We start from the raw sequence: 71,870 nt of genomic DNA on the forward strand, positions 1-71,870 counted from the left end.
CCTACAGCACAGAGCTCCCTAAATGGCAACAAATATGCTGGCTTTACTCAACAAGCTGGCAGACATGTTGGTGTCTATCCCCAGAATCAAGTCAGACAAGTAATGGTTTCTCCACGCTCTGTCCAGAGTAGTAGCCTCGACACACAAGCTGCAGCCAAAAGAGGTTCTCGCCAAGGACTTTCAGCTAGTAGCTACACACAAGCTCCTTCACAGCCAGCCCAGAGTACAGCGAGAATACAGAGCAGCTTGGTGTCAAAATCTAACTGGCAAAGCCCATATTCAAACAGGATTAATGCTCAAACTGTGCCAAAGCAGTCGTTTCCACTTTCTACTGCTATCTCAAGTGGATCTTCTGTGAGTCAGCGCAGTCAGAACCAGAAGGACCTCCGTGAGAAAAGAATTCAGCCAGTCCAGCAGGGTACACCGCGTACCAACAAGTATCTATCCAGCAGCCCTACATCTGTTCGTAGTCCTGGGAAAGGCTTCTCCAGTTTGTCTTCTGCTAAAGTTCCTCATGGTCAGCTGAGCTCATCCTCCACACTGTTCAGCCCAGTTGGTGCTGCACCACCAGGAAGCTCTGTAAGGATGCAGACATATGCTCGTGCCCCTGCAAGAAAGGTGTCTTTAGGCCGTAGAGCTGACAAACCAAAGCCAAGAGGCTTCTCTTCTCAGGTTTGGATGGGAGAACTGCACATGAGCCAGCCATATTCTGGGACTGGTGCAAAAACCCAAGGAAGCCACAGATCCCGCTCTGCTTCCACTGTGCAGAACCCCAGCAGCAGGTTCTCAGTTCAGGGAGCTCACAAACTGCCTGTTCCCTGGAGGAGCAGCACAGTGGGAGCTTCTGCTCCAGGCTTTGCCCCGGTCTCCACCTACGAGATCCCTCAAAGCTTCGGTGGTTCAACTATAAGACGGCTGAGAGAACCTGCTGACCAGAACAAAGTGAAGGTCCAAAAGCCGCAGCAGATGGTGCAATACAAGCCACAGCTCCCAGGTTTTAATCCAGAATCCAAATGGAACAGGGTCAGCCAGCGCCACAGAATAACTCTGTAGTTTCTGTTCAGTGACCAACCCATTTGTATCTGTCATGCTAATCGTTCAAGAAATCCCCTTCCATACATTTATTTTAAATGGATAAGAATAAAATTTAAATTTTATATTCTAAATCCTGCCTCGAGTCTTGACTCTCCTCCTGGTCATGTACTGTGACAAATGTCCTCATTACACTTTGTGCTCTTTTGTATGCTGTACTATGTGCCCTGTGACTGCCTCCATGCAAGCATTGTAAAACATCCTATCCATAGCGTGCTATACAGTCTGAGGGCTAAACTGATCAACATCCCCTCAAAAAAGAATGACTATAGGAAATGCAGTTTTATATGTGCATTTGATTTTTTTTTTTTTTTTTTTTTTCCTACATTGCACACATCATGGACTCCAGTTGGAAATGTTCAGCTGAGGGGATTTAGTTGTCTGCAGTTTCAGAGACTGCAGCCTCATTCTTGTTGCTAATGGACAATTAAATACTACTGAGATGACGAAATACGCTCACACTCACTTGCCCTGTCTCTACAAAACACCACGCCAGTACTGCTCAACTGGGGGTCACCACACAGCTCAGTTAAACTAAAAAGTAGGGAGCCATAGTTTGAGGGGAAAATTTATTATTTTTTTTATTTATTTTTTTTTTAAATCTGCAACGATTGAATTTGTATATATTGGACAAACTGAACAATGTATAAAATTCAGCTGGTTCGGTGGTTGGACCGAGGTCTACAGAGATCCCTTGTTCTAATCTTTAACCACGGCTTAATTATGAAGTTTTCTTAACCTCTTTTTGTGACGAGCACAATCAGATGAGATATTGCAGCCATGTTTAGAAGTGACTGTAAATGAATATTTACATTGTGATATTTTCAGGGTGATTAATATCTAACGGCACTTCAGTCAAGCAGGTGAGCCACTTTTTTTATGGTAAAATGAAGTATCTGTGACTGATGTGATCTGGAGGATTTAAATATGGCCAAAGCCCCTCATTATCATAGTTGTGGATTCCGCAGCTCACGGTGGAGCTTTGGAGTCAGCACTCATCTTCTCATGAGGTTACCTTCAGGTACTCCCAGGTCCTCATAAAATTGATGCTAGATGGTTTATGTAAACAACACATTTTCAGTTTTTAGTCTGTATGTTCTTATTTCTGTTGCATTAAAAAGATTTTTACAGGCATAGTGGAGGCACCACCTGAAATGTGTCATGCACTTATTTTCATGTGTGCTGACTTATCAGAAAATACAATCCACTGCTAAACTCTAGAAAAATTAAAATATCCAATTCTGAAGTGTGCCTTACAAATCCTGCTCAATTGAGCACTTTGATCTCTTATTCATCTCATTAAAGATCTCATTGTAAGATATTTTCCTAACAGAGCACTTCGTTCCCAAACTGCAGGTATATTTGAGGTTCCTAGAGTTTCTAAAAGTAGAATGGGAGGCAGAGCCTTCAGTTATCAGGCCCCTCTCTTGTGGAATAAGCTGCCAGTAAATGTCCGGGAAGCAGACACCCTTTCCACTTTTAAGACCAGGCTTAAAACTTTCCTTTTTGATAAAGCTTATAGTTAGGGATGGCTCAGGTGATCCTGAAACATCCCATAGTTAAGCTGCTATAGGCCCAGACTGCTGGGGGGCCTCATCTGTCACACCTTTCCTCACTTTACTCTCTTTATGTATATGTGATATTATTATGGTCATTAACTCGTGTTTCCCTGTTCCAACAGATATCCTTTGAATGGTGTTACAGTGACCCCCCCCCCCCTTTCTGTCTTCTCAAACCCCAGCTGGTCGAGGCGGATGGCCACCCTTCCTGAGTCTGGTTCTGCCAGAGGTTTCTTCCTGTTAAAAGGGAGTCGTTTCTCTCCACAGTCGCCTCAGGCACACTCAGGCCGGGAGATTGGACTGAAAAACAAAAAGTTTTCAGTGCAATCTGTTGGTTTTCTTAGCTAGGAAATTATTTTTGAATTGGCTCTATATGAACGAATTGGATTATTTTATGAATAATTATGATTGAATTCCAATTGGCTTGAATTGGACTTTATTATCTAAGTGCCTTGAGATGACATTTCTTGTATTTGGCGCTATATAAATAAAAATTAATTGAATTGAATTGAATACATACATACATTGTGGGATGGATAAACACTTTCTAAATGTACCCCAAACTGCTTATCTTTCATGTTTACCCACTACAGACGTATAACAGGCAACGGCAAATGATATAACTATTAGCCAAGACGAGGTCGCTGGAGTAGACCAGGGGCTCAAACCCCAATGCCTTCCTACGCACAAAAAGATCCGGATGTATGAATCTGTGCGTACGCATCAATCCAAGCACATTTCCTTTTGTACATCCCATCAACGTGGAATTGAGCGCACATGTTGGAGTACCTGACTTCTCCTTGTCCACGCCCCTACCTAAATATGCAAATCATATTTAAATGAGCCCTGCACCTGCGATTCCCTGTGATACCACAGGCAACAGAATAAAGCAGCAATTAAAAGAGAAAAAAAAAGAATAAAAATTAAAAACACAGTTAAAAGCAATCAAAGAAGAGGGGAAAAAGAAAGATATAAACTCAACCATAAGCACACCGAAAGAGAAATGGATTTAAAAGTGCTTACAGTCGTGGCTGATTTCAGTTCTGCTGGTAGTTTGTTCCAGTTGTGTGCAGCATAAAAGCAAAAAGCTGATTCACCGTGTTCAATTTGAACTCTGGGCTCCACTATCTGACCTGAGTCAGCAGATCTCAGAGCTCTACTGGGTTTATACTCTGCTAGCATGTCATTCATGTATTCTGGACTTAAACCATTTGTGATTTGTAGACAAGTAGCAGAACTTTAAAATCTATTCTGTATCTGACCGGGAGCCGATGTAAAGACTTGAGAACTGGGGTGATGTGATGTGATCTCTTTGTTCTGGTTAAAACTCGGGCTGCAGCGTTCTGAATGAGCTGCAGCTTTTTGAGACTCTTTTGGGGGAGTCCAGTCAGAAGACCGTTACAGTAGTCAAGTCTGCTGGAGATGAAAGCATGAATCAGCTTCTCCTGATCTGTTTGGGACATGAAACCCTTAATTCTGGATATGTTCTTAAGTTGATAAAAGGCTGATTTGGTGACTGATTTGATATGATTGTTGAAGGTCAGGTCTGAGTCTATCAGCACCGAGGTTCCGGACTTGGTCTTTAGTTTCTAGAGACAGTGACTCAAGATGTTTACTGACAGCAAACCTCTTCTCTTTGTTGCCAAACACAATGACCTCAGTTTTTCTTGATTTAACTGAAGGAAATTTTGGTTCATCCACTTTTTGACTTGCCCTAAGCAGTCGCACAATGACTCTATAGGACTGCAGTCATCTGGAGATAGTGCGAGATATATCTGTGTGTCATCTGCACAGCTGTGGTAGTTGACTTTAGAGTTCTTCAGAATTTGACCCAGAGGCAGCATGTATAGAGTGAACAGAAGGGGTCCAAGAACTGACCCCTGAGGAACTCCACATGTCATAGCCACTCGATCAGATTGATTACTTCCAATAGTCACAAAATAACTCCGCTCCTCCAAGTAGGACTTGAACCATTCTAGGACTGTCCCACTGAGTCCTGCCCAGGTTTCCAACCTGTTCAGCAGTATACTGTGATCCACAGTGTCAAATGCAGCACTGAGACCCAACAATACCAGAACTGACACCTTGCCTGAGTCAGTGTTCAACCTCATGTCATTTAACACTTCAATAAGAGCCGTTTCTGTACTGTGGTGAGGTCGGAAGCCTGACTGAAATTTGTCAAGGAGTCCACTGGAGTTCATGAAGTTACTGAGTTAATTAAAAACCACTTTCTCAACAATCTTGGCTATAAAAGGAAGATTTGAGATGGGTCTGTAGTTGGTTAAAATGGAAGCATCCAATGTTCTCTTTTTTAGGAGTGGCTTGATGGCAGCTAATTTTAAGGGTTTAGGAAACGTGCCTGATTGAAGTGAGTAGTTTATTATTTGCTGCAAATCTGTTTGGACAGAGCTTACAATAGTTTTAAAGAAGTCAGATGGCATTGTGTCAAGACAGGATTTCGATGATTTAAGATGCTGGACTGTTTCTTCTATGGTTTTTTGGTCAACTGAATTGAATTCTGACATCATAGTTGATTGATTCCTAGGTGGTTTTAAGGTTTGCGTCATTTTATTACTTTGCTGATTTATGTTGATATTTAGCCTTATAGATTTGATTTTTCATTGAAAAAACAAGCAAATTCATTGCATTTTTCTGTGGAACAGAGTTCTGAAACTATCTGTTTTGGGGGGGTTGTCAGCTTATAGCAAACAGAGCACGAGTGTTGTTGATGTTCTCATTAATCATTTTAGATAAGTGTTACTGTCTAGCGCGGAGTAACCCGTGGTTAAAATTACAAAGACTTTGTTTGTAGAGGTCATGGTGAATTTGAAGTTTAGTTTTTCTCCATTTACGCTCTGCTTTCCTGCATTCTGTTTTCAAGGCCTTTACCATCATAGTGTTTCTCCATGGTGTTCGCTTTCTGCTCAAGATCATCTTATTTTTAACAGAGAAGACTAAAAGTCTAAGAAGACCAAATGGACAGAGATGATTTATAACTTTCCACACGTTTAGCTCATTGCACCCCACTGTGAATATAAATATAAAAAACAAATTTCTAACACTTTGCATGAACCGTACAAAAATGACAAGTTTGAGTTCAAGTTGTGTTGAATTGTTTAATTATTATTACATGTTTCTCAAGCTGTGGAGAGAAAACAGAATTAAATACAGTTCACAACACGAAATTCTCCTTTATCTGAATTTATAGTAACATCCCTCTCCAGTTTCATAATCTCTAGCTTGATCTTTTTTATTTTCAGTTTCTTCCATATCTAGTTTGGTGCTCTCTTTATTGGACAAACACATTTCTTCAAAGGGTACTTACCACTCTGAAATATTTTCCTGTACTTTACCTTTACCTGCTGCCAGGTACGCTTTTGGCTGTTAAGATTGCTCCTGTTGAGATGTAACCGTGAAAAAATAATATGTGGGTCACACACACAGGATAATATAGTCACAAAGTATGATGATGCGTGTCGATCATTGTGTTATTAATGAAGTAAGCAGGGCCAGTATATGTGTGCTGTACATCTCATACAGAGACAATTCAGCATGCTTTATGTAAACACATTATAACACAAAGAAGAGAGCATAAATACATGAGGACAGTAAAATAAATGTCTAACAATTGAAACTTTCAGAACTTAGGCATTTAGTCTGTCAGCAGTTAGCCTGGCCATGCCGTTTCTTCGCTTTTTTGATCGCAGCTGTATTACCATTTCTGGTTATGACACTTTTAAAATCCTCATACAGCTCCATCAGCATTATTTATTCAGCTGCCGAAAAAACAACAGCGCTTGTCTTGCTTTCCTTTTCACACAGATCTCCATTTTTCCACCATCCACTCGTCAGGGCTTCTTACGTTCCTCGTGCACTCGCACTAAGCTAGGCTATGTAAGCCTCGCTTGGATTAGCCTCACTGAGATGCAGCTGAAATATCTTCGAGGAACGACTTGAGGCTTAATTGGGAGATGGCGCTAGTTCAAGCGACGCTTTCCGGCTATAGCCTGGCTTTCTTTAGCTACTTTCTAGGAACACCCCCAGGGGCCCGTTGCACAAAACTAAGATAAGGGATTAAGCCGGGATATGTTGGCTATCCTGGCTCAACTTATCCGTAATCCAGTTGCACAAAAGTGGGATAGAGGGAAGTGGGATATGTTCAGACCTAAGTTACCAAGGAGATTTATTCTGTGAAGCTAGCCTGCTCCAGACCAGGCTAAGTTCCAGGATCTATTTAATCTCATTCCTTATCTCAGTCAGCGGTCGCCAGAAATGGAAACCAATATTTATTCCACTGCCTAGAACATATTGTTAAAACATTTAACTATACCCACTATCATTATTGAAACATTTGTGATCATTAATTGCAATCTTTTTAGATAACTGATGATTTTAGATTAACTTGCAATCATTAGACAATTTAGTTTCCCACAGACTACACATAAAGTACATCACCATATAAATATAAATACACATTAGAGTGTACCATGATGTTCCTTTATTGAACAAGGATGAATCAAAGCAAGTAAACCATCAGCTCCTTTCAAAACTGAAGTCACACAGTGCTCTAAGCACAGAATCAAAGCATGCAGTTTGAGACAAACTGTTTGTAAAAATGGGCTATACAAATAAAATTGCCTTACTGCGCAAAAACCTAACAAAAATTCCTCTGCCATTGCAGGCCCAACTTAAATAAACATGCAATATTAATTAAAATAATTTAACACATATTGGTCTCTGACCACAGTCGTCATCCGGGAAGATGGCAGGATTGTCCCAGTCTATGAGAGCTGGCACTCTGGGGGCCCTCTCCTTTCTCAGGCAGGCCACATTGTGGAGGACAGCACAGGCCACAATGATATCACATGCCCTGTCTGGGCTGACTCTCAGGTGGTTCAGACACTGACAGTGTGCCTTCAGTAGGCCAAATGTCATTTCTATCCGGGCCCTTGTTCTGGCATGGGCATGGTTGTGTGCCAGTTGTGCCTCCAGAGGGTCTGCAAATGGAGTGAGCAGAAAAGGCTGGCAGGCATACCCTCTGTCACCCAGCAATACACCCAGGAGTTCACCTGTGAATACAAAATGTTACCATCACAACCTCATAAGTAGTGACATTCTTAACACAGCCATGATGTTAAAAGTGGTTGTCAATAGAGGTTCTGTGGCTCACCTTGTGATAGGCGCCAATAGAGTTCCGAACCACTGGGGAGTCGTGGACCGAGCCGGGCCACTTTGCCACAACATTACTGATCAAATAGTCAGCATTGCAGACCATCTGAAATGATAAGATGTTAAACCAATTAATGCACAGTACAGGCAATGTGACGGCAGGCACATTCTTAATAAAAAGTACACTTGTTAAGTATTTGTCAGGGGACTTACCATTCTGCAGGATGTTCTTATATTTTACTTTGACTTGCTGCCATGTCCGTTTTGGCCCAGTCATGTTAAATCTACACACACAAAAACACACACACACACACACACACACACACACACACACGATGAAACAGTGGAGGAGCATGGAATTACATTTAGATAGTTTCACTCACATGCAGTCAATTTCAACTTATTCATAATCAAAGTAGGTTACAAATATGTTTTCAAATATGTTAATTAACATTTTATTTGGCTTGTAACCTAATTGTGATAGTTTCAGTGGAGTGTTGAGTGTGTATTTGTGCACTACTTACGCATTCAGGCGGTCAGCAATGGTTTGCCACGCTTGCTCCCTTTGTTTTTTAACTGTGGCAGTACTTCCTTTTTGTTTTATTTTCTCCTTCACCTCTTCATATGCTTCCATTAATAGTTCTTGCTCCGCTGGGGAGAAATACGCCACCCTTGTTGCCATGGTGAATCAGTGAATCTATGATCGATCGTGGGGTCTATTTAAGCAAGCCGTGTGCAGCACTTATCCGGGATCGGTTTCACCTGGCTTAATGAATCCGTGTCTGCTCATCCTGGCTTGGCCTTTGTGCAACACACTAAGCCTGGGCGCCCATGTTTTGGATTCCTTGAACCGGGCTAAGTAACTCATCCTGGATGTCTGAATCCTACTTTTGTGCAACGGGCCCCTGGTGTTGCTGGATCTTAGTGCAGTTTTTGACACAGTAGATCACCAGATTTTATTAAACAGAGTTAGAAGTCTGGTGCTCTGGCACTGTTCATAAATGGCTTTACACCTCTCACAGATTGACAGTTTTTCATAAGTATGGATACATGCTCCTCGAGAATTCAAATTAAGTGTGGGGATCAATTTTAGGCCCATTGCTTTTTAATCTGTACATGTTGCCTCTGCAGTGTGAGATTCCACATCAGCTGTGATCCCATGTAGAAAGATCTGAGTTAGTCCTTTGGCACATGAAGGCACCACAGCCTGCACAGGAGCTTTATTAAAATCAATAAATTCCTCGTTCTTACATATGTCTTGCAGTGTTTTAATCCTCGAGCTGTGTTATCCTAACAGAGGAGCTCACACTGTGCAGCTCACTGATACTGCAGGGTGAGGAGACATTGTTCTAGTCGATTATTTTTGTAAACAGGAGGGCCAATACCGTTTACAAATATACAATTAAAGGAATAAAAGGATATCCAAGACTTGTGGAAAGTAGAATGATTTAAAAGTGAATAAAGCTGTAAAAGCAGCAGGAGGAAGCAGAGACGTCTGCACTCTTCAGAAGCAGGAAGTAAAAACCATTGCAGGCGCCTACATCTTCATCACCATTTTAAAAGGAGTTCTGGCATAATATTTTACTTTCAGATGACTCCGAGACCAACTAAAAATTCAGAGACAGCTGTACACAGTTTTAGCGTCAGTCACTGCTCCTCCCCATGTGGAGAAAAGGCATTGCAGCTCACTTCCTTGATTAAGGACATTACTACTTTGTGGTTATGGCTGGGGTGGTGTTACTTGGCTGAAAACTGGATAGGACCCTGCTGGCAACTGGCTGTACAGAGCCATCATTCTGAGTAGCTGCATCTATAAGAATAAGCAGCTCCAACTTAAATCCATTTCCAAACATCACAGGATGTTACTCCCTGGTTCCCTTCCTTAGGAAGGCCTTGGACAGCCACCCTTCCAGCGAGAAATAAATTATTCAGAGCCAAGGAATTGGTTTCAGCAGCACACATTGTACAATACCACTGTTTTATTTAAAAAGAGGTTCAGGCTAGCAAGTAAGACAGCTTCATGACAGCCACCTCAGACGGCGGCAGCTTCCGTCGGATTGCCGTCGGGGACCGCCACGGCAGCTTCCGTCGGATTGCCGTCGGGGACCGCCACGGCAGCTTCCGTCGGATTGCCGTCGGGGACCGCCACGGCAGCTTCCGTCGGATTGCCGTCGGGGACCGCCACGGCAGCTTCCGTCGGATTGCCGTCGGGGACCGCCACGGCAGCTTCCGTCGGATTGCCGGCGGGGACCGCCACGGCAGCTTCCGTCGGATTGCCGGCGGGGACCGCCACGGCAGCTTCCGTCGGATTGCCGGCGGGGACCGCCACGGCAGCTTCCGTCGGATTGCCGGCGGGGACCGCCACGGCAGCTTCCGTCGGATTGCCGGCGGGGACCGCCACGGCAGCTTCCGTCGGATTGCCGGCGGGGACCGCCACGGCAGCTTCCGTCGGATTGCCGGCGGGGACCGCCACGGCAGCTTCCGTCGGATTGCCGGCGGGGACCGCCACGGCAGCTTCCGTCGGATTGCCGGCGGGGACCGCCACGGCAGCTTCCGTCGGATTGCCGGCGGGGACCGCCACGGCAGCTTCCGTCGGATTGCCGGCGGGGACCGCCACGGCAGCTTCCGTCGGATTGCCGGCGGGGACCGCCACGGCAGCTTCCGTCGGATTGCCGGCGGGGGGGACCGCCACGGCAGCTTCCGTCGGATTGCCGGCGGGGACCGCCACGGCAGCTTCCGTCGGATTGCCGGCGGGGACCGCCACGGCAGCTTCCGTCGGATTGCCGGCGGGGACCGCCACGGCAGCTTCCGTCGGATTGCCGTCGGGGACCGCCACGGCAGCTTCCGTCGGATTGCCGTCGGGGACCGCCACGGCAGCTTCCGTCGGATTGCCGGCGGGGACCGCCACGGCAGCTTCCGTCGGACTGGCGGCGGGGACCGCCACGGCAGCTTCCGTCGGATTGCCGTCGGGGACCGCCACGGCAGCTTCCGTCGGATTGCCGTCGGGGACCGCCACGGCAGCTTCCGTCGGATTGCCGGCGGGGACCGCCACGGCAGCTTCCGTCGGATTGCCGGCGGGGACCGCCACGGCAGCTTCCGTCGGATTGCCGGCGGGGACCGCCACGGCAGCTTCCGTCGGATTGCCGTCGGGGACCGCCACGGCAGCTTCCGTCGGATTGCCGTCGGGGACCGCCACGGCAGCTTCCGTCGGATTGCCGGCGGGGACCGCCACGGCAGCTTCCGTCGGACTGGCGGCGGGGACCGCCACGGCAGCTTCCGTCGGACTGGCGGCGGGGACCGCCACGGCAGCTTCCGTCGGATCGGCGGCTTCCGTCAGATTGGCGGCGGCAGCCAGAGAAACATTTACTTCTCTTTTAGCCTTCAGATTTACTTGTGAGATTTCAGCTTGCTTATATTTCATGTCGCCAATGGATGCAGCAGCTTTAACTTCTTTGCTTTCCATTAAGACTGCAAAGAAGTTCAAAAGTCGATTAAGAAATATAGACAAGTTAGCCATAAACAGAAAATGCAAACACTTCAGACCTGCCCCAATAGATGGCCCTAAACTCAGTTTAGTTACTTTCCTTGCAGTGTGACAAAGCTTTACCATATCCTGACACATACTATACAACTATGCAGAAGTCAAGTAGACAGCAGCAGATTGAAACAGGTCACTGTTCAGACAGAAGTCTTCTGAAAACCATTTTCCAGTTGATGCTCAAACGCAGTTTATAAAGTTTCACCATCCAAGGAAGGCTCAAAATCATTATGCATACCTTCTTTTGAGTTCTTCCCCAACATGGAATCCATTGGCTGGACAAGTTCAAGGGGTTTCCTTGAAGACAAGTCTATGACACAAAAGGCATTGAGTCACTATGAAAACCTACAGCTTTAAAACATTTCTTACAGCTGTCCTTACCGCTTTGCTTTTTCTGAACCTCACTGGTAGCTCCATGATTCATCCCAACTATTGGCAAACATGATCCTATGGAGAGAGCATATTTTTGCACAAATGCTAATCGTGAGACAGAACAACAGACACAATCCAGTTTTAGGACTTAACACCAAAAATAGCAGACAAAATGCAAAACCTTTGGCCAGCCAAGCCGTCAGCACAGAAATCAGCAGCACTCCAACAGCTCCCATTGTTCCAGTCAGCAAACAACATCCCAACCCACCTGTGAGGTTTAAATCAGCTCCTCGTGGAGGTGACACAGCTGTTGCTCATCAGGTATAATTAGATTTAGAAGATTCAGGGCTCATTCAGATAATAGTGAATTAAAAATACTAAAAGTGGATTTAAATAGTAGTATTGAGGATTTTAATCTTTATATATGTAATGCTATTGTAGAAGTGGCTAGTCAAACTATAAGGATAAAAGGTGGGAAAAAGGAAAGGAAGTTGGTACCATGGTGGACAATAGAATGTACTGCAGCTATTGAAGAAACAAAATAAAGCCTTTAAAGTATTAAAAAGAAATCATAGCCCTAAGAATTTGAATGAATACAAAAAATTGCAAGCAAAGGTAAGAAGAACTGTTAAAAGTGATTAAAAGAATGAAAGGAATTAAAAGAGTGAATGGATATCCAATATTAAATAATGGAGAAACAACAGCAGTGAAAAATAAAGATAAGGCAGAGATGTTGAGAAAAGTGTTTGTTAGAATTCATAGTTCTGAAAATATCAGTGTAGTAGGGCGAGAAAAGACAATTCTGGAAAATAAGGAGTTATTGGAGAAAATGGTCGAATCGAATGATTTATTGAATATGTCATTTACAATATTGGAATTGAATAGGGCAGTTTAAAAATATAAATTATCAGCTCCAGGAAAGATCAGATTTTTCATGTAATGATAAGTAATTTAAGTGAATTTTCTAAAAATATTTGATTGGAATTGTATAATTGAATTTGGGAGGAGGGAGAATTACGAACAAGTTGGAAAGAAGCTGTGGTTATACCAATTAGAAAGCCAGGAAAAGATAAATAAAAACCAAAAATCAAAAATTATAGACCAAGAGCTTTAACATCCAATATATGTAAAATAATGGAGAGAATGATAAATGAAAGATTGTTCTATTATATAGAAAGTAAAGGACTTATATCAAAGTATCAAAGTGGATTTAGGAGAGGGAGGAGTACAATGGATCCAGTAATATGTCTAGAGAATGAAATAAGAAAGGCTCAAGTACATAAAGAGAGTGATGTAGCAGTATTCTTTTATATTGAAGGAGCGTATGATATGATGTGGAGAGAAGGGTTATTAGTTCAAATTAGAAGAATGGGTATAAATGGTTGTATGTTTAAATGGATTAAAAAAAATTTAGAAGGAAGAAAAATACAAGTGAGAATAGGGAAGGAATATTCTGAGAATTTTAACATAGAAAGCACTTCAGTCCATTATTATTTTCTGTGATATGTTTAAGGCCTCTCACCAGAAGAGCACCTAAAAGATTTCTGAGGAGTAACCAGACATAAATCCCGCCACATTTTACCTGGAAAGCAAGCCCTTTATAATTTGAGCTAATTTGCCTTCCACATTTGGGTATATACTGAAGAGATTGTAATAACCCCAACCCTAAATTTGACTTGTCCTAAGTGCAATTGCTTTTGTTTCGCCCAATTTTAAATCAAACAACCTCAAACATCCCTACATGAAACCACATTTAGATAATAATGATTCTATTTTTGTGAAAGGGGGATGAATTCATACCCTCTGTACACATAGCCTAGCTTTACATTAACCTGTTTTATTAATGTTTGCAGATGAGTAAGACACAGAAACCTGATGCTTACTTGAGGGACATCTGTGTAAAATATGCCCAGGGCCAATACCACTTCTCTACTGGCAAACGTCCAGGGGCCAAGAAGTGGAAAAGGGCCCTGGAGAAAATTGATGCTTGTCCCCTGCAGAACCACACAGAGGATCTGTTCGGGGGATGCCTTCTGTGCTCCTGTGGGTTCCACAAGGTAGGTGAAATGATTTACTAAATCCTGATAAGCCACTGCAGCATGTGGATTTATTTATTGAACAATATATATCTGCACTATTCTGGAGAAAACTGTGAGTGTAGGATTCTGAGTTGCATGTAGCATGGCCCTCTTTTTGTAAAAGAGACAGAGCAGGGAGACACAGAGACAGGGAGAGGAGACACAGAGAAAGGGAGAGGAGACACAGAGACAGGGAGAGGAGACACAGAGGCAGGGAGAGGAGACACAGAGACACAGAGACAGGGAGAGGAGACACAGAGCAGGGAGAGGAGACACAGAGCAGGGAGAGGAGACACAGAGACAGGTAGAGGAGACACAGAGGCAGGGAGAGGAGACACAGAGGCAGGGAGAGGAGACACAGAGGCAGGGAGAGGAGACACAGAGACAGGGAGAGGAGACACAGAGGCAGGGAGAGGAGACACAGAGGCAGGGAGAGGAGACACAGAGACAGGGAGAGGAGACACAGAGACAGGGAGAGGAGACACAGAGACACAGAGACAGGGAGAGGAGACACAGAGACAGGGAGAGGAGACACAGAGGCAGGGAGAGGAGACAGAGACAGGGAGAGGAGACACAGAGACACAGAGGCAGGGAGAGGAGACACAGAGACACAGAGACAGGGAGAGGAGACACAGAGACAGGGAGAGGAGACACAGAGACAGGGAGAGGAGACACAGAGACACAGAGGCAGGGAGAGGAGACACAGAGACACAGAGACAGGGAGAGGAGACCCAGAGACAGGGAGAGGAGACACAGAGACAGGGAGAGGAGACACAGAGACACAGAGACAGGGAGAGGAGACACAGAGACAGGGAGAGGAGACATAGAGGCTGGGAGAGGAGACACAGAGACAGGTAGAGGAGACACAGAGACAGGTAGAGGAGACACAGAGACAGGGAGAGGGGACACAGAGGCAGGGAGAGGAGACACAGAGACAGGGAGAGGAGACACAGAGACAGGGAGAGGAGACACAGAGACACAGAGACAGGGAGAGGAGACACAGAGACAGGGAGAGGAGACACAGAGGCAGGGAGAGGAGACAGAGACAGGGAGAGGAGACACAGAGACACAGAGGCAGGGAGAGGAGACACAGAGACACAGAGACAGGGAGAGGAGACACAGAGACAGGGAGAGGAGACATAGAGGCTGGGAGAGGAGACACAGAGACAGGGAGAGGAGACATAGAGGCAGGGAGAGGAGACATGGTGACACGACAAACTAAGCAACACTGATTGACCAGAGTATTACGTCCCCTCCTCCTCTCTTCCTTAGGCTGCCCCCTACTCAGAGGACATGCATTTCTGTTGTGGGATGATTGTGCTACTCATGGAGGAGATGGATGTGTATGCATGTCCTTTCTTCATCTTTGTGTTTATACTGGTTACAGGCGAGCGCATAGGAGTGGAATATTTATTGGCCCAGACCAACAGAGGTGACCTCCTGGCTCCATCGCAGGTCCCTGAAGTCCCCTCGCAGGTGCTGGAGGAGGAGGAGGAGCCAGATGACACAAGCAGCACGCCTGACATTGTGGGCCAGTCAGCAGCGATAGGGGCTGGTGATCCTCTGTGCTGTGATGGGTGACGCTGAACCCGGACCCCTCGTCACAGAGCTCAATAACACTTTCTGTAACACCTTACTCTAAAACATAATATTTAACTGAAGTAAATGTGGTTACATTTTAAAAAGGCTTCTTGTCCATGCCATTTCACCATTTAGCTACACCTATAAGGCTAGGAAGAAAGCGCGGGCATCAGGAGGACCGTGGAGAGCACCGAGGAAGCCGAGTGGCTCTGCTCCTGGACAGCAGGCGGCAGAGAGGTGCTTTCTATCATTTTGGTTCAATACAAATTATTGATTAAGAGACAGCACATGTAATTAAGTGTAAATTACTTTATTGCAATCCCTACTGACATTGTCACTTGGTTCTTCGTGGCTTTACAACCTTGTTCACGGTCCAGATCATATCACACTTCTCTCCCACAGACTGTACATGACTCACGGCCAAGCAGCCCGGGACCCTGAAGTCCACAGGGTCAGTGAGTGTGTCTGCCTCAGACTTTTGATGTGTCGGTCGCGAACGATCCGGCTTTCAGAGCCGGCTCTTTGAAGTGAACGACAGGAACTGGCTCCACAATGGGAGCCGTTTTGGGATCCTATTTGGGAGTCGTTTTTTTTTTCTTTCAGTATCTCGCTGTTTTGCTTGTGCTCTGCAAGTGCCACAGAGCCGACAGTTTTGTCCCCACGTCGGTTTTTTTGTCCTTCATACCTCGCTGTCTCTTTTGGAGATCGGACCAAGTTTTGGCTCAATCGTGCGTCTCGCATCGTGTAGTATACATGGGGTAACAACAAACAATTAAGCCCTCCCGACCACCTCCCAATCATTCGGATGAAAATCAAACTTGTTTGAAATCCTGGTCACCGCTCGTGAGGCTCTCGCACAGTTGAAGCAGTTGCACGCGGCGATTGACCTCATCCTGTCACACTACGCAGAGCCAAGCAGAATGTCCAGCAAAGAGGTGTTCTTTTGCTGGGGACTGGCCGAGTGCTCCTGCTCAATCGTTTCCAGTTGTTGCTTGGCTCTTTTGATATAAATTATCAGAGCCTGAATATGTACTTGTACCTTCAAAGCATCCTCGGGTGACAGGAACTTCATCCTACGAAAGCGGGGGTCAAGGGCAGCAGCAATGATGGCCACATTTTGTCCATTCTCTTTGAAAGCAGACTCAGACTCCCACCTTGCCTTCATCTCTTGGTCTGCAGCAATCTGAAAAGAGTTCACAGCCGCAGACTCGTATGTGGTTTTCTTTGTAGACTTATGGAGACCCTTCAGCAGTGGAGGTAAAACAGATATTGTGACATAGGACTCTCCACTGAGAAAAACAGTGGTCTGTTCGAAAGGCTTGAGGACCTGCTCCAGTTCCTCTAGTAAGATCCACTGATCATTCCTCAAATCCATGTATTGCTTCCCACGCTGTGTAACGTCTGGGTCAGAAAGTGTTGCGACCACCGGCCACCGTTGTTCCAAAAGGCGACTTACCATGTAGCATGAGCTGTTCCATCTTACAGACACATCCTGGAGCAGGGTATGCTCAGCTGTACCCCACTGTTTTTGTTTCTGTTTCAGCTTGCTGCTAGCCGGCTCACTTTTCTTGAAATGCTTCACAAGAGACCATGCAGCCCCGAGTGTCCTGTCGATCATGGGGTTGTTCTTCAAGGCATGATTTACCACCAACTGAAGCGTATGGCCGGCACAACAATGTTATGCCACCCCATGTTTCTCCTCTAGGATGCGAAGAGCTGCAACAACATTTGCTGCGTTATCATGTACAATCGCCAGTACATCATCTCGAAGGGAGAAATCAAATTTATCTGCCACCATCTCAACCCAAGAGGCAATATTTTCAGCAGTGTGGCGCTCCTCAAGCAGCATTGTAGTTAAGCTAAACGAGGTCAGCTCCTAATTTTCATTAATGAAATGACAGGTGACACCTAAATATGCCTCAGTGGCCAGACTGGTCCAAGCATCAGTTGTTAGGGATAGTTTGGAAATGCTTTTTTTTTAGTTCACTTTTCACTTTGTCCATGGTAACCATATACTTCTTCTCCATTAAGTCAGTGAAGTGGCGCCTGGATGGAAGGGTGTATCCTGAGTGGAAAGTGTTTATCATTTCACTGAAGCCTTCACCTTCAACAATCGCAAGGGGCCTCATGTCCTTCACAATCATAGAGACAATCCTGTTTGTGTACACACTAGCCTCCTGGGGTGTGCAAGGTGCCTGGTTATTTTTATGAAAAAAGTCCGCCACACTGCTTTGCTTACTCCTGTAAAGGCAAAAAACATAAAGTACATGAATATTCACAGCAGCAAATCAAAAATATAGCATCGTCCACATCATTGCTGTTATTATGATACATTTTGCTAACAGTAGGCTATACTACAGCCATCTCAGAGGCTCAACTTAAAAAATTATTTATGTAATTTAAATTGTCAACTTGTAATGCGTGTTTACTACTTGGATCTGGTTGCTACTAGATCGTGGAATTTCGACAGTCAACAGGTAGACTAGAACTACATAATGGCAGAGTATAAAATCCACCGTCCAGTGTTAGCAAATAGATAACACAGAAGAAACATGTCGGGACTGGTAGCGCTAACAGCTTTAAACTGGCAAACACGGGACCTGTTCTAGTCGTAATTAAAAGACGTAACTTTTACGCCGGGAATATAACTAGACAACAACTCAACAGTCTAACGTAGCGTTTATTCAGAGAGGATCTTGAAATCAACAGAACTTACGGTGTTTTGCTGCCATCCTGACGAGCTCCAGGGTGCTTTCGTTTTAAGTGTTCGTGCATCGCTGATGTACTGCTGTGGTACGCCAAATTAAATTTGCATAGTCTGCAAACAACCACATTGTTAGGAGCATTAAGGGTGAAAAATTCCCAGACTTTGGAAGACCGTGTGCGTGTTTTTTTAAGCTATATGCTCTTCAGTGCTCCAACTACTGCTTGCCGCCGCCATCGTTATGAATTCTTCTTCTTCCGTTTTAAACTAAGGCGTCTACACCGATTGGCGACTCTGGTGCATATTTACTGCCACCGCTGGACTGGAGTGAGAGTTCATCTAGTAGGTCGTTTGGAACGGGGACTTCAACCAAAAAAAAAAGATTTGCGATGCACAAAACGTGAATTAATCATGTCGACGAATTTATGACGTCGAATAAGTCGACTATTTGACCGAGTTCTAGTGCCAAAGCATGCTGAGCTGTTTGATGAGAGATATTATAATTCTATTGTAACTGGTAATTTTGCTGTATAGCACCTCCTACTTTTCGGTTCAAGTTTGACATAGTCAGCAGTCAGCAGTTCACTCAAGTCTCATCACGCAAAAATACAGAACGCTTGCATCTACCGCCATGAGGGGGCAGTCCAGCTCGAAGCCACACCCACTGCCAAAAAAAGCAAAGCAGAGTCTCTGTGGCGCAATCGGTTAGCGCGTTCGGCTGTTAACCAAAAGGTTGGTGGTTCGAGCCCACCCAGGGACGAGTGTGTGTACCAACAAATCTACCGGTCAGCAACCAGTTGTAGGTTTGGTAGCAAATCGATAGCTGTACTGGGTAACTTGTCCCACTGAACCCACAAGTTATCCTTTAAGGCAAGGCAAGGCAAGGCATCTTTATTTATATAGCGCATTTCATACCACAGGCAACTCAATGTGCTTTACATAAAGACAAGGCATTTAAAAGAACAGCATAAAGCAGCAATTTAAAGAGAAAAAAAAATAGAATAAAAATTAAAAACACAGTTAAAATCAATCAAAGAAGAGGGGATAAAGAATGATATAAACTCAACCATACGCACACCGAAAGAGAAATGTTTTTAACCTGGATTTAAAAGTGCTCACTGTTGGGGCTGATTTCAGTTCTGCTGGTAGTTTGTTCCAGTTGTGTGCAGCATAACAGCTAAAAGCTGCTTCACCGTGTCTAGTTTGAACTCTGGGCTCCACTATCTGACCTGAGTCAGCAGATCTCAGAGCTCTGCTGGGTTTATACTCTGCTAGCATGTCATTCATGTATTCTGGACCTAAACCATTCCGTGATTTGTAGACGAGTAGCAGAACTTTAAAATCTATTCTGTATCTGACCGGGAGCCAATGTAAAGACTTGAGAACTGGGGTGATGTGATGTGATCTCTTTGTTCTGGTTAAAACTCGGGCTGCAGCGTTCTGAATGAGCTGCAGCTGTTTGAGACTCTTTTGGGGGAGTCCAGTCAGAAGACCGTTACAGTAGTCAAGTCTGCTGGAGATAAAAGCATGAATCAGCTTCTCCTGATCTGTTTGGGACATGAAACCCTTAATTCTGGATATGTTCTTAAGTTGATAAAAGGCTGATTTGGTGACTGATTTGATATGATTTAAGTCATTTGGTTGACAAGAGTTAAGGTGCCAAAGAATGCTGAGCTATTTTATGAGAGATATTACAATTGTATTGTAACTGGTGATCTTGCTGTATAGCACCTCCTACTTTTCGGTTCAAGTTTGACATAGATCAGCAGCATTTCACTCAAGTCTCATCACGCAAAAATACAGAACACTTGCATCTACCGCCATGAGGGGGCATTCAAGCTTGAAGCCACGCCCACTGCCAAAAAAAAGCCAGGCAGAGTCTCTGTGGCGCAATTGGTTAGCGCGTTCAGCTGTTAACTGAAAGGTTGGTGGTTCAAGCCCACCCAGGGACGGTCTGACTTATGCGTATTATGGGAGTTAACGCAAACATTCTGCCGCCAAAACGCTCTCCTTACGCATTATACACGCCCCTTGGCAAAATATTTCTCCAAGGGTGACCTGTTAAGTGCAGTGTAATGCATGACTCAACCTGGAGGCTCCTCTGTCTTTAGTCAAAATTGCACAAGCAAAGTGAAAAAACAACCTTTTTGTCATATTGCTATGAAAGTCATACACAAACAAGGAAAAATTCAAAAAGGCTGAGAGACCAAATGAGGGCACTTGAGACTAAATTTGACATTAAATCTCTTTCTTTAACAAGTCAGACCAGGAAGTTATTGACTACTTGTAGTGTGCTACTTTACTTGTTACCTACACAGCAGATATCAACCTTATGACAAACATAAATAAATCGAACACACACTCTAATGAAGGGGTGATAGGTGGTAATGATCGAGGCCAATCCCACAGACAAATACAGCAAGTCTCTCTGGCGCAATTGGCCAGTGCGTTCGGCTGTTAACCAAAAGGTTGGCGGTTCGAGCCCACCCAGGGACGAGACTGTGTACCAACAAATCTACCGGTCAGCAACCAGTTGTAGGTTTGGTAGCAAATCGATAGCTGTACTGGGTAACTTGTCCCACTGAACCCACAAGTTATCCTTTAAGTCATTTGGTTAACAAGAGTTAAGGTGCCAAAGCATGCTGAGCTATTTGATGAGAGATATTACAATTGTATTTTAACTGGTAATCTTGCTGTATAGCACCTCCTACTTTTCGGTTCAAGTTTGACATAGATCAGCAGCATTTCACTCAAGTCTCATCACGCAAAAATACAGAACGATTGCATCTACCGCCATGAGGGGGCAGTCAAGCTCGAAGCCACGGCCACTGGCAAAAAAATGCAGGCAGAGTCTCTGTGGCGCAATCGGTTAGCGCATTTGGCTGTTAACCGAAAGGTTGGTGGTTCAAGCCCACCCAGGGACTTTCTGACTTATGCGTATTACGTGAGTTAAAGCAAACATTCTGCCACCAAAACGCTCTCCTTACGCATTATACACGCTCCTTGGCAAAATATTTCTCCAAGGGTGACCTGTTAAGTGCAGTGTAATGCATGACTCAACCTGGAGGCTCCTCTGTCTTTTGTCAAAATTGCACAAGCAAAGTGAAAAAACAACCTTTTTTTCATATTGCTATGAAAGTCACACACAAACAAGAAAAAATTCAAAAAGGCTGAGAGACCAAATGAGGGCACTTGAGACAAAATTTGACATTAAATCTCTTTCTTTAACAAGTCAGACCAGGAAGTTATTGACTACTTGTTTTGTGCTACTTTACTTGTTACCTACACAGCAGATATCAACCTTATGACAAACATAAAGAAATCGAACACACACTCTAATGAAGGGGTGAGAGGTGGTAATGATCGTGGCCATGCCCGCAGACAACTACAGCAAGTCTCTGTGGCGCAATTGGCCAGCGCGTTCGGCTGTTAACCGAAAGGTTGGTGGTTCGAGCCCACCCAGGGACGAGTGTGTGTACCAACAAATCTACCGGTCAGCAACCAGTTGTAGGTTTGGTAGCAAATCGATAGCTGTACTGGGTAACTTGTCCCACTGAACCCACAAGTTACCCTTTAAGTCATTTGGTTGACAAGAGTTAAGGTGCCAAAGCATGCTGAGCTATTTGATGAGAGATATTACAATTGTATTGTAACTGGTAATCTTGCTGTATAGCACCTCCTACTTTTCGGTTCAAGTTTGACATAGATCAGCAGCATTTCACTCAAGTCTCATCACGCAAAAATACAGAACGCTTGCATCTACCGTCATGAGGGGGCAGTCAAGCTCGAAGCCACGCCCACTGCCAAAAAAAGCCAGGCAGAGTCTCTGTGGCGCAATCGGTTAGCGCATTCGGCTGTTAACCGAAAGGTTGGTGGTTCAAGCCCACCCAGGGACTTTCTGACTTATGCGTATTACGTGAGTTAAAGCAAACATTCTGCCACCAAAACGCTCTCCTTACGCATTATACACGCTCCTTGGCAAAATATTTCTCCAAGGGTGACCTGTTAAGTGCAGTGTAATGCATGACTCAACCTGGAGGCTCCTCTGTATGTTGTCAAAATTGCACAAGCAAAGTGAAAAAACAACCTTTTTTTCATATTGCTATGAAAGTCACACACAAACAAGAAAAAATTCAAAAAGGCTGAGAGACCAAATGAGGGCACTTGAGACAAAATTTGACATTAAATCTCTTTCTTTAATAAGTCGGACCAGGAAGTTATTGACTACTTGTTTTGTGCTACTTTACTTGTTACCTACACAGCAGATATCAACCTTATGACAAACATAAAGAAATCGAACACACACTCTAATGAAGGGGTGAGAGGTGGTAATGATCGTGGCCATGCCCGCAGACAACTACAGCAAGTCTCTGTGGCGCAATTGGCCAGCGCGTTCGGCTGTTAACCGAAAGGTTGGTGGTTCGAGCCCACCCAGGGACGAGTGTGTGTACCAACAAATCTACCGGTCAGCAACCAGTTGTAGGTTTGGTAGCAAATCGATAGCTGTACTGGGTAACTTGTCCCACTGAACCCACAAGTTACCCTTTAAGTCATTTGGTTGACAAGAGTTAAGGTGCCAAAGCATGCTGAGCTATTTGATGAGAGATATTACAATTGTATTGTAACTGGTAATCTTGCTGTATAGCACCTCCTACTTTTCGGTTCAAGTTTGACATAGATCAGCAGCATTTCACTCAAGTCTCATCACGCAAAAATACAGAACGCTTGCATCTACCGTCATGAGGGGGCAGTCAAGCTCGAAGCCACGCCCACTGCCAAAAAAAGCCAGGCAGAGTCTCTGTGGCGCAATCGGTTAGCGCATTCGGCTGTTAACCGAAAGGTTGGTGGTTCAAGCCCACCCAGGGACTTTCTGACTTATGCGTATTACGTGAGTTAAAGCAAACATTCTGCCACCAAAACGCTCTCCTTACGCATTATACACGCTCCTTGGCAAAATATTTCTCCAAGGGTGACCTGTTAAGTGCAGTGTAATGAATGACTCAACCTGGAGGCTCCTCTATCTTTTGTCAAAATTGCACAAGCAAAGTGAAAAAACAACCTTTTTGTCATATTGCTATGAAAGTCATGCACAAACAAGGAAAAATTCAAAAAGGCTGAGAGACCAAATGAGGACACTTGAGAAAAAATTTGACATTAAATCTCTTTCTTTAACAAGTCAGACCAGGAACTTATTGACTACTTGTTTTGTGCTACTTTACTTGTTACCAACACAGCAGATATCAACCTTATGACAAACATAAAGAAATCGAACACACACTCTAATGAAGGGGTGAGAGGTGGTAATGATCGTGGCCACGCCCGCAGACAACTACAGCAAGTCTCTGTGGCGCAATCGGCCAGCGCGTTCGGCTGTTAACAGAAAGGTTGGTTGTTCGAGCCCACCCAGGGACGAGTGTGTTTACCAACAAATCTACAGGTCAGCAACCAGTTGTAGGTTTGGTAGCAAATCGATAGCTGTAATGGGTGACTTGTCCCACTGAACACACAAGTTATCCTTTAAGTCATTTGGTTGACAAGAGTTAAGGTGCCAAAGCATGCTGAGCTGTTTGATGAGAGATATTACAATTGTATTGTAACTGGTAATCTTGCTGTATAGCACCTCCTACTTTTCGGTTCAAGTTTGACATAGATCAGCAGCATTTCACTCAAGTCTCATCACGCAAAAATACAGAACGCTTGCATCTACCGCCATGAGGGGGCAGTCAAGCTCAAAGCCACGCCCACTGCCAAAAAACAGCCAGGCAGAGTCTCTGTGGCGCAATCGGTTAGCGCATTCGGCTGTTAACCGAAAGGTTGGTGGTTCAAGCCCACCCAGGGACTTTCTGACTTATGCGTATTACGTGAGTTAAAGCAAACATTCTGCCACCAAAACGCTCTCCTTACGCATTATACACGCTCCTTGGCAAAATATTTCTCCAAGGGTGACCTGTTAAGTGCAGTGTAATGTATGACTCAACCTGGAGGCTCCTCTGTCTTTTGTCAAAATTGCACAAGCAAAGTGAAAAAACAACCTTTTTGTCATATTGCTATGAAAGTCACACACAAACAAGAAAAAATTCAAAAAGGCTGAGAGACCAAATGAGGACACTTGAGACAAAATTTGACATTAAATCTCTTTCTTTAACAAGTCAGACCAGGAACTTATTGACTACTTGTAGTGTGCTACTTTACTTGTTACCTACACAGCAGATATCAACCTTATGACAAACATAAATAAATCGAACACACACTCTAATGAAGGGGTGATAGGTGGTAATGATCGAGGCCAATCCCACAGACAACTGCAGCAAGTCTCTGTGGCGCAATTGGCCAGCGCGTTCGGCTGTTAACCGAAAGGTTGGTGGTTCGAGCCCACCCAGGGACGAGTGTGTGTACCAACAAATCTACCGGTAAGCAACCAGTTGTAGGTTTGGTAGCAAATCGATAGCTGTACTGGGTAACTTGTCCCACTGAACCCACAAGTTATCCTTTAAGTCATTTAGTTGACAATAGTTAAGGTGCCAAAGCATGCTGAGCTATTTGATGAGAGATATTACAATTGTATTGTAACTGGTAATAATGCTGTATAGCACCTCCTACTTTTCGGTTCAAGTTTGACATAGATCAGCAGCATTTCACTCAAGTCTCATCACACAAAAATACAGAACGCTTGCATCTACCGCCAAGAGGGGGCAGTCAAGCTCGAAGCCACGCCCACTGCCAAAAAAAAGCCAGGCAGAGTCTCTGTGGCGCAATCGGTTAGCGCGTTCGGCTGTTAACCGAAAGGTTGGTGGTTCAAGCCCACCCAGGGACGGTCTGACTTATGCGTATTATGGGAGTTAACGCAAACATTCTGCCGCCAAAACGCTCTCCTTACGCAATATACACGCTCCTTGGCAAAATATTTCTCCAAGGGTGACCTGTTAAGTGCAGTGTAATGCATGACTCAACCTGGAGACTCCTCTCTCTTTTGTCAAAATTGCACAAGCAAAGTGAAAAAACAACCTTTTTGTCATATTGCTATGAAAGTCATACACAAACAAGGAAAAATTCAAAAAGGCTGAGAGACCAAATGACGGCACTTGGGAAAAATTTTGACATTAAATCTCTTTCTTTAACAAGTCAGACCAGGAAGTTATTGACTACTTGTAGTGTGCTACTTTACCTGTTACCTACACAGCAGATATCAACCTTATGACAAACATAAAGAAATCGAACACACACTCTAATGAAGGGGTGAGAGGTGGTAATGATCGAGGCCAATCCCACAGACAACTACAGCAAGTCTCTCTGGCGCAATTGGCCAGCGCGTTCGGCTGTTAACCGAAAGGTTGGTGGTTCGAGCCCATCCAGGGACGAGTGTGTGTACCAACAAATCTACCGGTAAGCAACCAGTTGTAGGTTTGGTAGCAAATCGATAGCTGTACTGGGTAACTTGTCCCACTGAACCCACAAGTTGTCATTTAGTTGACAAGAGTTAAGGTGCCCAAGCATGCTGAGCTATTTGATGAGAGATATTACAATTATATTGTAACTGGTAATCTTGCTGTATAGCACCTCCTACTTTTCGGTTCAAGTTTGACATAGATCAGCAGCAGTTCACTCAAGTCTCATCACGCAAAATACAGAACGCTTGCATCTACCGCCATGATGGGGCAGTCAAGCTCGAAAACAGACCCACTGCCAAAAAAAGCCAGGCAGAGTCTCTGTGGCGCAATCGGTTAGCGCGTTCGGCTGTTAACCGAAAGGTTGGTGGTTCAAGCCCACCCAGGGACGCTCAGACTTATGCGTATTATGGGAGTTAACGCAAACATTCTGCCGCCAAAACGCTCTCCTTATGCATTATACACGCTCCTTGGCAAAATATTTCTCCAAGGGTGACCTGTTAAGTACAGTGTAATGCATGACTCAACTTGGAGGCTCCTCTGTCTTTTGTCAAAATTGCACAAACAAAGTGAAAAACAACCTTTTTGTCATATTTCTATGAAAGTCACACACAAACAAGAAAAAATTCAAAAAGGCTGAGAGACCAAATGAGGGCACTTGGGAAAAAATTTGACATTAAATCTCTTTCTTTAACAAGTCAGACCAGGAAGTTATTGACCACTTGTTGTGTGCTACTTTACTTGTTACCTACACAGCAGATATCAACCTTATGACAAACATAAAGAAATCGAACACACACTGTAATTGAAGGGATGAGAGGTGGTAATAATCGAGGCCACGCCCACAGACAGCTACAGCAAGTCTCTGTGGCGCAATCGGCCAGGGCGTTCAGCTGTTAACCGAAAGGTTGGTGGTTCGAGCCCACCCAGGGACGAGTGTGTGTACCAACAAATCTAACGGTCAGCAACCAGGTGGGTATTCCTCGAAAGTAGCTAAAGAAAGCCAGGCTATAGCCGGAAAGTGTCGCTTGAACTAGCACCATCTCCCAATTAAGCCTCAAGTTGTTCCACAAAGACATTTTAACTGCATCTCAGTGAGTCTAATCCAAGCAAGGCTTACATAGCCTGGCTAAGTGCGAGTGCACGAGGAACGTAAGAAGCCCTGACGAGTGGATGGTGGAAAAAGGGAGATGGCAGAAAAGGAGAGCAAGACAAGAGCTGTTACTTTTTCGGCAGCAAAAGAAATAATGCTGATGGAGCTGTATGAGGATTTTAAAAGTGTCATCACCAGAAATGGTAATACAGCTGCGATCAATAAAGCGAAGAAACGCCATGGCTAACAAGTGCTGACAGACTAAATGTGTAAGTTATGAAAGTCCTCATGTATTTATGCTCTCCTCTTTGTGTTATAATTTGTTTACATAAAGCATGTTGAATTGTCTCTGTTTGAGATGTACAGCACACATATACTGGCCCTGCTCAGTTTATTAATAACCCAATAATCGACACGCATCATCATACTTTGTGACTATATTATCGTGAGTGTGTGACCCACATTTTTCACTGTTACATCTCAACAGGTGCAATCTTAACAGCCAAAAGCGTACATGGCAGCAGGTGAAGGTAAAGTACAGGAAAATATTTCTCTCTCTATTTAATTTTTTTTTTATTGGCGGTTGGCAAACAACTTAAAGCAGCATTACCGCCACCAACTGGTAAGGAGTGTGGATCTCATGACAATTATATATACCTATATTTATATATATATATATATACACCCATACACTCATATATACACCCATATCCACATATACACCCTTATATCTACATATTCCTACAGTTTTACATAGTCCCTACTCATATACACTTATTTATATACTTTATATATACTAAATTCTATTATATAACCTACACTGTTTTAAATAATAAAAAATGACCTGATATCCTCTGTTTCCTGATTCTTTTTGCAATAAATCTACTATATCCAATTTCATTTTCATCCTACTAAGATTTCTAATTAAATTATTTCTCTGAGCCTGATAATTCCTAAAACATAATATAACATGTTCAATTGTCTCATCTTCCCCACACTCACATTTCCCTGACTGATATTTTCCTATCATATATAGGTTTTTATTCAATCCATTATGTCCAATTCGAAGTCTTGTTATAATTGTCTCTTCTCTCCTACTTCTTTCTGTTCTTCTCATTTCCCTATTTTCGGTTGTATTTTATACAACCAACGTCCTTTTCTTTCTTCCTCCCATAACTTTTGCCATCTCTCTTCCATTTTTTGTTTTATAATACCCTTTACCTCTTTTACACTCAGTCTTACATTAATATCAATCATTACTCGTTTTACACTCTGTTTAGCCATTCTATCTGCCATTTCATTTCCCTCAACTCCATAATGCGCTGGTACCCATATAAAATTTACTGTAAGCCCCATCATATTAATCCTATAAAGAGTTTGTTCTATTTCAATTAATATATCTGGTCTACTATCCGCCCCCCATCTCCATAATGTCTGTTCTGATCTGGTCGATTTCTGCCCGCATTGCTTTTGTAGTATTGGCGACTTCTGACAGCATTCCTTGCAGTTCCGATTTAAGTGTGTTGAAGTCATCCGCCAGCGCACTTTTGAGTTCATTCCTTATGATTTTAGAAAAGATAAGACCTCCTCTTTGATAGCTTCAGCGGTCATGTCTGAGTTTTTTGGCCGAGTGGGTGTGGGCTGGTTCGGTACACCTGGCGTTTGTCTCGTGGTAGGTCGTGACCTATTAGCATTAGCTTTGCCGCCGTATTTGTTTTTTTGGAGCTTTTCTGCCATTCAAATCGTCGCTCTGCGTGCTGTTAGACCGTTTGCCTCCCTGTGTTGTCTTTTGCAAACGTTTAGGCTGAGTTTCACATATATTTAGCTGTTTTCATAAAAAAATATTGTTGATTCTGCAGGAGCTCTGAAAAATGCTGCCTACTCCATGTCTGCTCACGAGCGCCCCTGTTTAATTTATTTTTAAACTAGAAATGCACTCAGAGAGTGCAGACCTCTGCCAAGTAAGCTTTGTTTTATAAGCGCATTTTTTTTTATCCAACCATATATTGTAGTGAATGGTCTGAAGCGATGCGTCTGCATAAAGTTGTGCATAGATTCAGCTGGCTCGTGTTCCGATTGAAAAGGTTTACAAAGTTAAGATGCTATCTTTCAGATGCGACTTCTCAGAAACGGCAAAGACGGCTTCCATTTGTGTTTAGAGCTGTAACAAAATCCGGGTTATCCGGTTTTCAACCCGGATAAATACGTCACCCGGGCAGACCGGATGGTGGCATGCATTTGTTCTGGGGAACGCTGTGACGCTTTGACGCTTTGCGGTAAGACGTGTTGCATCACTTCCTGTTACCTTGCTTGTGCACTGTGAAATTTCTTGCTCCGCTTGGAGTACTGATAATCACTTTATTTCGATCTATAACTTACACAATTTTGCATAGTTAAACTCTATAGCTTACCGTTCTGTTCTAACACACTCCTACAGATCTTTAATCTTTATTCTCACTTTTTAACGGTGGTCTGGTTCTCTAGCGTAGCATGGCTACTAGTTCTCTCCCTCCATCTCCTGCTTTCACCTGCTCCGTGTGTCAGATGTTTAGTTACTCCTCTGCCTCCTTTAGCGATAATGGTACATGTAACAAATGTAGTCTTTTTGTAGTTTTGAAGGCGAGGTTATCTGAATTGGAAGCTCGGCTCTGCACTGTTGAAAATCAACCGATAGCGAGCCAGGTCCCTTTAGCCAGTGTGGAGCCACCTAGCGTAGCTAGCTCAATTAGCCTCCCCCTAGCAGAACCTGAGCAGCCAGGATTACAACGTGGCTGGGTGACTGTCAGGAAGAGGCATAGCTCTAAAGTCAAGCCCGTTGTTCACCATCGACCTGTCCACGCTTCTAACAGATTTTCCCCACTCAGCGACACACCCGCTGAGGAAAAAACCCTGGTAATTGGCAGCTCCATAGTCAGAAACGTGGCATTAGAGGCACCAGCGGCCATAGTCAAATGCATTCCAGGGGCCAGAGCGGGCGACATAGAATCATATTTAAAACTGCTGGCTAAGGATAAACGTAAATATGGTAAAATAGTTATTCACGTCGGCGTTAATGACACCCGGTTACGCCAATCGGAGGTCACTAAAATTAATGTTGCATCGGTGTGTAATTTTGCCAAAACAATGTCGGACTCCGTAGTTTTCTCTGGACCCCTGCCAAATCTGACCAGTGATGACATGTTTAGCCGCATGTCGTCCTTCAATCGCTGGTTGTCTAGATGGTGTCCAGCAAACAATGTGGGCTACATAGATAATTGGCAATCTTTCTGGAGAAAACCTGGTCTGATGAGGAGAGACGGCATCCATCCCACTTTGGAAGTGAATGGATTTCTCATTTCTAGAAATATGGACGAATTTATTTGCCACCCTAAAACATGACAACCCAGGGCTCAGACCAGGATGCAGAGTTGTAGTCTTACACACTTCTCTGCAGCTTCCCACCTGCTGCTACCCACCCAATCGATTAACACAAAAGGAGCAAATCCTCTTGTGCAAAAAGAAATTATTAAAACAAAAACTTTAACTAAACAAAAACATCAAACTATTAAATGTGGTTTGCTGAATATCAGATCTCTCCTTTCGCAGTCTCTGTTAGTGAATGAGTTGATTTGTGATCATCATATTGATATATTTTGTCTTACAGAAACCTGGCTGCAGCAGGAGGATCATGTTAGCATTAATGAAGCAACTCCCTCTGACTGTTTAAATGTTCACGTTCCTGGAACCACAGGCAGAGGAGGAGGAGTGGCAGCTATCTTCAGATCAGGGTGACTAATCAGTCCCAGACCCAAGATTAGTTTGAGCTCTTTTGAATCTCTGATTCTCAGTTTTTCCCACGCAAAGTGGAAATCCCAGAAACCTCTTGTGTTTGTTGTTGTGTATCGTCCACCTGGCCCTTATTCTGAGTTTCTCTCTGAATTCTCAGAGTTTTTATCCCAGTTAGTGCTGAGTACAGATAAAGTCATTGTAGTGGGTGACTTTAATATTCATGTAGATGTTGAAAATGACAGCCTAAATATGAACTTTAATTCTATATTAGACTCTATTGGATTTTCTCAGAGTGTTCACAGACCGACTCACTGCCTTAATCACACCCTTGATCTTGTGCTGACTTATGGCATTGAGAGTGAACAGTCAACAGTGTTCCCTCATAACCCTGTCTTATCTGACCATTTTCTGATAACCTTTGAGTTTACATTACTTGACTATACAGTTTCTGAGAAGAAATTTACATATAGAAGGTGTCTATCAGAGGATGCTGTAACCAGATTTAAAGAATTAATTCCATCATCCTTTTCTTCACTGCCATGTGCAGATATGACAGAGGACAACTACCTAAACTTTACTCCAGCAGCACTTGACTCTCTTGTTGACAGCACTATAGTTTCAATGCGTACAGCACTGGACAATGTTGCCCCTCTGAAAAGGAAGGTAATCAGTCAGAAGATGTTGGCTCCTTGGTATAATAATTTACAGCTGCGTGCTTTAAAGCAGACTGCAAGAAAGCTGGAGAGACAGTGACGTTCCTCTAATTAAGAAGAGTCTCAATTAGTCTGGAAAGATAGTTTAATAACGTATAAGAAAGCCCTTCGTAAAGCTAGAACTGCTTATTATTCATCATTGATAGAAGAGAATAAGAACAATCCCAGGTTTCTTGTCAGCACTGTAGCCAGGCTGACAAAGAGTCCGAGCTCTGCTGAGCCAGTTATTCCTTTAACTCTCAGCAGTGATGATTTCATGAGCTTCTTTATCAATAAAATTGTTTCTATTAGAGAGAAGATTGATGGAGTCCTTCCCACTATTGTCAGTGATGTATCATCAAGTACAGCAGCTTTAGAAGTATCTTTAGAACCTGATTTATATTTAGACAGCTTCTGTCCAGTTGATCTCTCTGAACTAACAACAGCAATAGTCTCTTCTAAACCATCAACTTGTGTTTTAGACCCAATCCCAACCAGACTGTTCAAGGAGATACAGTATCTATAAAACCAGATGAACCCAATAGGTTGGTCAGACTACAAGCATGTCTTAAAGACATAAAGACCTGGATGACTCAGAACTGTCTGCTTCTAAATTCAGACAAAAGTGAAGTCGTTATCTTTGGGCCTGAGCGCTTCAGGGAGAAATTGTCTAGCTATATAGTTACTCTAGATGGTATTTCCTTGGCTTCTAGTTCTACAGTGAGGAACCTTGGAGTTATTTTTGACCAGAATTTATCATTTGACTCGCATATAAAACAGGTTTCTAGGACTGCCTTCTTTCATCTTCGTAATATTGTTAAAATCAGGAACATCTTGTCTCAGAGTGATGCAGAAAAACTAGTCCATGCATTTGTTACTTCAAGATTGGATTACTGTAATTCTTTATTATTGGGCTGTCCCACATATTCTCTGAAAAGCCTTCAGTTGATCCAAAATGCTGCAGCCAGAGTTCTGATGAGAACTAACAGGAGAGATCATATTTCTCCAGTTTTAGCTTCTCTTCATTGGCTCCCTGTTAAATTCAGAATAGAATTTAAGATTCTTCTCCTAACATATAAAGCTCTTAATGACCGAGCTCCATCATATCTTAAAGATCTCATTGTAAGATATTTTCCTAACAGAGCACTTCGTTCCCAAACTGCAGGTTTACTTGAGGTTCCCAGAGTTTCTAAAAGTAGAATGGGAGGCAGAGCCTTCAGTTATCAGGCCCCTCTCTTGTGGAATAAGCTACCAGTAAATGTCCGGGAAGCAGACACCCTTTCCACTTTTAAGACCAGGCTTAAAACTTTCCTTTTTGATAAAGCTTATAGTTAGGGATGGCTCAGGTGATCCTGAAACATCCCATAGTTAAGCTGCTATAGGCCCAGACTGCTGGGGGGCCTCATCTGTCACACCTTTCCTCACTTTACTCTCTTTATGTATATGTGACATTATTGTGGTCATTAACTCGTGTTTCCCTGTTCCAACAGATATCCTTTGAATGGTGTTACAGTGCCCCCCCCCCCTTTCTGTCCTCTCAAACCCCAGCTGGTCGAGGCGGATGGCCACCCTTCCTGAGTCTGGTTCTGCCAGAGGTTTCTTCCTGTTAAAAGGGAGTCGTTTCTCTCCACAGTCGCCTCAGGCACGCTCAGGCCGGGAGATTGGACTGAAAAAGAAAAAGTTTTCAGTGCAATCTGTTGGTTTCCTTAGCTAGGAAATTGTTTTTGAATTGGCTCTATATGAACGAATTGGATTATTTTATGAATAATTATGATTACAATTAATTGAATTCCAATTGGCTTGAATTGGACTTTATTATCTAAGTGCCTTGAGATGACATTTGTTGTATTTGGCGCGATATAAATAAAAATGAATTGAAAATGAAAATGAATTAAACCCAATGTACCGTCTTCTAAGTGTGCAGCACTGCTTCAACACAGAACTCTTAGAAATAAACTTCCTAATAATTCCAAGTTGGTCTGTGAATTCGTATGTGTAGTCCACTGATAGTGGATTTATGGCATAGCTTCAGGTATAAAACCCTGGATTATACTCAAGGGCAATACCAAAGTGGTCTATGTATACAGTATATGACTATATAATGAGGTATAAGCAGTCAGCTGTGGTGTAGCCCACAGTATGTATAGCTACAGTACAAAATAAAACCTAAACATAACTAGTAGTTACCTTAAAGTTTACTGCTCTCACACCAGAGGTACTCTTACAGTACATGATAACATGATTTATACTCTCGAAAGATCTATTTGTTGTACTAAATCACGGGACAGTATAAATGCGTACTTTTAATGCAAAACAGGAAATCACCAAAAATGAAAACTTCAGACAAAACTAGACATCGAGCAGAGCTGGAACACAAAACTGACAACAAACTCACAAGAAGGGAACAACAACAATGAGGCTCTGGCTATGAAAAAAGGAAACTGAGAGCATTCATATTGAGGAGGCTGATGATTAACACAGGACAGGTGGTGGTCTTTGGCTAACTTAAGCCAGTTTTACAGGCTGAGCAGAAAACAAGAGTATAACTGAGTAAATGGAAGAAGACAAAAGGACACGAAACAGAGATCCAGCATGAGCCAAACGGAACTAACCCAGATTCCTGAAATCAAAATGACCATATGACAAATAGAAGCAAAAACCCACAGGCTGTGACATACAGAGTATATTTTACAAATACACTAAAACTTTTTTCCTGAGTACACTTTATAAAATTCGTTTAAAAATGAACGTTCTTTTATTTTGCCAAGGCTTTCCCAGCTTTCTTATCTTACCAATCAGCTGCAGGTTTGACTGAATGATCTGCAGGAACACACACCAACACACGAGTTTGCCCGCGTGTGGTGGTTGTAGGCCGTTGTGAGTGTGTGTGTGTGTGTGTGTGTGTGTGTGTCTGTGCACGCGTGTGTAAGTGTTTGTGAATTTATGAGCGCACGATATTATAAGTGAATGTGTTTACGTGCACGCGCATGTGCTACAAATACTGAACCATTGATATTTAGCAGCTCCTCAACAGACAAAAGAGGAAATACAGAATGTTCCACGTGTTTCTAAATCTCAGCTCTGATATTAATCTGAGCTTTAAACATCTCAGAGTGCACAAAACGCAATATGCTTGACTTTAGTAAGAATACACCCTCTGCTATGTTACAAACACATGCATGATTGTAGATCCTCTGGATGAGAGAGCTGCAGAGATATTCCTGCCGAGGAGTTAAAATTATTTTAGAGTTATTTCCAAGACTCAGCAGGTTAACTTAATACTTAAACCCGATCTCAGTTTTTCCCCCTTTAAAACCTACTAGCAGGTCCCACTAGTGAAGTGGACAAGTGATGTGTTGGACCCGTGATGATTTGGTTTCGTTTCCTTGCCATGGAAAAGTGAGACCAGCTGTTGTGATGGACAGTGATGCCGGTAACGCGTTAATTAGTAACGCATTACTGTAGTCGGACTACTTTTTTCAGTAACGAGTAGTCTAACGCAACTACTATTTCAAAACTAGTAGTCAGATTGAAGTTACTTATCTAAAACATCGTGCGTTACTATTTCTGCATTTCAGGGGAACATATATTTGGCTTTTGTCAAAATATATTCACGATTATTACAACCACACATTTGTATTGAAATAATTTGGGATAATTTCATTTTCTTATGAGTAATATCAGTGTCCGCGACGGGAGCGGGGTTCGCCTGAAGTCACTCGTTATTTTACATCTACCTACCCAGTAAAAGTGATCTGTTCCACTAAAATGTTAAACACCAGCGATATCATTTGTTACATTTTACTCTCTTTCCCTAATCATTTTAAATAAATACACCAATCTAAACCACAGTTTTTATCAGTGCCTGTCACAGACGATAGTTGATAGGTTTAGCTATTTGTGCTAACTTTATATACGTTTCAGGCAGTGCTATGGAGAGGGCTAGCTAGCTGTATATCTTACCTGGTCGCAATTGATGACTCAAAGATGACTTGTTAACGTCTTTGTACTGTATTACATCTTCTATGACATCTGAATGAGTGTACGGGTGTTTATCTATGTATACTTCGTCAGGTGTAGCTTTGGGTAATCCAGTAACAGCTGCAGTTGTAGGCGACTAGCATACAAACATTTCTGCAAAGCGACGGGTCTGACGATCAATCAGGTTTGTTTAAACTTTTATTGGTCAACGAGTGGATAAACGTGACATTTTTCGGTCAAAAACTTGACTGTCATACTGGCTTGGGCCCATAATTATCAGCAGGTTACGTGTTATGACCGTCCGTTTGTCTGCATCGCTGCGAGTGAATGACTGATGTTTTGTAAAACCACTCCTTGCTGCTCTAATGCGGGACAACTACATGTTCAATATAACTTAAGTGTTACCGTAATTCATAGATAGATGCAATCAGAGTTAAATGCATGGAGTCAAGAACGTCTATTGTATTTTTTTTTAAAGAAGTGTTTATGTTAAATTGAGTCAAGAAATGCTACTTTATTTTTTATAAGACGTATTTAAGTTAGATTTAATGAAGTCAAAAAAGCATTTAATTTGTAATAAGTATTTCAGTTAAATAGGGTGACCAGATGAGGTTGGCTGAAATTCGGGACGGGGCGCGCGCGCATGCGAACGCGCACGTGCGGGTGGGCTGACTTACATAAAATGCTTTGTCGTCGGTGTTCAGTGTTCTAGTGTAGATTGGGTATAATTGCAATAAAAGACGCACACTCCGGTAATATCATGGCCAGTTCCAGTGTATTGGTATAACGTACACAGTCCAAAATTCCGGGGTTCATAAAATTAACATGAAAGTTAAAATTAACTTTAACATGACGAACTGAACGTACAAAACATCAAAACGCATTATAACATCAGATTCTCCTCCGTGGGAAACGCCAAACTCCTTCCTGCACACTTTACAGAACGCCTTAAATTCATCCGTCAATGCATTTGTAGCCTAAGCCATGAATATTTGCCCTCCCATTCCTTCCTGTACCTGCATTGTCGCTTTTGTTTTTTTTGCTTGGTGGTGTGGCTCTTCGTCTGCCATTTCGCTAGCTATTGTGTGTCAGTGAAAGTGAATTTTCGCGCCGGTCATTGTTCACGCTTACTGTTGCAATTGAATGGAATTAGAATGTCCTAAAGATAACAAAATAGATACATTGTAGCCGGGGCAGCAAGCAGCCACTTAACATTTGGGGCTGCGCAAGCAAGCAGCCTCTAGGTGGCACAGACGGCAGTAGCATTAGTTTGAGATGTGTACTTTACCTGGGGTTAAAAAGTAATTATTTGGCATAAGTTTAATTTTCGGGACAAGTACAGCCAGATTCGGGATTCGAGACAAAAGCTTAGAATTCGGGACTGTCCCGAATTTTTCGGGACATCTGGTCACCCTACAGTTAAATGAAGTGAAGAAAAAGTATTTTGATTTTTTTTTTATACTGTTTTTGTTTCATAAAACCACTTCTTGCTGCTCTAATGTTAGACAACTACAGGTTCAAGGGATGTTCAATATAGGTATTATGTATTACTTTTTTATGTAAGAGGTTTTTTTTATATTTTAAGTAAAGTCAAGAAAGACTGTCTTATTTTTTTATTTATTTAAAAAACATGTAAGCCTATTTCAAGAAAAAGTTTGCAAATGCCAGTGTCATTTTTGATGTTCCGGTTAAAATGCATGTCAATAAAGTGAGTATTGGCAGAACTGGTAGTCATTTTCATGTTATAGGGGCGGGGGATCAGCCTCTGCTGAAAGTAACTAAAAGTAATCTAACTTAGTTACTTTTGAAAGCAAGTAGTCAGTAACTTAACTAAGTTACTTTTTAAAGAAGTAATCAGTAGTCAGTAGTCGGATTACTGTTTCAAAGTAACTATGGCAACACTGGTGATGGAGGCTAATAATGCACGGCAGTGACAGCGGGCACTGCTGTAGCCTCAGATGATTGTGTTTGGAATTAACACAAAAGACGTACTCAGGGACCAGAAGGACATGAGAGGACCGAGACCAAGACGCAACCAATTCCGGGGGCTCCCGTCCACAACACAAGCCTGACTTGCGAGTGCGGAGCAGACGCTTCCAGCCACAGCCTCATACTGTACGCATGGAAAGAGCCTGACTGCTGTCCTGGCAGCCGAGACTCAACGCCCATCTGCCATCAGCCTCTCAACCTGCTCCCTGAGGGAGGGGAGCCACAACCTCCCAACACAAAGCTGTTGATATCTCTGGGTCCTATTTATAAACTTTCGCCTCTGACGTTTAATGACGTGTTATGACGTATAAATCACGTGTCATGCACGTGTTTTACATTGACGTGCATTGACGTGTGTCGTTGAGGCATTATCATCACATATGTTGTGAGCTCTTTGTGACGTATTAGAACCGAGGTTACCATGGAGACCTTCAGACCAAATCTCTGTCACACCCTTCACACTCCCAAGCGAGAGAGGAGGGGCCCACAGTGACACCCATCCCGAGTGCTTCACTGCGCAGCAAATGTGTCAGTGTTATTTTTTTTAGTGTTGGTGTAAATTAACAGGGGTTGCTATTCATTTTACTCAGAATTGATCAAAATGAACTTCCCCTGCAGTTCTTTCCTGATAGTGAAAGAACTCCGTCGTTCTGAGAATCACTCTGGATTTACACTCAGAGTCAGCACTCAGACTGCAGTCACACTTGTCTTCCAAGTCTCTTCTTTCTACGGTAAGTTAAGTTTCGGTCGATAAAACTTTCTCTTTTTTAATGATTTTAGCGATTTTTTGTTTGTTTTATGTGGTTGACTTTGGCCCTAGCTACCTAGCGAAGTTGTCTAGCTAGCTAACGTTAGCTTAGCTCGCTAGCCCTGGCCAACACTGCGCTGGACCAAGGTTTAGCTAACATTAGTTCCTCAAATTATTAAAAGTATCTTGAAAGGAAAGGCTTTTTGAAACAGCATTTCACCTTCCTTCATCACGTCAGTGTCATGTGCGTTCCCCCCTCTCTCGGCCCCTGCTTCCTGTCTGTCTGAACTTTCCTATCCATTAAAGGCACAAAAGCCCTCAAAAAATTTCTTTAAAAAAATAAAACGTGTTAATGCGCGACAAAATATTTAACGGCGTTAAATAATTAATACGGTAACGCGATAATAACAAGTTAACTTGCCCAGCCCTAGTTTTTATTTTGAGGAATTGACTAGTTTTTATTTGGTCTCAGTCTTAGCTTTTCAGGTTTTAGGAGAAGGCCTCTGTGAGACCTCTGAAGATGACATTTTTCCCCTTTTAGTTGCATCCCATAATGTTCCCATCAGTCCTCATCACGTTTCCATTCACTCTTATCTACCTGAGGGTCATTTGTACCATATTGAGCTGAGGCCTTTTCTTCCTGCAACTTTAACATCTCTAACTAAAACTAAGCTGATGTTATCTGACATTCACTTTAATTTTAGTTTTTGTATTATTATTGTAGTTTTTATTTAGCTCTCATTTTTGGAAATAATATAATTTTTATTTTAAGTTTCTGTTTCTTAAATTATTTTTTTCCCTGCTAGTTTTAGTTAACTGTAATAACCCAAGTGCACATAAATAAAATTAGCAGTTTTTGGAGGAATGACCTTTCTCTTTTTTCAGTAGGGTCCCTCCGGTGAATGTGCGAATCCTCTACGCACTTGGGATTACAACACTGTTCCCTAAATTGAAGGACCCTGATTCCAAGAAAGGCTATGTGAGTATAAACAGTAATGCATCCCCACAGGGCCGCTGACAGGTTTGGCTGGGCCCGGGACAAAATTCTCTGAAATGCCCCCCCGTAGCAACCCACCCACCTCTACTTTCCCAGTCTCTCATTTATTGCGGAACCAAAAGGATTATTTACCACTTTGCCTGGATATGGATATGGACTGAGTGGAGTTATGGCTTTCAAAATCCTACCACAATAAAACTAACGCTATTTTATTCATTTAGAGCTCATAAACTGCACATTTCATCAACCATTTTTCACTTGACCAAGGGAGTCATGTTAAGGGTACTTTTATTTATCGCCAGACCCGCGTGTATGTCTGAGAATGTTCGGGGAACAAGGCGGAGCCCATTCATCTGGCGAGTGTCAAGTTAAATCAGTCTAAACAAAAGTTACAGGCTACCCCAAAATGTCACGTTTATAACCCATTCGTTACATTCAACTCTATCTAAATGGCAATTTCACACGTTGCCATGTCCAGGCGCGTCATTTCCGCCGGGGACGGCACTTTGTCTGATGAGCAGATTTGTCCCCACCACTTTAAAAAAGTAGAGAAAGTGCAAACGCCGCTTTTGGTGCTGAACCTAAAAACTATAATTTTATATCATGGCATTCTCCTAACCAAAGACTATTTGATCCGCTCTGCTTTCACTCTCCTTGTATGAATGTGCTTGCGATCAGCCCCCATTGCTGAATAGCAACTATGTTGAATCCGCTCCCACACACTGCGCTTGCGGTCTGCAGTCTGTTACAGTGTAATGAAAGACGTCGCTGGTGTTGCAGGTGAAGATTCGTCAGTGTTTATGATGCATATCAGGCGAGAGACAATGAATGAAAACTTATTTCACAGAGGGGTTACTGCTCGTTCACTCTTGCCCGTCGTTTCATAGCCTGGCAATGTTTGAAAACTTTGTCAGGGCAAGGGCTGTTTGTAGCCAGGCTACGTCTCCTGATGCGCTCTTGCTTGGTCGAGGTTTGTCTGAGATTTGTTGGTGTGTCAAGGGCTGTGCAATAACGGAAATCGTGTCTTGTACTAAAATGCGGATTTTGAAATACGAATAGGGCCTACACTTAAGTTTGTCCCAACCCAGGATGTTTCACTGCGGTCACGCCATCTGCGCTTCGGAGAGGCACGGCGCGCTAGCTACACTTGAAAATCGAGTTCCCGTTTACATCGCGTCGTACGGTAAAGCGTGTGCGCGGTTTTATGGTGCATTCAAGTGCACCCCGTAAACTCAGAAATCTATATCGAAGTTGACAGTTCAGTGTAGGCATTAGGATGGAAAATAAATTATAGTTTGAGTTGTGTAACGGCATCATATATAGTTCTGTTAAATCATTTTTAAATATGTTGAGTTTTAAATATGTTAAATCTGATTGCTACATCAGATTTATCAATATTAAGTTTCTTTGGGAATCTGAGAAGACATTTTATTAAAATTCTCAACAAAATCTTCCATGCAAGTGGCCACTATGATAGGGTGTATTTTTTAAACTGCTCACTGTGAGGTGTTGTGGTGATAATTTAAGTTTGGTTCTGTCTCTTCCCTGTTTGGCTGTAGTGCACTGATGAGAGGTGCAGACAAGGTAGAGATGAGCAGTTTATTTGGGCTGGTGCAGGTAGGGCTGGATGTCCAATAAGGAATATGGTCACACACACATACACATACAAGGACATCAAGCAAGTAAAAGGCAAAAATTGTGAAATGAAACCACATTATGCAAAAGAAAAGAAGAAGAGTGATATAAAGAGATGGGAGGATGTCACCGATGATTTCAGCATCAGATTATTAAACAATGATGCAGTGAAATGACTTGAAAATCACAACAAAGGTAGCTGGGGACATGTAGAACAAGAATCTGGTGGAGTTTGCAGAAAAAAATTTGAATTTTTGTTTTTATGAATATTTTAATCTGGCCATATACATCGTGCATTGGGCTCAAACGCTTTACCGTACGACGCAATGTAGACGCGCACTCGATTTTCAAGTGTAGATCGCGCGACCGTGCCTCTCTGAAGCGCAGATGGCGTGGCCGCAGTGATGTTTCCGACGGCCTAAACAAGACCGCGCAGATGGCTTTTAACTTTTAATATGGGGACAATATCGCGTCAATACGCATCATCTAATGCAATGCCTATTATTTATCATGAAACCTCAATTCGGAAGTAATGGGCCTAGCTTGTACCCAGCACTTTTCAAACCTTACTCAGGTTTATGGTAATTGTCCCCAGCACTTCTGAAATCAAACTGACGCCCATGGCCATGTCTATACTGGCTTATTTGAAACAAAATAAGGTTAAACCAGAGCCGCGTTACACTGGCTGTCATTCAGCTGACCGGGGATGATTCTCAAATCAATTCAGCCTGATTGGCGTGCGTGCCTGAAACATTTGGACATATTTGCGGACTAATGCGCATATTCCTTTTTTTTTTTTTGGGCCCCCCCCGATTCCTGGGCCCGGGACAAAATACCCGTTTGTCCCCCCCTATCGGCGGGCCTGCATCCCCATACATTATGTGTTGTAAACTGTTTTTGTCTGTATATAACATCTATTGCAAGTCTGCCAGTCCTGGGTGAGGATCCCTCCTCTGTTGCTCACCCTGAGGTTTCTCCAATTTTTTTCCCTATTAAAGGGTTTTCCTGGAGTTTTTCCTCAGTTGATGTGAGTCAATGTGCTTTTCTTTTTCAACAGGAACATTTCTATGGTCACCAGAGTGGTTCCGGCTATCTAGCGTGGAGGTTGAAAACTGTTCAGCGGAACTCTGCTCAAGACAGCAAGAAATCCAGGTCCACTTTCCAAGAGGGCCCCAAGACTCCACGCCGTATCCGTTCAGATGAGAACCAGTTGACTGGTGATGATTGCAGGGAAGCCATATCGGTGATGAAACACTCAAGTGATACGACCCTTGTCAAAAATAAGATGAAGGCAACATTCCATCACACGGTGCGGTGCAGTTACATTGTTTTTAAAAATTCATCCATCCATTCATCACACAAAAATAAATGAATGTTGTGTACATTGATAGATCCATCCCTGAATTCATTACTTGTGTACATCTATCTATCAAGTTGCGCACATCCATTCATACAATCAGTACATCGTACATTCAGACAGTATAAATTCAAATGACTTGAGTAAAAACATTCTCTCTCTCTCTCTCTCTCTCTCTCTCTCTCTCTCTCTCTCTCTCTCTCTCTCTCTCTCTCTCTCTCTCTCTCTCTCTCTCTCTCTCTCTCTCTCTCTCTCTCTCTCTCTCTCTCTCTCTCTCTCTCTCTCTCTCTCTCTCTCTCTCTCAGGTGGGGTCAAGTATGGAGACCTTCCTTAAAGAAACTGATCCCAAACAGCCCTTTCTTCTCGGTGTTGAAGAAAGAAGCAACAGTATCCAGGATTTCTACATCATCCTGGACCAGAAGGCCATTCCCTGCAGGATGCAGACCCCAGTTGCTGCCTTTGATGAGCTCTTCAAGGCGCATTATGCTTTTGCCGTGTCGTATGATGATCCGCTGTCCAGCTTCTTCATCTTCATCCAAACCACCGTGTATGGCATCGACGTCGGCAAAGTGAAAGAGCGTCCTCGGCTAAAAGAAATCAGAGCGGAGCTTCTTCACTGTGAAGTTTGAAGACCGGTACATTTTGACCAGAAATGCACACGTTACATTTGCAAGGTACACCACACCAGTTGTTCAATGTTATTTAGACATTTGAAGTTTGAGCATGGATTGTATCCGGGAAGGTCTCTGCGCTTGAACTGTGGAGAGCCTGGTTGTTCATTTGTTTTTTGTACATATTCTGCTTACCAACGTCACCTATCTCGAGCACATAAAGACTGTGTTGATCCAGATCCCGTCAGCAGTTTTGAATTTGAGCCTGTAGCTGGACCTTCCACACCAGTGAATGTGGATCCTCCTGTGACGGTCACTACACCGGTTCAAGTTGAAAAGAAGAATATACTGGACATGTGCAGCTCTGTTATTGCTCAGGTTCAAGCCTCAGGTGTTCCAGAGAGTACTGTGCAGTGTTTAGTTGGCTCACTGGAGGAACTGCTTAATGACATCCATGCTCACACAAAGGAAGCTGTTGTTATTTTGTATTCTGATGCATCTAGAGAAACTTTGGATAGAGTTGAGAGAACCCTAAAAGGATGAGACATTTATGGAATATAGTAGAACCTGTAGAGCATGTTCTGGGTGTCCGTTTTGATGTAAGAAGAGATAGAATAACAGGCACGTATAGGCAAGTTCCGGTCAATGATAAGTTCATGTATGTACCTGTTCAAGGGTCTCTCTCATCTATGTTTAGAATAGAATAGAAAAGAAAAATACTTTATTCATCCCCCAATGGGGGAAATTCAAATTTGCACAAAAACCTAACAAAAATTCCTCTGCCATTGCAGGCCCAACTTAAATGCTGAAAACCCACCTCTTCAGGAAAAACTACCCTGATCCGCCCTCTTAGGACAGCATCTGCGCCGTCCTAGTTCCTTACGCACTTATTGTTTCCTCCACCACTGGCACCCTCTATATTTTCATTACCCCCTACCCGAACCAGGGTTTGCATCCCCACCCCGCTGTGACTGGTGTGCAGTTGGTGAGAGGCTGGTTGGTTATCGCACTTACTCTAGCACTAGTTTTGCTCTTAGCTGTTTGGTATTAGAAGGAAATGCACTTATGATTTCTTGTGACCTGAAGTTCTTTTGCCTACCGATGTTGAACGCACTTATTGTAAGTCGCTTTGGTTAAAAGCGTCTGCAAAATGACCGTAATGTAATGTAATGTAAATCAACATGCAATATTAATTAAAATAATTGAACACATATTGGTCTCTGACCACAGTCGTCATCCGGGAAGATGGCAGGATTGTCCCAGTCTATGAGAGCTGGCACTCTGGGGGCCCTCTCCTTTCTCAGGCAGGCCACATTGTGGAGGACAGCACAGGCCACAATGATATCACATGCCCTGTCTGGGCTGACTCTCAGGTGGTTCAGACACTGAAAACGTGCCTTCAGTCGGCCAAATGTCATTTCTATCCGGGCCCTTGTTCTGGCATGGGCATGGTTGTATGCCAGTTGTGCCTCCAGAGGGTCTGCAAATGGAGTGAGCAGAAAAGGCTGGCAGGCATACCCTCTGTCACCCAGCAATACACCCAGGAATTCACCTGTGAATACAAAATGTTACCATCACAACCTCATAAGTAGTGACAGTCTTAACACAGCCATGATGTTAAAAGTGGTTATCAATAGAGGTTCTGTGGCTCACCTTGTGATAGGCGCCGATAGATCTCTGAGTTCAGAAACACTCGGGAGTCGTGGACCGAGCCGGGCCACTTTGCCACAACATTACTGATCAAATAGTCAGCATTGCAGACCATCTGAAATGATAAGATGTTAAACCAATTAATGCACATCACAGGCAATGTACAGTGTTCATTAATTTACTTTATCAAAAGTCATGTTCACCTGTACATTGATGCTGTGGAAGTTTTTCCTGTTCACAAAATCCCCCTCATGGCCACCTGAGGGGGATTTTATTTTGATGTGTGTGCAGTCCACTGCACCAATGACATTGGGGAAACCTGTAATACGATGCAATGAGTATCTTACTCTGAATGTTAACATTGTAATTGTAACTGTAATTTAAAAAAATAAAAAATTCTTACCTGCAATCCTATAGAACTCCTCCTTGATGTCACAGAGTCTTCTATGCCCAGGGAAGGAGATGAAGATGCTTGCAAGTCCTTTAATTGCGTTTTTTTTTTCACTGCTAAAACAGTACAGGCAATGTGTGGGCAGGCACATTCTTAATAAAAAGTTGCTGCCATGTCCATTTTGGTTGCTTGCTTGCGCTTGACTCAGAGCGCGGATCTCGAAAACACATGAGAAGCTATACAGAATCATACGCGGCGGACAGCACAGCTTTATGCCAATTACGCACACAGGCTCCACACCTCCACACGCATCGCGTCTGCAATCATAACTCATATGGGGAAATCACATTTTGCCAATATTTTAGAGACCCCCCAACATTTCCCAAATCATGTTTTCGGGGGGGGTCTCGTGTCAGTTTCAGGGGGTCTCGGATCCCCCGAGTCCCCCCGTAGTTCGAACACTGCCTAATTGTGATAGTTTCAGTGGAGTGGTGAGTGTGTATTTGTGCACTACTTACGCATTCGGGCGGTCAGCAATGGTTTGCCACGCTTGCTCCCTTTGTTTTTTAACTGTGGCAGTATTTCCTTTTTGTTTTATTTTCTCCGTCACCTCTTCATATGCTTCCATTAATAATTATTGCTCCGCTGGGGAGAATACGCCGCCCTTGTTGCCATGGTGAATCAGTGAATCTATGATCGATCGTGGGGTCTATTTAAGAAAGCCGTGTGCAGTACTTATCTGGGATCGGTTTCACCTGGCTTAATGAATCCGTGTCTGCTCATCCTGGATTGGCCTTTGTGCAACCAACTAAGCCTGGGCACCCATGTTTTGGATTCCTTGAACCTGGCTAAGTAACTCATCCCGGATGTCTAAATCCTACTTTTATGCAACGGGCCCCTGGTAAACAAAGTTCGATGCACCAGTACAGAGGTGTTTTTCAGTGGACCTCTACCAACAGTTTGGAAAGGAGATGAGAGATTCAGCAGACTGATGATGCTAAACAGATGGCTCAAAGACATGTGTGCTGCTCATTCAATGAACTTTATTGACAATTTCAACATCTTTTGGGGACGCAGGCACCTTTTTAAGGCAGATGGATTTCACCTTAACAAGTCAGGAGTACAGTTGCTAAGCTCCAACATTTTTTACTCTCTGCGTCACACACCAGCAGCCCCTATCAAGGACGAGACAGGACAAAACGATCCAAAACGACAGATAGGACAATGCTCTGGTGAGGGCGCTGAAACAAGGACTGACCATGGAGGACAGCAGATCCAGAAAGAACCTGCAACGTCATCATCCTCACCCCAAGATAAGGAGTCTTCACCAGCCCCGGCAGTCCGACAGGCGGAGTCTCCCCCAGCCCCAGTGGGAAACCCCCAGCCTTCGCCCCCCCCCGGACCCCACCCAGCCCCCAGCACTCTCCACTCAGTCTGGACTCCTCACTTCTGGATTTCCCGGACAGGATGAAGAGCTTTCTCAATATTGGAATACAATTGACACCACGCCAAAATCCCATATTCTTCCCCCCTAACATCCCACCTCATCCAGCCCCTCCTATTCCACCACGTCCATCACGTTGGAAACAACCCTCAAACAGAAGTGACCAAGCCCCCCCCACCTCCTCTGAATCATAATATCTGTGAGTCTGACTGATATGTGCCGGGTCCAGGCTGTAATACTGATATCAAGAATGCTCTTCCCCAGATAAAGTCAGGGCCCTATGGAGTTCAGACAGCCTTTTCAATCCCTGTGATGACAGGTAACAGAAAAGTGGTCAAACTGGTGAGAAATAAAAAAGGTTCAGTTAAATCTACCAATCTATTGAATATAGTGTGTCAACCCCGAAACACACCAGTATCACCTGTTGTCTCCACGAGATTAGCCCTACTCAATATCAGATCACTAGCCAACAAATCCCTCTTAGTAAATGACATGATCATGACCTATAATCTAGACTTTTTATTTCTTAGTGAAACATGGCTGACTGAATGTAGCTGTGATACCATTCTCAATGAGGCCGCACCAACAAATTTCAGTTTTATCAATAAGTGTCGAAGTGGTAAGAAGGGCGGGGGAGTTGCTGCCATTTTTAAATCAGTCTTTCAGTGCAAAGAAATTTTACTTGGTGATTTTAGCTCGTTTGAATATCTCTGTTTTTTAGTAAAGGGGGATCCAAAAGTTATCTTCCTAATCATTTATAGACCACCAAGATACCCAGGAACTTTCTTTGATGAGTTTGCTGAACTGCTGTCAGTTATCTGCCCTGACTATAACTTTTTCATCATAACAGGGGATTTTAACATTCACATGGACAATAACATGGACACTAATGCCAAGGAACTCTGCTCTCTACTCGACACTTTTGGCCTCCTTCAACATGTGAATGGACCCACACACACTCGAGGCCACACACTGGATCTGGTTATCTCTAAAGGTGTTGACATTTCTTCTGTTGATATCAAGGACTTGGCGCTCTCTGATAATTTCTGTGTGTTCTCTGACTTACAGTTAACTCCAAACATTCAGTTAACCCGTGTGTCTGTTAGAAAAAGGTACATAAATGAGAATACCAGTGCTAAGTTTATGGAAGTTATAGCTATGTCATCAACTGCGAGTGCAGAGACAGTTGATGAACTCTTAGATAACTTTAACTTGAAAATCTCAAATGTCATGGATACTGTTGCACCTGTTAAAAATAAGATGATCTTGAGCAGAAAGCGAACACCATGGAGGAACACTATGATGATAAAGGCCTTGAAAACAGAATGCAGGAAAGCAGAGCGTAAATGGAGAAAAACTAAACTTCAAATTCACCATGACCTCTACAAACAAAGTCTTTGTAATTTTAACCACGGGTTACTCCGGGCTAGACAGCAACACTTATCTGAAATGATTAATAAGAACATCAACAACACTCGTGCTCTGTTTGCTATAGTTAATAAGCTGACAACCCCCCCAAAACAGATAGTTTCAGAACTCTGTTCCACAGAAAAATGCAATGAATTTGCTTGTTTTTTCAATGAAAAAATCAAATCTATAAGGCTAAATATCAACATAAATCAGCAAAATAATAAAATGACGCAAACCTTAAAACCACCTAGGAATCAATTAACTATGATGTCAGAATTCAATACAGTTGACCAAAAAACCATAGAAGAAACAGTCCAGCAATGTTAAACCATCGACATCCTGTTTGACACAATGCCATCTGACTTCTTTAAAACTATTCTAAGCTCTGTCCAAACAGATTTGCAGCAAATAATAAACTGCTCACTTCAATCAGGCACGTTTCCTAAACCCTTAAAAGTTGCTGCCATCAAGCCACTCCTAAAAAAGACAACATTGGATGCTTCCATTTTAACCAACTACAGACCCATCTCAAATCTTCCTTTTATAGCCAAGATTGTTGAGAAAGTGGTTTTTAATCAACTCGGTAACTTCTTGAACTCCAGTGGACTCCTTGACAAATTTCAGTCAGGCTTCCGACCTCACCACAGTACAGAAACGGCTCTTATTAAAGTGTTAAATGACATAAGGTTGAACACTGACTCAGGCAAGGTGTCAGTTCTGGTATTGTTGGATCTCAGTGCTGCATTTTACACTGTGGATCACAGTATACTGCTGAACAGGTTGGAAACCTGGGCAGGACTCAGCGGGACAGTCCTAGAATGGTTTAGGTCCTACTTGGAGGAGCGGAGTTATTTTGTGACCATTGGAAGTTATCAATCTGATCGAGTGGCTATGACATGTGGAGTTCCTCAGGGGTCAGTTCTTGGACCCCTTCTGTTCACCCTATACATGCTGCCTCTGGGTCAAATTCTGAAGAACTCTAAAGTCAACTACCACAGCTATGCAGATGACACACAGATATATCTCGCACTGTCTCCAGATGACTGCAGTCCTATAGAGTCATTGTGCGACTGCTTGGAGCAAGTCAAAAAGTGGATGAACCAAAATTTCCTTCAGTTAAATCAAGAAAAAACTGAGGTCATTGTGTTTGGCAACAAAGAGAAGAGGTTTGCTGTCAGTAAACATCTTGAGTCACTGTCTCTAGAAACTAATGACCAAGTCCGGAACCTCGGTGCTGATAGACTCAGACCTGACCTTCAACAATCATATCAAATCAGTCACCAAATCAGCCTTTTATCAACTTAAGAACATATCCAGAATTAAGGGTTTCATGTCCCAAACAGATCAGGAGAAGCTGATTCATGCTTTCATCTCCAGCAGACTTGACTACTGTAACGGTCTTCTGACTGGACTCCCCCAAAAGAGTCTCAAACAGCTGCAGCTCATTCAGAACGCTGCAGCCCGAGTTTTAACCAGAACAAAGAGATCACATCACATCACCCCAGTTCTCAAGTCTTTACATTGGCTCCCGGTCAGATACAGAATAGATTTTAAAGTTCTGCTGCTCATCTACAAATCACGGAATGGTTTAGGTCCAGAATACATGAATGACATGTTAGCAGAGTATAAACCCAGCAGAGCTCTGAGATCTACTGACTCAGGTCAGATAGTGGAGCCCAGAGTTCAAACTAGACACGGTGAAGCAGCTTTTAGCTGTTATGCTGCACACAACTGGAACAAACTACCAGCAGAACTGAAATCAGCCACAACTGTAAGCACTTTTAAATCCAGGTTAAAAACATTTCTCTTTCGGTGTGCTTATGGTTGAGTTTATATTTTTCTTTTTCCCCTCTTCTTTGATTGCTTTAATTTTTGTTCTATTTTTTATTTTTTTTCTTTAAATTGCTTGTTTTTATGCTGCTTTATGCTGTTCTTTTAAATGCCTTGTCTTTATGTAAAGCACATTGAGTTGCCTGTGGTATGAAATGCGCTATATAAATAAAGATGCCTTGCCTTGCCTTGCCTTACACAGCTGCATGCAGGGTCTAGCACTACACAGCTGCATGCAGGGTCTATACCTAAAAAGCTGCATGCAGGGTCTAGCACTACACAGCTGCATGCAGGGTCCATACCTAAAAAGCCGCAGGCAGGGTCTAGCACTACACAGCTGCATGCAGGGTCTATACCTAAAAAGCTGCATGCAGGGTCTAGCACTACACAGCTGCATGCAGGGTCTATACCTAAAAAGCCGCAGGCAGGGTCTAGCACTACACAGCTGCATGCAGGGTCTATACCTAAAAAGCTGCAGGCAGGGTCTAGCACTACACAGTTGCATGCAGGGTCTATACCTAAAAAGCTGCAGGCAGGGTCTAGCACTACACAGCTGCAGGCAGGGTCTACACCTAAAAAGCTGCAGGCAGGGTCTAGCACTACACAGCTGCAGGCAGGGTCTACACCTAAAAAGCTGCAGGCAGGGTCTAGCACTACACAGCTGCAGGCAGGGTCTACACCTAAAAAGCTGCAGGCAGGGTCTAGCACTACACAGCAGTCAGCTCAAGTCCCCAAGGTGTTTGACCTAAACAGATTTGTTTTTTAACAAAAAGATATGGGCAAAAAGAAGGACTTATCCAAACAGAAAACAGAGAAAGAAAAGATGACAGAAAAAACAGAGGTCACAAAACCACAGAGGCTGTATGCATTCTTGACTGACCCACATTCTAAGTTGTATGCTCTTTTTTTAAAAAGAGCTATACCTTTGTTTGAAACAGCCAATCAGGCCCTGCAGAAAGAAGAACCATGTGTGCCCACCATGCTGCAGACATTGGAGCTGCAGTTACAAAAATTGTTGTTGGCCTTCTGCAAACCTAAGTGTGTTGTGGAAATGATGGAAGAAGTAGGGAGAAGATGTCAGCCCACTCTGTACAAATCCAGTGAACACCAGCTGGCTGATGAGGAGCTATCTATTGGATATGACACACAGGCATTTATCAAGAGTCAGGCTAGCTTACCCCTTGGAGCTTTCTTTAGGGATGTAAGGAAATATTTCACAGCAGCCGTTGATTACATGCTCTATAAATTCCCCTATGGGGACGAAGTGCTACGTCATGCTTCAGTGGCTGATACAAGCAGACGACAAAAAGCCAAATTCTCCTCACTGACATACTTCATAGACAGGTTCCCTTGCTTGTTGGGAAATGGCATTACAATGGATGAAGTGGAGGAGGAGTTTAGGCTATTTCAGTCCACTGCCTTTAGATGATGGTGTTCTTACCAAACGGGCTGATGAAGCTTAGAGAGAATTGGGGCTGATTGAAGTGGGGGGGAAGAAACTTTTTCATAACCTCTCCACAGTTATGCTTGGGATCTGTGTGATTTTCCACAGTAATGCAGACTGTGAGAGGATCTTCAGCTTAGTTACTAAAAACAAAACACAATATCGTGCTAGCTTAAGCACAAAGATGCTTAGCTCTCTTGTTACAAGAAAAGCCATGATTGCCTCAAATGGCAGCGTTTGTCACACAGAGCATTTCAGTGACGCGCTTCTTAAAAAAGCCAAATCGGCAACCTTCAACATGTTAAAAAAGGTCTAAAATATCTAAACATGGTAAATTTGAATGTTCTTTTGGCGTTTGTACATTGACAACTGATTTTGCACATTTATTTTAATGTTTTAATTTATTTATGTATTTACAAAGAATTTACAATTTCGTGCCTTTTCTTGTCTGTACAATAGTTTGTTCTCCATGCAATGTTAGGTGGTTTATGGAGTAAGACCACAACACTATGGTCCAGGTGCTAATAATAATTTTTTTTTGCCATTTGTACATTGAAAACTGATTTTACACATTTCTTTTAATGTTTTAATTTATTTATGTATTTTCAAAGAATGTCTTCAGTTTACATTTATTCCTGACGAAATTCTCAGGTGTTACCATGGGCTATGCCTCTGTTTTTGCACATTTTTTCACATTTATTTAAGGTTTTATGTAATTATTTTCATTAATTTATTCATTCAACCTTTATTTATTTAAATATTTACAAAGTATATTTAATTTCTGACAGAATTGTCATGTACAATAGTTTGTTCTCCATGCAATGTTAGGTGGTTTATGGAGTAAGACCACAACACTGGTCCAGGTGCTAATCATACTAATAAAACTCCGATATCTAGATGCTTAGTTGTGTTGTTACTTGGAGTATTTTTTTGATTTCGCCAGAGAAGTAAAGTTGGGTGTGTATGAGGTCAGGGCAATGCGCAGACAGTGGTGGAGATGTTGGTCAGTAAGTGGTATGCGATTGTGTGTTTTGATTGCATTCATGTGTGAGAATGATTACTCACATGTGTATGTTGAGCCAAGCATTGTCAAAAGGAAAAGTGCAAGACGCCTTGAGTGTGGAAATTTGTCTTGGTTGACTGGATGGGTCCAGAATTTTTCAAAGCCTGCCTGCTGGAATGACTGTCTCAACTCATCTGTTGACTGGATGTCAATAAGTTTGAGCTGTAAAGACCCCTCATCCACACTAGACAGCACCTCCTTTGCTTTCGATGCAAAGTCTGCCTCAACATCAACACAGAAAGGGTCCTTAACAAATCGCAACACTTCACTGGGGATGCTGAAATCATTAAACCTCGTGGCAAAGTTGTTTTTCAGAGTCAATAAAGTTCGTCATCAGCTGCGCAATTTGCAGGCCAGATTTCCTCAGTGTGGGGAAGTGGAGCATCTTCCCTGGGCAAAGGTCAGCAGAGAACAGCGAGAGCTTTCTTTGAAAAGCATTAAGTCTCTCCGCAAGTTCCACGACTGTTTTTCCCCTGCCCTGCAACTCCATGTTGAGTTGGTTCAAGTGATGGAAAACGTCACTCAAAAAACAAACAGTTGCATTGAATTCGTCGTTTTCCATTACAGGCAGAAACTTGGCAGCTTTTTACGATCCCGACGACCGGAGAAACACCAGTATTTCCTCTCGTAGCCCATTGAAACGTTTTAATGCATTTCCCTTGCTCAGCCATCGAATGTCATTGTGAATGAGTAAATCGCTGTGTTCTGATGACATGTCATTCAATAACTGTCGGAAAAGCCGGTGCTGTAAGCTAGAGTGGCACCGAACAAAGTTAATTATTGCCATCACAGAGTCCATGCAGTGTTTCAATTCTCCACTGAGCTTAGCGCACAGCAGGCTTTGGTGGATGAGGCAATGCAGCGATCGCAGCTGAGGAGCCACGGCTGTCATTCGCACAGCGAGCCCCTGTTCTCTGCCCGCCATGGAGGTCGCACCGTCTGTCAGCAGCATATTGATGCGTGCCAAATCCAAGTTGTTTTCAGCGAAAAATGCAGTAATTTTGGAGAGTAAAATCTCCCCTGTAGTACGACCCTCCATGAGAATTAGTCCAAGTAAATCCTCCCTAAAACATTCGCCGTCAAAAAAACGCACATAAAGGCACAGCTGTGCAATGTCACTGCTGTCTGTCGACTCATCCACGGCCAACGACATTACCTCAGCCTTCCTCAATCTGTCTAAAAGGGTCTCAAAAACGTCCGATGCAAGGCACTCCACTCTCCTTATATTTGTCGTATCAGATAATGGAATTCGCTTTATTATGTCGAGAACGTTTTTTTCGAGTTTTCTCGTCTGCTACGGCCTCCTCAATTGACGCCAGCATACACTCCTTGACCGTCTCCGAGTCCGTAAACGGCTTTTTCTTTTTCCCCAGTATCCATGCCACTCGCAGAGATGCTGCTGTTGCCCTCTCTTGATCCGTGCAGGTCTGAAACAATATCCGACTTCTTTGCTCATAACATGATGTGAGCCCCGATATGTTCTCCCTCCGTGCATCGGAGCCCGGTGGGAAAGTAGTGTCGAAGTTAGCATGAGCAGTCTTGAAATGACGCCTCAAATTAAAATCTTTACATACCGCGAGGCATTTGTTGCAGATAAGACAAACAGGTTTAGCATTAAAGGGGAACTCCGGGGCATTTGAAGCGCATTTCCATTGCTAGAGGTTGTCAAATACTGATAGTAGGACACAGACAGGTGCAAATCTGCGCTCCCTGTGTGGAGATCGCGCTGTTCGCACAGCATGTCATGCGAGGCTAATACGTGGTGGCTAGGGGCAAGCCCTAACCCTTCCACGTAAAACAACAACTTGCACACAGCAGAAACGTCACACCACTTTATAAACCATCCGACAATAAAGTCACAAGCCTTACCATCAAAACCAAATGCATGGTTCTCACATTACTGGCATGGGGACGTTACAAAACAACTTTATAAACAGCATGTAACTCACCGGCTGGTTGTACGCATGTGAAAGCCCAAAAGAGTCGATGGACGATAATCACATATACAAAACAATTATCTTCTCTAGAAAAACTGCGTTCAAGTATTTAAAACATTACAACAATACATGCCCAGTAATATTGTTGTAATGTTTTAAATACTTGAACGCAGGGGGGGTTACAAAAAGAGGGCCATGCTACATGCATCTCAGAATCCTACACTCACAGTTTTCTCCAGAATTGTGCAGATATATATTGTTCAATAAATAAATCCACATGCTGCAGTGGCTTATCAGGACTTAGTAAATCATTTCACCTACCTTGTGGAACCCACAGGAGCACAGAAGGCATCCCCCGAACAGATCCTTTGTGTGGTTCTGCAGGGGACAAGCATCAATTTTCTCCAGGGCCCTTTTCCACTTCTTGGCTCCTGGACGTTTGCCAGTAGAGAAGTGGTATTGGCCCTGGTCACATTTTACACAGATGTCCCTCCAGTAAGCATCAGGTTTCCCTGTCTTAGTCATCTGCAAACATTAATAAAACAGGTTAATGTAAAGCTAGGCTATGTGTACAGAGGGTATGAATTCATCCCCCTTTCACAAAAATAGAATCATTATTATCTAAATGTGGTTTCATGTAGGGATGTTTGAGGTTGTTTGATTTAAAATTGGGCGAAACAAAAGCAATTGCACTTAGGACAAGTCAAATTTAGGGTTGGGGTTATTACAATCTCTTCAGTATATACCCAAATGTGGAAGGCAAATTAGCTCAAATTATAAAGGGCTTGCTTTCCAGGTAAAATGTGGCGGGATTTATGTCCACACTCCTCAGAAATCTTTTAGGTGCTCTTCTGGTGAGAGGCCTTAAACATATCATTGACAATCACAGAAAATAATAATAGACTTACTGTGCTTTCTATGTTAAAATTCTCAGAATATTCCTTCCCTATTCTCACTTGTATTTTTCTTCATTCTATTTTATTTTAAATCCATTTAAACATACAACCATTTATACCCATTCTTCTAATTTGAACTAATAACCCTTCTCTCCACATCATATCATACGCTCTTTCAATATAAAAAAATACTGCTACAACACTCTCTTTATTTACTTGAGCCTTTCTTATTTAATTCTCTAGACATATTAATGGATCCATTGTACTCCTCCCTCTCCTAAATCCACTTTGATACTTTGATATAAGTCCTTTACTTTCTATATAATATAACAATCTTTCATTTATCATTCTCTCCATTATTTTACATATATTGGATGTTAAAGCTCTTGGTCTATAATTTTTTATTTTTGGTTTTGATTCATCTTTTCCTGGCTTTCTAATTGGTATAACCACAGCTTCTTTCCAACTTTTTGGTAATTCTCCCTCCTCCCAAATTCAATTCCAATCAAATATTTTTAGAAAATTCACTTAAATTACTTACCATTACGTAACAAATCTGATCTTTCCTGGAGCTGATCATTTATATTTTTAAACTGCCCTATTCAATTCCATTTTTGTAAATGACATATTCAATAAATCATTCGATTCGACCATTTTCTCCAATAACTCCTTATTTTCCAGAATTGTCTTTTCTCGCCCTACTACACTGATATTTTCAGAACTATGAATTCTAACAAACACTTTTCTCAACATCTCTGCCTTATCTTTATTTTTCACTGCTGTTGTTTCTCCATTATTTAATATTGGATATCCATTCACTCTTTTAATTCCTTTCATTCTTTTAATCATTTTTAACAGTTCTTCTTACCTTCGCTTGCAATTTTTTGTATTCATTCAAATTCTGAGGGCTATGATTTCTTTTTAATACTTTAAAGGCTTTATTTTGTTTCTTCAATAGCTGCAGTACATTCTATTGTCCACCATGGTACCAACTTCCTTTCCTTTTTCCCACCTTTTATCCTTATAGTTTGACTAGCCACTTCTACAATAGCATTACATATATAAAGATTAAAATCCTCAATACTACTATTTAAATCCACTTTTGGTATTTTTAATTCACTATTATCTGAATGAGCTCTAAATCTTCTAAATCTAATTATACCTGATGAGCAACAGCTCTGTCACCTCCACTAGGAGCTGATTTAAACCTCACAGGTGGGTTGGGATGTTGTTTGCTGACTGGAACAATGGGAGCTGTTGGAGTCCTGCTGATTTCTGTGCTGACGGCTTGGCTGGCCAAAGGTTTTGCATTTTGTCTGCTCTTTTTGGTGTTAAGTCCTAAAACTGGATTGTGTCTGTTGTTCTGTCTCACGATTAGCATTTGTGCAAAATATGCTCTCTCCATAGGATCATGTTGGCCAATAGTTGGGATGAATCATGGAGCTGCCAGTGAGGTTCAGAAAAAGCAAAGCGGTAAGGACAGCTGTAAGAAATGTTTTAAAGCTGTAGGTTTTCATAGTGACTCAATGCCTTTTGTGTCATAGACTTGTCTTCAAGGAAACCCCTTGAACTTGTCCAGCCAATGGATTCCATGTTGGGGAAGAACTCAAAAGAAGGTATGCACATTGAGTTTGAGTCTTCCTTGATGGTGAAACTTTATAAACTGCGTTTGAGCATCGACTGGAAAATGGTTTTCAGAAGACTTCTGTCTGAACAGTGACCCGTTTCAATCTGCTGCTGTCTACTTGACTTCTGCATAGTTGTATAGTACGTGTCAGGATATGGTAAAGCCCTTTAAAGCTTTGTCACACTGCAAGGAAAGCAACTAAACTGAGTTTAATGCCATATATTGGGGCAGGTCTGAAGTATTTGCATTTTCTGTTTATGGCTAACTTGTCTATATTTCTTAATCCACTTTTGAACTTCTTTGCAGTCTTAATGGAAAGCAAAGAAGTTAAAGCTGCTGCATCCATTGGCAACATGAAATATAAGCAAGCTGACATCTCACAAGTAAATCTGAAGGCTAAAAGAGAAGTGAATGTTTCTCTGGCTGTCGCCGCCAATCCGACGGAGGAAGCTGCCGCAGCAGTGGCGGTCGCCGCCGCCAATCCGACGGAGGAAGCTGCCGCAGCAGTGGCGGTCGCCGCCGCCAATCCGACGGAAGAAGCTGCCGCAGCAGTGGCGGTCGCCGCCGCCAATCCGACGGAAGAAGCTGCCGCAGCAGTGGCGGTCGCCGCCGCCAATCCGACGGAAGAAGCTGCCGCAGCAGTGGCGGTCGCCGCCGCCAATCCGACGGAAGAAGCTGCCGCAGCAGTGGCGGTCGCCGCCGCCAATCCGACGGAAGAAGCTGCCGCAGCAGTGGCGGTCGCCGCCGCCAATCCGACGGAAGAAGCTGCCGCAGCAGTGGCGGTCGCCGCCGCCAATCTGACGGAAGAAGCTGCCGCAGCAGTGGCGGTCGCCGCCAATCCGACGGAAGAAGCTGCCGCAGCAGTGGCGGTCGCCGCCAATCCGACGGAAGAAGCCGCCGCAGCAGTGGCGGTCGCCGCCGCCAATCCGACGGAAGAAGCTGCCGCTGCAGTGGCGGTCGCCGCCGCCAATCCGACAGAAGAAGCTGCCGCTGCAGTGGCGGTCGCCGCCGCCAATCCGACAGAGGAAGCTGCCGCAGCAGTGGCGGTCGCCGCCGCCGCCAATCCGACGGAAGCTGTCGTCTGAGGCGGCTGTCATGAAGCTGTCTAACTTGCCAGCCTGAACCTCTTTTTAAATAAAACAGTGGCATTGTACAATGTGTGCTGCTGAAACCAATTCCTTGGCTCTGAAGAAGTTATTTATTTGTCTCGGTGGAAGGGTGGCTGTCCAAGGCCTTCCTAAGGAAGGGAACCAGGGAGAAACATCTTGTGATGTTTGGAAATGGATTTAAGTTGGAGGGAACTATTTGGAGCTGCATATTCTTATAGATGCAGCTACTCAAAATGATGGCTCTGTACAGCCAGTTGCCAGCAGGGTCCTATCCAGTTTTCAGCCAAGTAACACCACCCCCAGCCATAACAAAGTAGTAATGTCCTTAATCAAGGAAGTGAGCTGCAATGCCTTTTCTCCACATGGGGAGGAGCAGTGACTGTTGAAGCTAAAACTGTGTACAGCTTAGAGTATGGCAGCCCAACGGGCCCAGTCGGAACCCGCCGGGCCGGACTCGGACAAATTGGAATGTCTTGTCGGGCTCGAAAGCAAGCAGACATTGTGAAAATTATAAACAGCCAGAGGACAGCTGGTTTCAGTTCATTGCAAACGTCAGTTTTTGTGATAAACATAAATAATTGAATATGCATAAATGAAAATGTTGGTAGGCTATTCGTGCAGCATGCATCTGTGGTCTGTGCATGCTCGGTGCGCACACACGCATATCGAACATTCGAACAACTTTAGATTAAACACGTGCGATCAGTGCAGCCGAGCTCAGTTGGCTGGAAGTGATATGGAGGACATTAAAAAGAAAAATAGCTTCTGGAGAACTGAAAGTTGTGGAAAATGAGAGGGGGAAATGTTTTATGGTGGATTATGGTGGATAATGGTGCGCTGTCACCAATGTGTATTTACTGATTAGGGTGCGCCGTCTTGCGTTGGTCACTGTCTCGGGCTTCCGGCGGGCTCGGACACAAATATTTTAATTAATCTCGGGCTCGGGTCGGATTTGAGAACTTTTCTGTCGGTTGAGGGCCGGGCTCGGACAGAAAAATCCGGCCCGAGCCAGGCTCTAGTACAGCTGTCTCTGTATTTTTAGTTTGTCTCGTGGAGTCATCTGAAAGTAAAATATTATGCCAGAACTCCTTTTTAAATGGTGATGAAGATGTAGGCGCCTGCAATGGTTTTTACTTCCTGCTTCTGAAGAGTGCAGACCTCTGCTTCCTCCTGCTGCTTACAGCTTTATTCACTTTTAAATCATTCTACTCTGTCTTGGATATAATTTTATTCCTTTTCTTTAAATTGTATATTTGTAAACGGTATTAGCCCTCCTGTTTACAAAAATAATCAAACAGAACAATGTCTCCTCACCCTGCAGTATCAGTGAGCAAACCCAGCATGATCCGTTGATTCCAAATAGAATGTGTGATAAATGAATGAAAATAAATGGCCCCAAAACTCAGCCAAGGGCTGACCAGATTATCAGGAGAAGCCCAAATCCCACAACCAAGGTGAGGACTACAGAAGCGATCGACACCTCCACACAAAAAGCAATAGACACCATTCTAATCGGGGATTCTATAACACAGCATGTCAGAATGGCAAAGATGGAAAATATAACTTTTTCTGATACATCAGTCAGGGAACTGATAGATATTTTGCCGACCATTCTGTCCACTCATCCAGATGGCATGAGGATCATGGTCCACACAGAGTCTTTTGATGTTCTGAGAAGGAAGACTGGCTCTGAGATCCTGAAGAAGGATTTTTCTCTGCTGTTGGAGAGACTGTGTCACTATGGAGCACACCGGGTCTCCATTTCTGGCCCCATTCCTACTGTGGGTAATGGAATTGAACTTTTCAGCAGACTTCTTGGCCTAAACACATGGTTGTCAAATGCATGCATCGCCCATGGGATTAAGTTCATTGATAACTTTAATATCTTTTGGAACTGTAAGGAGCGTTTCAGACCTGATGGCATGCATCCAAATCGAACTGGATGCAGATTACTTGGTGCACACTTACGTCATGCTGTTGGGACGGCAAACCCAAACATGACTGTACAGATTAGACTGAAGGACACAGCAGCGAGGATGTCTCTATCCCAGCCAGGACTCCAGCGACCACCATCAACCGAGAAACGCAGGGCACCCCCTCCTCCTCCTCTTACATCATCTGTCCTGGCAGAGCAGGACACAAGGGGATGTGCAGGATGTTCAAGGAGCAGCAAAACACCCAGAGTTCAAAACAAAGATAGCACTGTTCAGAACAAAGATAGCATGCCATGATGCGTTCAGGGTCCCTGCTATAGTAGTCCTACTACTGACAGCTGTTCTGAGAACAAGCTGGGGCCCAATAGGATTCCTGTATTAGTTAGTAAAAGAAGGAATAGAAAACAGTCAGCCTGCTGGGTGAATCTATCTAATCGGTTAACGGTACCACGTACAACTCAGAATACATCAGAGACCAGTGTAAACTCCACAAAGCTAGCCGCACTTAATATTAGATCTCTGTCTAATAATTCACTCTTAGTTAATGACTTCATAATTTCACACAATTTAGATTTTCTTTTTCTGACAGAAACATGGTTAACAGAGAGCACAAGTGCTACTGTTCTTAATGAAGCAGCTCCCCCAAACTTTAGTTTTATGGATAAATGCCGAAATGGGAGGAAAGGGGGGGGAGGGGGGCGGCCTTATTTAAAGATACATTCCAGTGTAAAGAGATCTCATTTGGTGAATTCATTTGTTTTGAATATCTTAGTTTTATTTTAAAGGGTGTTCCTAAAATCCTGTTCTTAATCATTTACAGATCTCCAGGATACTGTGTAAGTTTTATTGATGAATTTTCTGAATTATTGTCTGTTACCTCGACTGATTTGAACCATTTTATCTTGACCGGGGATTTTAACATTCACATAGATAATATGACGGATGATAATGCCAAATAATTTTCTTCTGTCCTGGACATGTTTGGTTTGTGGCAACATGTAACAGAACCAACCCACCTTCGAGGTCACATTCTGGACCTGCTCATTTCTAAAGGTGTTGATATTTCTTCTGTTGTGGTTATTGATTTGGCCTTGTCAAATCATTTTTGTATTTTATTTGATTTATTGATCACTCAGTATGTTCAAACAACCAGCTTCTCAGTTAAGAAGAGGTACATCAATGAGAAACAAGTGCTCAGTTTAGGGAGGCCATAGCTATGTTACCAACAATGAGCGCAGAGTCGGTTGAAGGACTGCTGGATCATTTCAACTTGAAAAATTTGAATGTAATGGAAGCTGTTGCACCAATAAGAATCTAGAGCACCTTGAGCAACCAGAAAACACCATGGAGAAACACCACTACGGTCAAAAACCTGAAAAGAGAATGCAGGAAAGCTGAACGTAAGTGGAGGAAAACAAAGCTTCAGATTCACTATGAGTTGTACAAAGAAAGCCTGCGTAGTTATAAAAATGAGCTATGCAAGGCCAGACAGCTGCATTTATCTGAAATCATTAATAAGAATGTCAACAATTCTCCAACTCTGTTTGCTATGGTTGAAAAACTCACAAATCCTCCTAAACAATCAAACCCAGACCTCCTCTCCACAGAGAAATGCAACGAATTTGCCAACTTTTATAGCCAAAAAATCAAAACAATTAGACAAAACATTAAACTAATGTGTCTAAAACCTAGAAATAACTCTGATGTTATGTCACAATTTAATTTTGTTTATTTAAAAATCCTAGAGGAAACAGTTTAGCATCTGAAATCAACAACTTGCACTCTGGACATAATACCATCCGACTTTTTAAAAACTGTTTTTACCTCAGTAGAAAGTGATCTCCTACAAATAGTTATCAGCTCACTGGCATCAGTGAGCTGATAACTCCAGACGCCTCTATGATGAACAACTACAGACCTGTCTCTAACCTCTGTTTTATATCCAAGATTATTGAGAACGTTGTATTTAACCAGCTCAACGACTTTCTGAATGAAAGTGGAAGTCTTGATAACTTTCAATCAGGCTTCAGACGTCATCACAGCACTGAAACAGCTCTGGTCAAAGTGTTAAACAACATCAGGTTGAATACTGATTCTGGTAATGTTTCAGTCCTGGTTCTGTTGGACCTCAGCGCTGCGTTTGATACTGTAGATCACAGAATCCTGTTACACAGGCTGAAAAACTGGGTTGGACTTTCTGGAGCGGTCCTTAACTGGTTCAGGTCCTACTTAGAAGGCCAGAGTAATTTTGTTACAATTGGCAGCTATGAATCTGAGTGAGTGGCCATGACTTGTGGAGTCCCCCAGGGGTCAATTCTTGGACCTCTTCTGTTTAACTTGTATATGCTCCCTTTGGGTCAGATATTGCAGAATTTTAACATCAATTATCACAGTTATGCAGACAATACACAACTTTATGTCTCTGTCACCGGACGACTGCAGCCCAGCAGACGTACTGTGTCAGTGTCTGGAGGAAGTAAACACCTGGATTACTCTGGCTTCCAGTCAGTCACAGAATAGATTTTAAAGGCCTGCTGATGGTTTACAAATCCCAGAACGGTTTAGGCCCAAAATACATCTGTGATATGTTCAGAGAATATAAACCCAGCAGAGCTCTTAGATCCAAGGACTCAGGTCAGCTGGTCCAGTCCAGAGTCCAGACTAAACATGGAGAAGCAGCATTTAGCTGTTATGCTGCAAACAAGTGGAACAAACTGCCAGTGGAGATTTAACTTTCACCAAATGTAAACATTTTTAAATCCAGGTTAAAAACATTTCTTTTCTCATGCATGAAATCTGCACGATATCTTTTCATTTCTTGCTTGTTTTTAAATTAATTTAAATTATTTTATTTGTTTCTCTTTATATTCTTTTATGTATTTTTAATGCTTCTTCCACTCCCTGCTGCAATGCTTTTATTTTATGTGAAGCACTTTGAATTGTTTTGTACATGAAATGTGCTATACAAATAAATTTGATTGGATTTGATTTGCATTTACTGAAAGAAAATGCATCCCCAGACTTTCATTGGAGCTTAAAGAGCAAAACATTTAGTCACATAAGCTCACAGAAACATGTAGGCTTACATTTCTGATCAGTCATCATTAACAAAAGAATTACTAACAATGTTGTGGTGGGAGATCGGCACAAAAGCCCAATATCAACCCCTTCTCTTTGTGTGCTTTGCTTGTGTGCTCATCAGAGGTTGGACAAACAAATTAACAATGTTGTCAGGACTAGTTTTTTCCAGTTGTGTCTCCTGGCCAAAGTTAAAATGTTTTTAAATAGTCATGACCTTGAGAAAGCCATCCATGCCCTTATAAGTTCAAGGTTAGACTATTGCAATGCACTTTATGTTGGCGTCTCCCAGTCTTCTCTCAGTCGCCTTCAACTTGTGCAGAAACATGGCGCGGTACAAACGCTCGAAAGTTTGGTTACACTTCCCTAAAAAAGACGACAACAGGGCAAAAAGTGGATATTTCATCAAAGGGAGGAAATACTACCAACATGCAATAATTATGAATGAATGTCGCGTTTTCGATCCGTTCCGGACTAACGTTGGTGAATCTTAACCCAGCAGCAGCAGCAGCAACGTTAGCAACGTTAGCATGTCCTCGGCTAACACTGCAGGTAACTAACAAACTAACAAACACTGCCTATCATGTTGGCACAATTTGGCTAATTGTAAAACCTGCTATTAGTAACGGTTAATGTAAAATAAAGGCCTTCTCGTGCATTACATTTAAATGACCATCCCGAGAGGCAGAGTCCGATTGGCTCAGAGCCAGAGGCTGGTGGTACTACCTCCAGTTCATTTCTACCTCCAGCTTCTCCTTTCACCAGAGCAGGGAGGAGTTAAATGACCCAGGCCATGATAGACCAATGTGGACCTCACCGTTGTTGGGTTTGTGAGGTCACGACTCTTATTACTTCTGAACTAAACAAAGCTGATGCTAATCGACCGGTTTGTTTCCAAATGAGAATCGATAAAGAACCGAATCGCTAAGCAGAATCGAAAATGGAATTGGAATCGTAAAAATCTTTTCAATTCCCATCCCTACTTATGTCTATTTTATCTAAATATATTTCACTAATTTTAGTGTTTACTATCGTTCCATAACTTTTAATTTTTTTCTTTTTCCCAACCTGTTTCTAATACTTTTAAAATTGGATGATCTTTTCTCTGTCCTTGTAAATTTGACCAATAGTTCAAGGATCATTGTTCCCTACTAATTTTAAGAGGAATTTCACCCATTTTAATCTGTTATGCTGCTATAGGAAATGTTTTAAACGCACCTGTAAATATTCTTAAAGCCTGATATTGAATATAATTGAACTTTTGAAGATTTGTATCTGCAGCTGAATTATACACTATGCACCCATAATCCAAAATTGACTGAATTAACCCTGTATAAATAGCTTTCAATGCCCTTCTATCAGCCCCCCACTCAGTACTAACTAAACATCTCATTATATTCAATACCTTCCTACATTTATCTATTCTTTTCTTAATGTGTACACCCCAAGTCATTCTTTCATCCAACCATAACCCAAGAAATTTAAATTGCTTAACTCTTTCCCATTCCTAACCATATCATTTCAACTTTATTTCTCCATCAACTTTTTTCCTTGTAAAAAACAATATTTTAGTTTTTTCCACAGAAAACTTAAATCCCCATTTATATGACCAATTTTCCACAATTGAAATTGCTTCCTGGAGCTTCTTGACAAAATTTTTTATATTCCTTCCTCTTTTCCACATTGCTCCATCATCAGCAAAAAGTGAACAGCCCATTCCACCTTCTGTTTCCTTAAACATATCATTGACATTCACAGAAAATAATAATAATGGACTTACTATGCTTCCTTGTGGTGTCCCATTTTCTATGTTAAAATTCTCAGAATATTCCTTCCCTATTCTCACTTGTATTTTTCTTCCTTCTAAAATTTTTTTTAATCCATTTAAACATACAACCAGTTATACTCATTCTTCTAATTTTAACTAATAACCCTTCTCTCCACATCATATCATACGCTCTTTCAATATAAAAAAATACTGCTACAACACTATCTTTATTTACTTGAGCCTTCCTAATTTCTGTCTCTGTTTGTTGGAATCCACAGAAAACACCTTCAGAAGATTCAATACATTCAAAACAGTGCAGCCAGGGTTCTCTTGAGAGCTCGTAAATCTGACCATATTACACCTATTCTCCATGATCTGCACTGGCTTCCTGTCACTTACAGAATTCAGTACAAAATTGCTCTCATCACCCATCAATGCTTAAACTGAACCTCACCAGATTATCGGAAGGACCTTCTCATTCCACATTCATCCACCAGATCTCTACGATCACAAGACTGCAACCTCCTCCACCTTCCTCGATCCAGATTAAGGACCATGGGAGATCAGGCATTCTCTGTGGCTGCCCGCCGTCTCTGGAACTCTCTAATGAAAAGTGCGTTACAAATTAGATTTTATTATTATTATTATTATTATTATTATTATTATTTCATTCTCTAGACATATTACTGGATCCATTGTACTCCTCCCTCTCCTAAATCCACTTTGATACTTTGATATAAGTCCTTTACTTTCTATATAATATAACAATCTTTCATTTATCATTCTCTCCATTATTTTACATATATTTGATGTTAAAGCTCTTGGTCTATAATTTTTGATTTTTGGTTTTGATTCATCTTTTCCTGGCTTTCTAATTGGTATAACCACAGCTTCTTTCCAACTTTTTGGTAATTCTCCCTCCTCCCAAATTAAATTCTAATCAAATATTTTTAGAAAATTCACTTAAATGACTTACCATTACATAACAAATCTGATCTTTCCTGGAGCTGATCATTTATATTTTTAAACTGCCCTATTCAATTCCATTATTGTAAATGACATATTCAATAAATCTTTTGATTAGACCATTTTTTCCAATAACTCCTTATTTTCCAGAATTGTCTTTTCTCGCCCTACTACACTGATATTTTCAGAACTATGAATTCTAACAAACACTTTTCTCAACATCTCTGCCTTATCTTTATTTTTCACTGCTGTTGTTTCTCCATTATTTAATATTGGATATCCATTCACTCTTTTAATTCCTTTCATTCTTTTAATCACTTTTAACAGTTCTTCTTACCTTCGCTTGCAATTTTTTGTATTCATTCAAATTCTGAGGGCTATGATTTCTTTTTAATACTTTAAAGGCTTTATTTTGTTTCTTCAATAGCTGCAGTACATTCTATTGTCCACCATGGTACCAACTTCCTTTCCTTTTTCCCACCTTTTATCCTTATAGTTTGACTAGCCACTTCTACAATAGCATTACATATATAAAGATTAAAATCCTCAAAACTACTATTTAAATCCACTTTTGGTATTTTTAATTCACTATTATCTGAATGAGCCCTGAATCTTCTAAATCTAATTATACCTGATGAGCAACAGCCCTGTCACCTCCACGAGGAGCTGATTTAAACCTCACAGGTGGGTTGGGATGTTGTTTGCTGACTGGAACAATGGGAGCTGTTGGAGTCCTGCTGATTTCTGTGCTGACGGCTTGGCTGGCCAAAGGTTTTGCATTTTGTCTGCTCTTTTTGGTGTTAAGTCCTAAAACTGGATTGTGTCTGTTGTTCTGTCTCACGATTAGCATTTGTGCAAAAATATGCTCTCTCCATAGGATCATGTTTGCCAATAGTTGGGATGAATCATGGAGCTGCCAATGAGGTTCAGAAAAAGCAAAGCGGTAAGGACAGCTGTAAGAAATGTTTTAAAGCTGTAGGTTTTCATAGTGACTCAATGCCTTCTGTGTCATAGACTTGTCTTCAAGGAAACCCCTTGAACTTATCCAGCCAATGGATTCCATGTTGGGGAAGAACTCAAAAGAAGGTATGCATAAAGAGTTTGAGTCTTCCTTGGATGGTGAAACTTTATAAACTGCGTTTGAGCATTGACTGGAAAATGGTTTTCAGAAGACTTCTGTCTGAACAGTGACCCGTTTCAATCTGCTGCTGTCTACTTGACTTCTGCATAGTTGTATAGTACGTGTCAGGATATGGTAAAGCCCTTTAAAGCTTTGTCACACTGCAAGAAAAGTAACTAAACTGAGTTTAATGCCATATATTGGGGCAGGTCTGAAGTATTTGCATTTTCTGTTTATGGCTAACTTGTCTATATTTCTTAATCGACTTTTGAACTTTTCAGTCTTAATGGAAAGCAAAGAAGTTAAAGCTGCTGCATCCATTGGCGACATGAAATATAAGAAAGCTGAAATCTCACAAGTAAATCTGAAGGCTAAAAGAGAAGTGAATGTTTCTCTGGCTGTCGCCGCCAATCCGACAGAAGCTGCCGCTGCAGTGGCGGTCACCGCCGCCAATCCCACGGAAGAAGCTGCCGCAGCAGCGGCAGTCGCCGCCGCCAATCCGACGGAAGAAGCTGCCGTGGCGGTCGCCAATCCGACGGAAGAAGCTGCCGTGGCGGTCGCCAATCCGACGGAAGAAGCTGCCGTGGCGGTCGCCAATCCGACGGAAGAAGCTGCCGTGGCGGTCGCCAATCCGACGGAAGAAGCTGCCGTGGCGGTCGCCAATCCCACGGAAGAAGCTGCCGTGGCGGTCGCCGCCGCCAATCCCACGGAAGAAGCTGCCGTGGCGGTCGCCGCCGCCAATCCCACGGAAGAAGCTGCCGTGGCGGTCGCCGCCGCCAATCCCACGGAAGAAGCTGTCGTCTAAGGCGGCTGTCATGAAGCTGTCTAACTTGCCAGCCTGATCCTCTTTTTAAATAAAACAGTGGTATTGTACAATGTGTGCTGCTGAAACAATTCCTTGGCTCTGAAGAAGTTATTTATTTGTCTCGATGGAAGGGTGGCTGTCCAAGGCCTTCCTAAGGAAGGGAACCAGGGAGAAACATCTTGTGATGTTTGTAAATGGAGGAGCAGTGACTGTTGAAGCTAAAACTGTGTACAGCTGTCTCTGTATTTTTAGTTTGTCTCGTGGAGTCATCTGAAAGTAAAATATTATGCCAGAACTCTTTAAATGGTGATGAAGATGTAGGCGCCTGCAATGGTTGTTACTTCCTGCTTCTGAAGAGTGCAGTCGTCTCTGCTTCCTGCTGCTTGCAGCTTTATTCACTTTTACATCATTCTACTTACCACAAGTCTTGGATATAATTTTATTTGAGGTACAATGTGATCGACACCACCTCTCGGTGTCTAATGAATGAGTTAATGCGATAATGACAAGTTGACTCGCCCAGCCCTGTTTAAAATAATGGATGAAAGTAATCTAAACCAGAATTAATAAATGAAATAAAATTCAGCTGAAAGCCAAACTAAAAAAAGGTAGGTCTTGAGCCTCTTTTTAAAAACAACAGTCTCTGCAGCCCTGAGGTTCTCTGGCAGGTCCATAATAATGGAACGACGTCTCACCATAAGTTTTTGTTCCAACTTTAGGAACAACTAAAAGGCCGGTACCAGAGGACTTCAGGGTCTGCGAGCGCCAATAATTTAAAAGCAGATCAGAAAAACAAGACCATTAAGACATTTATAAACAACTGAAAGAACCTTAAAATCAAACGGACGGGGAGCCAATGCAGCGGTTTTAAACCTGGTGTTGTGTTCCCGCCCTCTGGTCCTCGTCAGCACACGTGCAGCTGATTCTGTAGTAATTGTAGGTAAGAAATACTTTTTTTGGGAAGACCAGAGAGCAGGGCATTGCAACAATCTATTCTACTAGAAATAAAAGCATGCATCAGCACCTCCGTGCTGGCAAGAGAGAGAAATGGGTGAACTCTGGCAATATTTTTAAGATGATAAAATCCTGTCTTACATTTCTATTAAATTCTATTTCTGTGGGCTACAGAGATAATTGGCAATCTTTCTGGAGAAAACCTGGTCTGATGAGGAGAGACGGCATCCATCCCACTTTGGAAGGAGCAGCTCTCATTTCTCGAAATATGGATGAATTTATTTGCCACCCTAAAACATGACAACCCAGGGCTCAGACCAGGATGCAGAGTTGTAGTCTTACACACTTCTCTGCAGCTTCCCACCTGCTGCTACCCACCCAATCAATTAACACAAAAGGAGCAAATCCTCTTGTGCAAAAAGAAATTATTAAAACAAAAACTTTAACTGAACAAAAACATCAAACTATTAAATGTGGTTTGCTGAATATCAGATCTCTCCTTTCGAAGTCTCTGTTAGTAAATGAGTTGATTTGTGATCATCACATTGATATATTTTGTCTTACAGAAACCTGGCTGCAGCAGGAGGATCATGTTAGCATTAATGAAGCAACTCCCTCTGACTGTTTAAATGTTCACGTTCCTGGAACCACAGGCAGAGGAGGAGGAGTGGCAGCTATCTTCACACCCTTGATCTTTTGCTGACTTTTGGCATTGAGAGTGAACAGTTAACAGTGTTCCCTCATAACCCTGTCTTATCTGACCATTTTCTGATAACCTTTGAGTTTACATTACTTGACTATACAGTTTCTGAGAAGAAATTTACATATAGAAGGTGTCTATCAGAGGATGCTGTAACCAGATTTAAAGAATTAATTCCATCATCCTTTTCTTCACTGCCATGTGCAGATATGACAGAGGACGACTACCTAAACTTTACTCCAGCAGCACTTGACTCTCTTGTTGACAGCACTATAGTTTCAATGCGTACAGCACTGGACAATGTTGCCCCTCTGAAAAGGAAGGTAATCAGTCAGAAGAGGTTGGCTCCTTGGTATAATTCACAGCTGCGTGCTTTAAAGCAGACTGCAAGAAAGCTGGAGAGACAGTGGCGTTCCTCTAATTTAGAAGAGTCTCAGTTAGTCTGGAAAGATAGTTTAATAACGTATAAGAAAGCCCTTCGTAAAGCTAGAACTGCTTATTATTCATCATTGATAGAAGAGAATAAGAACAATCCCAGGTTTCTTTTCAGCACTGTAGCCAGGCTGACAAAGAGTCTGAGCTCTGCTGAGCCAGTTATTCCTTTAACTCTCAGCAGTGATGATTTCATGAGCTTCTTCATCAATAAAATTGTTTCTATCAGAGAGAAGATTGATGGAGTCCTTCCCACTATTGTCAGTGATGTATCATCAAGTACAGCAGCTTTAGAAGTATCTTTAGAACCTGATTTGTATTTAGACGGCTTCTGTCCAGTTGATCTCTCTGAACTAACAACAGCAATAGTCTCTTCTAAACCATCAACTTGTGTTTTAGACCCAATCCCAACCAGACTGTTCAAGGAGGTATCTATAAAACCAGATGAACCCAATGGGTTGGTCAGACTACAAGCATGTCTTAAAGACATAAAGACCTGGATGACTCATAACTGTCTGCTTCTAAATTCAGACAAAACTGAAGTCGTTATCTTTGGACCTGAGCGTTTCAGGGAGAAATTGTCTAGATATATAGTTACTCTAGATGGTATTTCCTTGGCTTCTAGTTCTACAGTGAGGAACCTTGGAGTTATTTTTGACCAGAATTTATCATTAGACTCGCATATAAAACAGGTTTCTAGGACTGCCTTCTTTCATCTTCGTAATATTGTTAAAATCAGGAACATCTTGTCTCAGAGTGATGCAGAAAAACTAGTCCATGCATTTGTTACTTCAAGATTGGACTACTGTAATTCTTTATTATTGGGCTGTCCCACATATTCTCTGAAAAGCCTTCAGCTGATCCAAAATGCTGCAGCCAGAGTTCTGATGAGAACTAACAGGAGAGATCATATTTCTCCAGTTTTAGCTTCTCTTCATTGGCTCCCTGTTAAATTCAGAATAGAATTTAAGATTCTTCTCCTTACATATAAAGCTCTTAATGACCGAGCTCCATCATATCTTAAAGATCTCATTATAAGATATTTTCCTAACAGAGCACTTCGTTCCCAAACTGCTTTACTGGTTTACTTGAGGTTCCCAGAGTTTCTAAAAGTAGAATGGGAGGCAGAGCCTTCAGTTATTGTTGTGGAGAAATTAGAGTCGAATCCCGCGTTGGTCAGCCGTCCATTGGAGAGTTTATTGAACAAACCGTCACAGCAAAACGTGCATTCAGAATGTACAAAATATCCACCGTCTTCATTTTGTGACACCCCTTTTATACCGTTTTATCATAACAAGTGTACGTGGCCCTCTCTGGAGGCGCCTAGCTTTCGCAGTTTATCATAAACACGCTCATTCTAACTATCAACAATATTCTGAACCAGTCAACAAGGCACAGGATGTAACTAGGCCAGAAGTCATGAACATGTCATGACATCCTTCTCCCACATAGTCCCCCCTGAAATCACTTATCAGTGATTTAATAAAGAAATAATCTAAAATGAAAGAAAATCATCCCACATAGTTAATTAAGAATTAATTAACATAATCAACACTAAATTATTCTAATAATTCTACAATATCAATCAACGGAACCATTTTGAATACATGAAAAGGGATATATATATGTGTGTACTCGAATCACATTAAATGATTAAATTAAATTACACGATATTGATTTCAACAACACTACAAGTTTTACATTGCCATCACACTTGTCCACTGTTCGCAGTGCATAGGTGCGAAAAACCCACCGGCTGCTACTTTCGTAACTCATGTTCTTATCTTGGGAAAATTCACCTACGGCCCCCCCCACTGGCGACCGACCACTTTACCAAGGTCGCACTCCGAACAGTTGACTGACACAATTGGCAATGGACATATTAGTGATCAGTTCTGATTGATAATACACATAGACTGAATACATCACCTTCAAATCAGTTAATCACCGTTTTGTATCGAGTACAATACATAAAATTATGGATTATCACACAACAATAGTAATAAAATGCAATGTAATGCAGCTCTTTCAGTCCCGTCCCATCTCCCGTACTCTGGTGTCATCTGCTTCTGGCCGAACATCCGTCCGGCTGGGTGTGGAACTGCTAAGCTAACTCTGGGAGGAGAGGTCGCCAGTACGTCACTCCCAATCAAAGAGATCTTCAGCATCTCTTCTCCCTGTCAGACTAAACTTGGTTCCACCCTCGAAGAAAGAAACTTGTGAACCGTCCGTTGATAACCTTCATTCGTTGACCCGCTCCTCCCATGCGTTGGTCCTCAGACCTGGTCTCGCATGGTCATCCGCCTCCTGATTCCTTCCACTGTTTGTTTGAACCTCACTTGCAGCAAACACCTTCTCAGAATGGGTATAATGCAACACACCCATAGGGAAACCATTCTCACTATCAACAATATTGCTATTCCCGCCTTAACTGTCATCGCTCCCCCTTCTCCCAAAATCCCAAACAGACCAGTCCACCACCGTTCACCTCCACCAGCATCACACGTCAGCTCCTCTCTCCGTTCTCTGAACTCCTTCACGGCCGTTGTAAACGTTCCACCAGCTGCAGTGTTCCCGGGTATAAATGTACAACATTTTCCCCAACCATCTGGCAAACACCAATTTTCCCTTCTAATATACATTCTAAAACTTGTCTGTTCTACCAAGCCATCATACTCGTCTCATGTAGTTGTTCTCCAAAGCCTGCAAACCCTTCACTCGTGTAGCTAAGAATTCCCTGTTGGTTGTATTATATGTAATTAGTCCATTCCCCATTTTGTTAAATATGATTCCCTGCAAACCAGCCTCAAATCCAGCTGCAATCTCCCTGCGTGCTTTGAGCTCAAAAGGAATCCCTCTCGGCTGCCCTATTGCATCCAAGTAAACGTGCTTATCCCTGATGTAGCCATCACTAGATCTTTTAACTCTCCCTTCTTCCACATCCAAACCTCGCATCTCGTTTA

General features: G+C 42.6%; 2 long non-coding RNA genes and 11 other non-coding genes across 13 annotated transcripts; 11 read left to right on the forward strand and 2 right to left on the reverse strand.

The window, feature by feature from the left end:
- Positions 1-7,860: 7,860 nt before the first annotated feature.
- LOC142385843 (uncharacterized) lies at positions 7,861-8,404 on the reverse strand. Its single transcript, XR_012770239.1, has 3 exons — positions 8,345-8,404; positions 8,034-8,104; positions 7,861-7,926 (listed from the first exon to the last, which is right to left on the reverse strand). It is a non-coding gene; the product is annotated as an uncharacterized LOC142385843 (long non-coding RNA).
- Positions 8,405-18,779: 10,375 nt separating this feature from the next.
- trnan-guu (transfer RNA asparagine (anticodon GUU)) lies at positions 18,780-18,853 on the forward strand. The gene has a single exon. It is a non-coding gene; the product is annotated as a tRNA-Asn (tRNA).
- Positions 18,854-19,971: 1,118 nt separating this feature from the next.
- On the forward strand, positions 19,972-20,045 carry trnan-guu (transfer RNA asparagine (anticodon GUU)). Its single transcript has one exon. It is a non-coding gene; the product is annotated as a tRNA-Asn (tRNA).
- Positions 20,046-20,943: 898 nt separating this feature from the next.
- On the forward strand, positions 20,944-21,017 carry trnan-guu (transfer RNA asparagine (anticodon GUU)). The gene has a single exon. It is a non-coding gene; the product is annotated as a tRNA-Asn (tRNA).
- Positions 21,018-21,487: 470 nt separating this feature from the next.
- trnan-guu (transfer RNA asparagine (anticodon GUU)) lies at positions 21,488-21,561 on the forward strand. Its single transcript has one exon. It is a non-coding gene; the product is annotated as a tRNA-Asn (tRNA).
- A 354-nt stretch (positions 21,562-21,915) lies between these two features.
- trnan-guu (transfer RNA asparagine (anticodon GUU)) lies at positions 21,916-21,989 on the forward strand. Its single transcript has one exon. It is a non-coding gene; the product is annotated as a tRNA-Asn (tRNA).
- Positions 21,990-22,459: 470 nt separating this feature from the next.
- trnan-guu (transfer RNA asparagine (anticodon GUU)) lies at positions 22,460-22,533 on the forward strand. The gene has a single exon. It is a non-coding gene; the product is annotated as a tRNA-Asn (tRNA).
- Positions 22,534-22,887: 354 nt separating this feature from the next.
- Positions 22,888-22,961, forward strand: trnan-guu (transfer RNA asparagine (anticodon GUU)). Its single transcript has one exon. It is a non-coding gene; the product is annotated as a tRNA-Asn (tRNA).
- Positions 22,962-23,860: 899 nt separating this feature from the next.
- On the forward strand, positions 23,861-23,934 carry trnan-guu (transfer RNA asparagine (anticodon GUU)). The gene has a single exon. It is a non-coding gene; the product is annotated as a tRNA-Asn (tRNA).
- A 470-nt stretch (positions 23,935-24,404) lies between these two features.
- trnan-guu (transfer RNA asparagine (anticodon GUU)) lies at positions 24,405-24,478 on the forward strand. The gene has a single exon. It is a non-coding gene; the product is annotated as a tRNA-Asn (tRNA).
- A 355-nt stretch (positions 24,479-24,833) lies between these two features.
- Positions 24,834-24,907, forward strand: trnan-guu (transfer RNA asparagine (anticodon GUU)). The gene has a single exon. It is a non-coding gene; the product is annotated as a tRNA-Asn (tRNA).
- Positions 24,908-25,795: 888 nt separating this feature from the next.
- trnan-guu (transfer RNA asparagine (anticodon GUU)) lies at positions 25,796-25,869 on the forward strand. The gene has a single exon. It is a non-coding gene; the product is annotated as a tRNA-Asn (tRNA).
- An 18,161-nt stretch (positions 25,870-44,030) lies between these two features.
- LOC142385844 (uncharacterized) lies at positions 44,031-44,883 on the reverse strand. The gene is made up of 3 exons (XR_012770241.1): positions 44,403-44,883; positions 44,203-44,318; positions 44,031-44,114 (listed from the first exon to the last, which is right to left on the reverse strand). It is a non-coding gene; the product is annotated as an uncharacterized LOC142385844 (long non-coding RNA).
- Between the last annotated feature and the right edge of the window lie 26,987 nt (positions 44,884-71,870).

This window comes from Odontesthes bonariensis, chromosome 8 (assembly GCF_027942865.1).
Source record: "Odontesthes bonariensis isolate fOdoBon6 chromosome 8, fOdoBon6.hap1, whole genome shotgun sequence".
NCBI lineage: Eukaryota > Metazoa > Chordata > Actinopteri > Atheriniformes > Atherinopsidae > Odontesthes > Odontesthes bonariensis.